The sequence below is a fragment of the Drosophila busckii genome, unplaced genomic scaffold (assembly GCF_011750605.1).
Source record: "Drosophila busckii strain San Diego stock center, stock number 13000-0081.31 unplaced genomic scaffold, ASM1175060v1 hic_scaffold_28, whole genome shotgun sequence".
Taxonomy (NCBI): Eukaryota; Metazoa; Arthropoda; class Insecta; order Diptera; family Drosophilidae; genus Drosophila; species Drosophila busckii.
In genome coordinates, this window is record NW_022872738.1 from 1 (window position 1) to 72,089 (window position 72,089).

Sequence of the window (72,089 nt, forward strand, 5' to 3'; positions counted from 1 at the left end):
AGAAAAATATATAAACTATATGCTTACCTTATGGTAAACTTATCGTAAAACTCAGTGCTTTGTCCTGTGGTTTCCACGTCCACATAGAAACGCATGAGAGCGCTAACCAGTGCATTTTGAGCTAGCTCATGGTTCCACATCTTGAAAAGTAATAAACAAAATAATTATTTTGAGATTTCAGCACGTTAACTAGTTAACTTACAGCCGTATTAATCGAATTGGCGGGTTTAAGTGAAAAGACAAACATGACCTCCACCAGCTTGGCAGTTACATAGGGATTCTTAATGAGATGCGAGGCGCAGACGCAAGTCAGCAGCCAGGTTATAATCGAATGATCTATATGCTGATGAATGTCCGTGGCATGTTGCATGGCAAACAATATAAACTCGGCTATGTCATCGATATACCACTCGGGCAGTGCAGAAAATGCATCAGTCGGCTTTAGCTGCTGTATAGGCAGCTTTGAGATAAAAGGACCCTCAATGCTGCGTCCCTCAAATTGATAGAGCATATACTCGCAGACGGAAGAATAGAAGCGTGTGCAATTCTCCAGCAGGAAAGGACACAGCAGCGTTAATTCGCTGCAAGTTTTCGAACTAAAAATAAACGAAGAAAACATTTTGATTTGCAATAAATTATTATACTTTAGTTTTCATACCGATTCAGCTTGCGCAGCTGCTTTTCCCAGCGCTCTTTGAACTGATTGTTGCGATGAGCATAGCGTGAGTTAACCCAATGCGGCTTGGTGCGATCCAGCTCATCAATCAGCTTCTGCAGCTCCTTAATAGCGCGCACCTTTTGACGATAGCGTTGTATAGCCGGCAAATAGCCCAGATGATGTGCTTGCAGTGTTAGAAACCAGCAATGCGTTTGAAAATTCAAATTCGGTATGTCTACAGTTTGCGAATGTTCACGTGCCAAAAAGCTCTTGTATTCCTCCTCGCTGAAAACGTATCTTCGTATCCTGCTCTATGTTTATGTAGCAGTTCTTATAGTAATGATAGTGGGGCTCAACGCGATCGAGTTTGATTTTAACCGAGAGCATTTGCAATACGCTCATTAGATTAATAACAAATCCATCGCGAGCGAGCAGCTTCTCATCGCTGGCGAACTGCACGCGTCGATCATTGTGGCGCAAGATGTGTGAAACGTACTCCAAAGTCGGCACACGACTGCTGCTGTTAAGGCAAAGTGAATGGAAAACGCGATACATGTTGCCGCGCATGGTCATGAGATCCTGAAAACAGATAGAAGTTAGTACATGGCAAGTAAGAGGCGTACAGATTAAGAGATTAAGCTACACACCCAGCGCAGCCTGTTGATGGCTCTATGATCCAGCTTGTTCTTGGTTGTGTATTCGGCAAACTTGACATTCTCCTCGGCAAACAGCGAGACGGATAGAAAGGGCCCCAAAAAGCTGCACTTGACTATTTCACGTCCTGGTATTTTAGTGCAGATGGGCGGTATAAAGTTGGCCTGACGTCCCACCAGATCCGCAATTGGACGCACATTCTCCACCTTGACCTCCACCAGTTTATAGAGCCAATCGACTTGCTGCATGTTTATCTTGGAGCTGCATATATTGCGTTGCATGCCGCTAAACAATCCACGCAACAGCTGGCCAAAGATGGTATCGAAGACCACGCGCTCTTTGTACGTGTTACCGATCAGCCAATGCAGAAATGCCTCCGGCACGCGCTCCATGTACATTAGCTCGAGTAACGTAGACTGATCCAGCTGATAGTTGAGATTCGGCTGTAGCTGATCCGTGAGCACCAGCACTACGATGCGCATGATGCTCTTCAGGGCTATCGTTACGATGCGCGACTGCGCCGCTTTCTGCGACTCATTGAAGCAACGCAGCAGATACAACATGGCGTTGTGCTTCGAGGTGGTAACAATGCTGAGCATTGAGGGGACGACACAGGGCGCACAAGCATCGCTGGGCGTTACTTCAGTTTGACTGGGCGTGGCACTGGCACGCTGCTGCTCCTCCTCGGTGGCGCTGCTGGAGGCCACTGCATTGGCAAGTATTTCCTGCACCTCAGTGTCATCGCTTTTGATCTTTTTGGCCGAGGAGAATTCCTTATCATCAGCAGCACTAATGGGCGCTGTTGCAGTTGTAGTCGTGGCTGCATCGCCTGACAGCTTGCAGCTGCTCTCTTCCACCTCATCGTTGAAGTACTTGAACACTATCTCCAGCAGCACATTGCTAGCTATGGATTCAAAATCAAAGCGCATGTCTGGATACTGCTCTAGTAGACTGGCTGTCTGCGCGCATATAATTGAGCCGGAGCCAAATTCATTCCAGGTGGCATCCAGCAGGCGTGACAGTATTTGCTCTTGCTGCTCCTCTACGTTTTTTAATGTGGGGGGTTCCGCGGGCGGCACGAGCGGAGCTGTTGCTGCTGCTGGGGGCAGCATATCTTTGGCAGGCTGACGATTGGGCGCTTCTGGTTCAGGTGCAGGTGTCATTTCCACATCCTGCACAGGTGTCGGTGTCATGGATTTCATTTCCACATCCATGTCGGGCTTGTTGTTGCCCAGCTCCGACCACACAATGCCCATCTTGTCGACCAAAGAGCTGGGCTCCATGGAGCTGGAGCTTGTAGGCGCCTCCCGCAGCAGACGCGATTCATTTTTCTGACTGCGTGGCGTAAGTTCCTGAACAGGCATCGTGGCGGCCGCTACTGCTGGTGCTGCATTAAGTACATTGCTTCTGGCAGCCAAGGTGCGAAGGCGACGTGCGCGCATCTAAGGAACACAAGTGGGTTAACATGATACGTACGCTTTATATAATAGTTACTTACCTCCTCCGCGGTTAGCTCTAGCGCTACATATTCTGTTGTCGGTTGCTCTGCTGGTTGCTCCAGGGTCACGCCGCTTTCATTACTTGTCGGCTGCTGCTGCTGCTGCTGCTCATCATCATCCATACGCTTTTGTGGCGGTTCCTCTTCCGGCATGTCGCTCACACACTCTCTTGCTCTCTTGCTCAGCACAATATTTGTTTGTTGCGTAGTTTATCTGCAGCAACGGGTTAACGAACCAAACAATGCAAACGTTCAAAAAAGAAAAGAGGGCATAAAAAGCGGACCGCGTTAGTGTTAAAAATTGAGAGAGCACGACTGCCACGCGCATATTGTTGTACAAAAAAATAAATAATAAAGCCATAAGCAAAAGTCCAGCCAGCGGTCAACGTCAAGTTCACAACAAGACAATGCTTCAATGCATCATCAATGCGCAGTGCGAATTTTAGTCCCATGTCTGTGCTGAAGATTAACTACGCACTTGGTCGCATTGACTTTGACCTACGGCAAAGCCAAGTCAACCCAAGACAATTGACAACCCAGCAGCTATTTATAGTGCAACCAGCAAGGCACAATATATATATTTATCAAAGCGTATTGGCAATGGCGGGGGGTTGATGGCAAAGTGCAGTTAACGATAACACGCACATACATACACACAAGAATTGCACACATATAAACCAAAAATTGTTGTTTAATAATAACAAACAAATATTCAATGTTGCCCTTATACGTTTTAGCACTTGGTTGTTTTCAATTTCTATTTTATACGCAGTCTGGCACCATAAATAAATCGCACCAAAAAATTATGCTCTGGCTTTGATTACTTGACACTTTCACCTGCTGCGGTTAGTTTCTTAAATAATTTGCAATATTGCGCACAAGGTTGGACTATTGCATATTTCTTTTATTCGTTATTGAAATCATTGATATTGTTTACCGTACTTGTATTTTTTTAGTGATCGCAAATGTTGACCTCGCATACAAAACACGCACAAAAATTTCTCTTTTGTTCTCACAAACTCCAGTTTGGCAGCGCAAAATGCAATTTTATGAGACGTTTGCGGTGCTATGAATTATTTGTATGACTATTGAGAGTTGTGTCTCAATATTGCACACGTCCGCTTCTCACGTAGTTATTCGTAATTTCAACTATTAATTTTAATAGAATGTGTCGGTTAATTTAACTAGAATTAATTAAATATTGAGCTCGTCGGCCAGTGTCATCCATTATGCTTGCGAGTATGACTCGCACAAAATGTAGCCGCATACCCGTGACTTATCACAAGTATTGAAAATATATTATGTCCAATTTTTAAAATTGTAAACCTTATTTTTTTTTTAATAGAAATTTTCGTTATTACAATTGTTTTAGATATAGTATATTTAAAATTAGTATAACGAAGCAATTCGATAGTTCAAATAAATCATTTGACCCTTTTGTTCAACAAAAGAAAATCATTTACTTAATTTTACAAAAATGTTACAATTAAAGGCAGAACCTAATACAAGATCTATAAGCTATAAATAATAAACCCTACTAGAAATCTGTGTATCGTTGACGCGTAGCCTGACGTATAGCAACATGTTGCATCTGTTAGGAATTATATAAAGATGAATTTACATATATATTGAAATGTCCCATAAAATTTACTCACTAAACGCTGCTGACGCCATTCGCGGTTCTTTTCGTAGGCTCTTAGCAATGTAGGGCATGTACGGCGTATAAATTCTTCGGACTCCCAGAACAGACCACCCTGATTTTCGTAGCGTAGCAGATATTCCACCTGTCAATGTTCATAGTAAGCAACTGCTATTATTATAATGCCGCTGAGTTTACTCACCCTGCCCGCCCTTATTTCCTTGCCCAAGATACTCTCAATGCCATTCTCTGGCTTGCATTTTATATAGTAATCATGGTCGATATCGTTAAAATATGGCGCGTCGCCATTCGGTTCATCATGCATTTCTTCAGCATGGTGAACTTCCTGGAGTGCCTCGCCATTTGTTGCGGACTTGCGCCTTGCAAACGTCAGTGGATGTTGTCTTAAGTAATCGTCTGCTTCAGCCATTGTTCTGGCCATGCTAAACTCCTCTTCTTTCTCGTCGTCCTCGTCCTCCTCTTCATTGTCGACATCCAGGTCCATACCATCACAGCTTTGGTTATCAGAGTCGCCATCGCTGGCCTGTGCAGACCTGCGCTTCTTTTTTACCCGATTGCCGCCATCATTGGCCTTTACATCTGGATGAAAGCTTACTTTTTTGGACCGCTGGTCACATTCATCTGCATCTACATCTGTCGATGTGGATGTTAGCGTATCCGATGTGCTGCAATCAGTACTACTGCTATGATCGGGTGTACCCGGTGTATTAATTGTACTGGACGTAGCTGCTGTGGCGTCGGTTTCCGACTCAGCAAGCGTTGTCTCTCTGAGGTTTTGAGAAATGAGTGTAACTGTTGTGTCGAACGCAGTGTTCGATGCTGTGTTCATATTGCCATCGCCAGTCGTGCCCGTTGCACCTTCTTCCGTATTGGACACCGTCTCGCACGAATCAGTCGTTGGTTCACCTGGTGGCGACTCGCCAAGCGCAGCAGAATCTGAATCCCTGCTGCAAGTATCCCTCTCCGTAGCGCATTCTGATGATGTGCTGCTGGTCTCCTCCATTACGCACTTGCGTTGCATGGATTTGTCCAGAGAGTCGCTACCACCAGAATCATCGTTGGACTTCGTATCCATGTGTGAAAACAAAAGCGTCTAAAGAAATTTTTACTGCAAACAAATCAGTGTTGGGTCGTTCGCGAACGAACCAACAAAATTTACTAATTCACTAAAGTGAACGAATTGAATCGTTCCTCTTTTATCGTTCTTTTTTGTTGACTTCTGTTGCTCTAAATTTTTTTATTCAGCAGCTAACGTTACTGATGTATGATATAGATATATTTATAAGCTGTGCTTCAATATAAACAAAAATTAAATAATTTTTAGCAAAAAACTAGCCACACGGTTCACATATATGTATGTAAACAAACCAACTTTATTCAGCTGAACTTTATTATGCTCATTTATGAACAAGCTCACAGAACTAAGACTGCCAACCTGTTTGAAAAAGAGCGCGTAATTTTAAAAAGATAAAGCAACACAAATAATTTATTTACACTATAGATTTTATTCGGTACTATTACAAAGTAATTCTTTTGGTGCCATCAACCTATTTTCCTTCTAAGCTAAGCCTAACAGTTCGCCCAGCGAGGTCCTCCACAGCAGCCTTTGTATGGTGGACAGCAAGGGGAACAACTGGTGCGGCAACAGATACCGCTGGCACATCCTGTCCAGTGATTGAAACAAAAGTGTTGTGCACTGAATACCGGCGGGCATGCCACAGAAACCACCTGGATTGCAGCACATATTGCTAGCTTACGGAAAGAGGAATTGAGCGACCAAAAGAGATGAAGTTGTCGAGTGATGTAAATTTGCTTCCGCTTTGTGCTTTGAGTGTGATACTTGCGCTGAACTCTTGTCAAGACTAGTTTAAATGATAAATAAATTAAACAACTTAAGTTGACAGAGCTACAGAGACTTATAAATAACTGTAAGCAGCAGCAAATTTGTTGTTGTTTACACTACAAAGACAAAAGACGGAATGAGGTTTTACAAAATGAAAAATGAGCAGCTTTTATATTTGATGAAATTCAACTCGTGGGTAGCTTCGATCTATATTTTTCTTTCTATGAGATTTTCAATAAGCAATCTCATTGTTCTTAGAGCGATGGTTCAATAATTTGACAAGCTTCAATTGTAAATGCAACTTGTGTAGTTTTATTTGTTTTTTTTTTATTATTAACAATTGTTGTTTTTTGTACATTTTTCACTGTTTAAATTTGTATCGTAAATATGTGTGTCTTGTGTCTGTGTGTGTGTGTGTGTGCGTAGTAAACAAAACTAAGTTATTTACACTAAAGTATTTTAATAATTAAATGTGTTGCATTGTTAAAGACTATTTAAATATATAGATAAAGATATATATGCATATCAAAGGCGGTTGCGTTTATATATATTCAAGTAAGTTGCTGTAAACATTTTAGTATGTGTTTATTTTCATTAATTTTACTCTTTGTATTTGTTTAAACTATTTAAATATGGCCCCGCTATTCCACATGTGTTCTTTTTTTTTTGTTTAATTTTAAATATATATTTATATATATATTTTGCTTTGCATTTGCTTAGAGTTTATGATAACGCTTACACTGTGCTACAAAACAATGAATTTTATTGTAAGAAAACAAAAAGAGAAAAAAATAAAAATAAAACCATGTTCATATTTTCATTAAGTTTAGATTTAACTACAAATTAAGAACTAAATTAAAGATTAAACATAATTGTTGTAACGGTGCGTTTGCTAGCATTATATAAAATAAAGATTGCAAATATTGCAAATTATTATACAATAGTAAATTGTTGGTTGTTTGATTTCTTAAATATTTGATTCGAACGCCAATCAACTGCTTATTATAATAATATAATTATATAGTATGTATATAGTACCATATTCATTGCATGATATATGCGTTTAGTTTACGTTTTTTTGTTTGTTGTTGTTTTGTTTTTCATTTATAATTAGCAATAATCACAGTTACTATTCAAAAACAAATTAAATTTTGAATTTTACGGTTGTATTTCTTTGAAACGCTTTTGAATATCAGTTTTTTGTTTTTCATTTTTGCAGTTAGAGTTTTGATTTTGCAGCGCAAATTAAAATTAAATATAAAACTTAAACTTAAAGTGCAGGAACATGTTCCAGCTGTGTGTGTGTGTTGTGTGTGTGCAAGTGTTAGTAACAACTAAATAATAGAAACGTGACTTAAAACAATAACTAATGCACAATAACTAAAGACCCCAAGTTATAATAAAAGCAACAACAAAACAAAACAATATCAAAGTAAAATAAGAATGTGCGCTTTTCAAATATAAAATAAAAAACTATATAAATAGGGCGTGGTCTACGCCTACTTTCTGGCTAATATCTTGCCCGTTTTGGCATTGACCAGTATCATTTTGTCTGACTCCTCCATGGGCGTGGCGCTGCCACGCAAACTGCGACGCCGCAAGCGATCGCTAATGTTTTCGCTACGCAGCAGCTGCTCCTGCTGCTCCTTTAGATCATCGTTTTTATACAGAATAATCTTGTTGCTGCTGCTGCTGCTGCTATCAGCGGCTTTCTTGCAGGACTCGCTGGCTAGCTGCGTGGCCTGCACATTGGCATTGATGGCATTGTCTTGGTTGTTGTTGTGCTCAGGCTGCTGTGGCTGCTGCTGCGCTGCTGCTGCTGCAGGCTGCTCCATGCTGATCTCAAGCTTATCGTAGCGCGTAAAGAACTCCACTGACTTGAGCTTCTCGCTGGCATTGAAGTGCACAGCTGTGTGCTGCTCCAGCTCCAGCTCATCGGGTGTGCAATAATCGCAGTGTGCGCATTGCTGCGCAGTCGCGGCTGGCGGCTGCTGCGCTGCATGCTTCAGCGCATGCGCAGCAAGCTCTGCATGCGCCATTGTTTCAAATGGGCAGTGCAGGCAGCGCTGCGGCGCTGGCGTTGACTGCGGCATATCTGTGGAGGAAGCAGCATCGCTGCTGCTGCCATCGGCAGCCAAATCGCTGGTGGCAACCGACGCGCTAGTCGAGGGCGTGCTGCTGCTTTGACGCTCCTCATCTTCTTCGGCCTCTTGCGCTTTGGTGGGCGTGGCAGCGCGCACTACGGCACCGCCACCACCCCCACCACCCGACTCTAGCTGCTTCTTGAGCAGCGAATTTTGACTAACATAGTTGGCCTGCTCCAGCTGCGACTGACGCAGCAGCTGCGCGCCCAGCTCATTGTCCACCAGCCAAATGGTTTCGGCGCCTGCAAGCTGCAGCAGCTTGGGCGCCGGATAAGCTGCATCCTCCTTGCAGTTGCGATACAGCTGCTGGCATTTCTCCTGGTAGTGCGACATGTGCACTGCGCGATGCAGCTGCAGCAGCGTTTCGGCAGCAGCGCGATACTCGCAGTAGCTGCAGATGAAGTCAAGCTCCGCCGCCGTCGGCTCATGCGCAGCCAGATGCGCCTCCAGCTCCCCACGAGCGCTGCGCTCATCGTTGTGCTTTTGCGCAAAGCGCGCTGGGCAGCGCGGACAGTAGCTGATTAGCTTGTATTGATATTCGGGCGGCAGCTGCAGCTCATCGAGCTGCTCCAAGTCGATAGCAGGCAGCGCTGTTTGCGCTTGCTTCGCTGCTGCCAGCTGCAGCGCAACGCTAAAGTCCAAGCTGGACTGCTGCTGCTGCTGCTGTTGCTGCTGCTGCTGCTGATGTGCGCTGCGCAAATGCGAGCTTAGGTGCTGCTTCTTGGCGCAGACAAAGCTGCAATGTGGACACTCGTACTGCGTTGGCTTATGCAGTGAGACGTGATAATTCATTTGCGATTTACTTTCCGATATATAAGGACACACAGGACACTTTTGCTGCTTGCTTTTCGTATTGCTGCTGCTACTGCTGTGCTCAGCTTGGCTGGCGGCGGCGGCGGCGCTGCTGCTTTGTGTTGCCGGCAGTCGCGTAATTTCAATTTGATCGTTTTGCTGCAGCTGCAGCAGCTCCTCAGCGCTGCCGCTGGCCACAGCGTTGGCGGCTTTGTATGCCACAGCCCAATAAGCTGCTGCTGCTTGCAGATCCTGCGGCGTATTGGCTGCATTAATCAAAGGCGAATGCAGCAGCTGCTCCAGCTGTTTGCTTCTAAGCAAAGCAGCGCTGCTTGCACTACTAATATTATTATTATTATTATGTTTCTTATAGTTGTTGTTGTTGTTGCTGTTGTTGATATGCGCTTGGGTTTCGTTGCTGGCGCCTGCGCCCAATGGACGATAGATGGCGCTGCTGTTGCTGTTGTTGTTGCTGCTGCTGTTGCCACGCTCAAGGGTCTCGATCCGTATATCCCCGGAATGCTTTAAGCGACAGTGCCGCTATAATTTAAAAGAAATAACAATAATTAGCTTTGCATTTTAGTTTATTATGCTTATATGTATGGGTGTGTTGTGTGCCTGTGTGTTTGCATGTGTTTATGTGTATGTGTGTTTAATGTTTCACCAATCGAAATACCCGCACCATTAATGCATTTAAATTAAATATAACCCTCGATTTGTAGGCAAGAGGGGGTTTATATGAATAAATAGAGCGAGAGAAACAGAGGGGGGAGAGTTGTTTGTGGCTTATGGTTTTAATGTACAGTTAGCTTGATTTACACATATATATTTAATAAATGATGGCAATTAATTCATTGAAAGCGCAAGCAATAAATATTTAATTAAATGCTACTAACACCAATAATAAAATGAGCGCATGCTTATTAAACAATTAAATAATTATAAGTAAAAATAAATACAGTAAGGACTCGTTACTATAAAAAATTTAAAGCAAATAAATCGGGCAACTATTGCGTAATAATAATTATATATTGATTTTTAAAATTAAATAAAATTCATAAAATATGTTCATCAATGGAATTTTTCATTTTGTAAGAAATATTTTATTTATATAAAAATTAAGAACTTTCATTGCAAACTATTTTTATATATTTTGCCAATAAATAAATTAAATTAAATTGTAAAATAAATTGCTTTTGAATTAATTAATTTGTGCAAATAAATGCAAATTATATAAATGATAAAAAATTGCAAAATTGATTTGAGTTAATTTTCAATTATTTTCTAAAATAACTTTTGAGTATTTACTGCAGTTTTATATGTTTATATGAATTTTTAAAACTAAACCGACACCACAACATGCAACAATAATATCCAAAATCCAAAAAAACATTTGCAAATTTGCATTTAAATATTTACCAGCGATTTATATTTAGGGACTACAGAGACAAGAAAAGATGAAGAATAAGACTGAGAACTGAGATGAGAAAACATTAGGGGGGGGGAAAAAACTGTTGGCCAAAAGCTGGACAAGCTCCCTGCCCCCTCTTGCCAGACGACGCTGCAACGAATTCGAGCACTGGCGCTAAAGTTGAGAATTTCTTATAATTTGGAAATTGGCGCTTTGGGTTTTCGTATTTCATTTTTTCTTTTGATTTTTGGGAGAGAGAGTCAGGGACAAAAACACAGAGAGCACTTTAAAGAGTAAATGGGTGGAGTGGCAAATACCTGAATCACATGCTTCCAATTGGACACCTGATGGCAGTGGCCACAACGATAGGGCGACGGATCGCGTCGATCTTGGTCGTTGATGGTCGTTAAGAGAGATGGACTACCTGGACTATGGTAACGTTGGCTGGCGGCGGCGACGCGACGGACGCCAGCGTTTGTCGCGGCGTTGGCGGCGACGAGTGCGGCGAACTGGCGGATGAGCATGACGCCGACGCCGACGCTGACGACGACGACGACACAAGTTGGAGTTTGAGGTGGAGATTGAGGTGGAGTTTGAGCCTGGCGTGGATTTGTTATTAGTATGCTGGGCATGGGTTAGAACCGTTGCCGTATAGAAACCATCACCAGCTGTTGATGAGTTATGTGAATCGTGATTGTGACTGTGACTGTGATTGTTACTGTGATTGTGATTGTGACTGTGACTGTTACCCAGAGCATGAACCAAGGACTTAGCACCAGTTGGAAAAGTAGAAATAGGAGTAGGAGTGGTAGTTACTGGCAGAGGTGAGTTGGATGTAACGTTCGAGTTGGTGGTGGTGGTGGTGGTTGAGTTGGTGTGGTGCTGGTTTGATCCCGCATCCGTTTTGGCCATAACCACAATCATTTTAGCCGAACTGTTGTTGTTAGTGCCACCACCCAGTTGCTGTGGCCTAGTGCGCGGTGATGTCAGCAGCTCCTGCAGCGATCTAACGCTGCTGCCGGAGCTGGAGCTTGTGCTCTGCTGCTGATTGCTGTTGTTGTTGTTGTTGTTGTTGGTGATTGTGGGCGACGTCAGACTGTCGGCACTTGCCTCGTTTTGACTCGCTTTCTGCTCACCGTGCTCTAAAATGGAGGCGGCGTTTACTTTCGTTGGACACTTCACTTGCACCGCTCCACCGCCCGCCAGAGCCAGCGCCAGTCCGCTCAGCGCGCTCGCATTTGGCGTCGGTGAATGCTGCGCCTCCTGTATCGCCCGCTGCAGCAGTCCCGCCGGTATCATTGGCTGCTGCTGCTGCTGACCCGACGCGTTCGATGTGCCCGCCGCCGTCGCCGCCGCATTGGGCGACGTCTGGGACAGGCACATGGCGGCGAATACTTTGTTCATGTACAGCTGCTGCTGATTGCTGCCCACGGACACCTGCAGCGGCGTCGTGCTGCTGCTGCCCGCAGCTGACTTGGCATAGCTGCTCGCGTCCTGGTAGTGAATCTTCACGTGCGCCAGCACCGCATCGCGATTGTGATGTCTGCGAGCAGAGAAGAAATATTAAATCCACATTTAATTTAGTTAAGCTAAACTATATTTGGTTAATTATTTGGCAGCAAAGCTAAGCAACAAAATTAGAAATATTTTTTTATAAATTGTATTAACAACTCAATGACTAATAATTATTTTTATATAATAATTCAATTATTCAATGGCAAAGATAAGCAACAAAATTTAAAATATATTTTTTACTAAATTCTATTAACAACTCAATGCCTTGTAATTACTTAATATATTTTACACTTTATTCTATACTCAGTGCTTAATGTATTTGCAAATTTACTTTCTTTTTGTTAGTTTATTGTTGTTTAAATATTTTTTACAATTAATTAAATTAATAACTACAAATTTCTTTATTATTTACTTTCATTTTGCTAGTTTATTGTTGCTTAAATATTTTTTACAATTAATTAAATTAGTAACTTCAAATTTCTACATTTTGTAGCTTGAATTTGTTATTTAAAAATTTGCATAAAACTCAAAAAGCGTTTAACAAATATTTTGTTTTCTATGTTCTAAATTTTAATTAATTAATTGAGTACAGTTTAATCGTTAATTAATATAACAAAATATTTGTTAAAGCTTATTGAGTATTGCATTAAATTAATTTATTTAAATTTATATATTCAAAATTTTTATGAATTAATTGAATTTGTTAGTTTGCTTTGCTTTAACTAAACTTTAGTTCTATTGGTTTATTTGCTTAGCCCATAAAATTTGATAATTTTATTTCGACTCTTAACTCACCTGAAATTGCATTTGCGGCATCTGTAGAATGTCTTCTTCTCGCTGCCCTCCTGCTGGACCTCGGTGATGAGATCATCGCTGGGCTTGCTGTTGGGCAGGAGCGCGCTGCGCTTCACTGGCGAGATGGTCACCGATGGCGTAATCATCGTCGAGTGATGCTGCTCCTGCTGTTGATGCTGCTCGAGCTGCTGATGCTGCTGATGCTGCTGCTTGGCCATGGCGGCGTTCATCATCGTCGCCAGCAGTGGCAGACGTATCAGATTATCCGCCAGCTGCGCATCGTCGAGCGTGTTGAGCTTGGTGGGCGACACCGGCTCGAGTGTGATGTCATGTCCGGTGACCTTGTGGTAGTCCTTGAGGAAGGCCAGCGAGGCCACCTGATTGGGCGTCATTTCGCCGGACTTCATTAGCTTGGGGTCGCCATCCTCCTCGGTGACCTTCATCAGGGTTATGTACTTATTGTACTTGGTGTAGTTGCGTCTGCCCGTCTCGTCGTTCATCAGCACCTTGGCGGTCTTGTGCGAGGGATCGCGGATGGTCTTCAAGCGTATGTGCTTGGTGATGTCCCAGCGCCAGTTGGAGCGGTAGCTGCAGAGCGAGCACTCGAACGGCTTCTTGTTCAGGTGGCCCACGATGTGCACATGGAAGCGGGAGGCGGTCGAGGCCCAGAAGCTGCAGTGGGGACACTTGTAGACCTTCTTCAGGGACGAGTTGGCGGCCTCCTCCTCGGGCGTCATCTTTTTGGTTACCTGCAGTGCATGAGAGAGTCAAATTTCATTTTGACGCATTTGTCGTGCGTTAAACAAAAAACGAAAGTGCAAAGGGTTGTTGCTCTCCTTTTAGCAGGCAGTGTGTAAGCGGAGCACATGCAAATTAACTCAAGCAGCAATAAATAAATTAACTAATGCTCTCAATAATTTAGTTCAATAATTTGATTTCATTTTGTGATCTAATATTTTTTCATTAAATATTAAAAATATATTTTTGTCTAATAAATTATTTGTTTCATTTAAATTTATTTAAATATTTATATTAGCGAATAATTAACTTTTTCTTTACTTATAAAATTTGTTATTGATTAAATTGTTTTGAAGTTTTATATATTTTTTTTATTGAATTGTATTTTTAATGCTGAGTTTATCATTATATATTTATATATTAATAGGATTTATTGTATATATTTTTTATTGCAATTCTTATCTATTTTATATTATTTATATATTGATAGAATTTTTTTTATATATTTTATTTAGCAAGTTAATTAATTCGCTTATATTTTATATGTGTTTATTTATTTAAGCATTTAAATTAACGAATAATTTACTTTTGTTATTGATTTAATTGTTTTGATCATTGAAGTTTTATAAATTTTTAATGCGAATTTATTATCTATTTTATGTATTTATAGGATTTTGGATATATATATTCTTTTTAGCAATTTAATTTATTCGACTTAAATGTTACGATCATTGAAACTTTTATATTTTATTTAGCAAGTTAATTAAGTCGCTCACTATATATTTTAAATGTTTATTTTTTTATAACTACTATTGATTTTATATTTTTGTTTTCATTAAATAATTTTTACTATCAGAATGAGTAGCTTGGAATTTATTTATATATATATATTTATTTTTATTTATAATATATATTTTTTAATGAATTCATTTTATTTTTTGAGCATTAGTTGAACTAATAATTGAAATAAATTGTGCAGACTTTGGTGTGGGCCAACTAAAAATACAAAACTCAACAACCCTAAGGCTTGGCTTAGTCTTTAAGTAGTGGGGGGTGGGTGGGGGATGCTTGGATGACTTACCTCGCCATAGCCCGGAGCAGTCTCCACGCCATAGTAGCTGTTCTCCTCATTGCTGGCGGCCTGGCTGCTGGGGGATTTGCTCAGCAGGCTGAGCTTGTCCTGCTGCTGGACGACGGCGGCGGCAATCTCCTTGGTGGACTTGTTCCAGATGCAGACGCGTTGCTGCTGCAGCGCCGCCTGTTGCTGCAACGCCTGCAGATCGTTGCGCCGCTCGCCGGACTCGCCCGAGTTGGAGTCGTACATTTCGTTGGCGCAGCGAATCGCTTCGGCGCATTGGCGCAGATGATGCAGCAGATCGGTGGAGGACTTGCAGCGATGTCTGCAGTGCTGGCAGCGTGTGGAGCCGGTGACACTCAAATTGAGCGCCGAGTGCGACTGATGATCATCGTCGTCCTCGTCGATCTCCAAGCGATCATCGGCGTCGTCCTCATGCAGCGTCGCATCATCCTCATCCGCCGCCACTGCCGACGCCTGGCAGCTCTTGCCGTGTATGATGGACTCCGATAGACACTTGGCCACATGTCCACACTGGCAGACGAGATTGTCGTGCTGCGCTCCCGTCTTCAGCTTGTCGAAGAAGCCGCCGCCCTTCTTGGCCAGCAGACTGCGCGACGAGGCCTGCGAGGTGACCGTCGTGGCGGGCGACAACTGTGGCACATCCGACTTGTCCAGCATCTCGGTGATTTGCTTCTCGTTGAAGAACAGCGATGCGATCTCGGTCAGCGAACTGCGCGAGGCGTTCGTATCCTTCGATAGATTCAGCACGCTGCGGCAAATTCGGAAAATAAATAACATTAATTTAAATTAAAATTTAATTTTGGAATATTATATTTTATACTATATAATTATAAACTTATAAAGTACGCTGCTTTCTTTAAAATTTGTTTCAAACATATTTTTGTTAAAGCAATTATAATTATTATTTAATTATATTTAAATTTATTGCTTTATTTTAATTGTAAATTGCACATTTCAATTCAATTTGATTTGAATTATTTTATAAATTTAAAAGTTGCACATTTCAATTCAAATTCGAATCTCAATTAATTAAATTTTGAATTTGAGTTTAATTTTATAAATTTAAAAGTTGCACATTTCAATTCAAATTCGAATCTCAATTGTGAATTTAATATGAACATTAATTAATATCGAATTTTAATATTGAATTTAAATTATTTTTGTTTTTACTTTTTCTGTAGTTTTATTCCCTAACTAAACTTTTTATTAATGCTGCTATTTTATATAAAATAAATTATTGAATATAATAAAAAAAAATTCTCAAAATTAAAATAAATTAATTATAACTTGCACTGCTTTGTGTTTGGGTTTTTAGCTCTTTTCTAGCTACTTTTGGCTATACTTTTGTCTTGTTCAGCAGTCTTTTAGTTTGATAATTTTTTTTTAATGTTTACAAAATGAAGTTGAGCGCTTGACTTACTCCTTGGGACTCTTGGTAATGGGTATGAGATTGGGCACGGGGCGCTGCGCACGCGGCGTGGTGGTGCCCACGCTGGACGTGTCCGAGGAGCAGCCGCCCTTCTGGGACAGATCGGTGGGCTCCTCATCCTCGTCGTACTTGCTGCGCTTGCCGTAGTGCTCCTCGCCACTCAAAGCGCCGCCATCCTCCAGCTCATCGTCCAGATTATTGTTGTTGAACTGATCCTCGAGCTCGGCAGAGTCGCTGAGGAAATCATCGCAGAGCTCGCTGGCGCCGACTTTGTTCTGGCGCCGTGGCCAAATGGAGCCAGCGTTGCCCACGGGCGGCACGTGATGATTCATTTCATGCACCGTTAGCGATTGCTTGATGTCCGCCGTGAAGTCGCAGGCGGCGCACTTGAAGGCGCCGGAGCCGCCATGATTCTTCATGTGCCTGTCCAGATTCCACTTGTAGGGCGTGCGAAAGTCGCAGGTGACGCACTTGATCATGGGCATCGAATGATACTTGACGTGCTTGCTGAAGCGCGCCTTGATGTGGGTCACATAGCTGCACTTGTCGCAGCGGAAGAACTTGGTCTTGCCATGCTCGGCGAGCTCATGGCTGCGCAGCTGGGTGCGATAGAGTGTGGTGTAGTCGCAGGCGCTGCACTTGAGCAGACGATTCTGCGGCTCCTCGCCGCCGGAGCCACCGGAGTGCAGCGGCGGCGGCGTAGCTGAGCCGCTGGGCGAGGGCGTGGGCGGCTCCGCTGGCGACGATTGACGCTCGTAGCTGTCGCGCGTCTCCAGCTCACGCAGCGTCTGCAGCTGACGCTCGTACAGCTCCAGCTGCTGCTCCTCGCGCTGGCGCTGATTGAAGGCCTCAATGTCACGCTGCAGTTTCTGCTCCTGCAGCTGCAGCTCGCGCTTCACTTGCTCCAGGGTGGGCATGTCCGGCACCTGCACCGCCAGCGCCTGGCCGCCCATGACGCCGACGCTCTCCTCGAGTCGCCGCTTGCGCGCCTCACGGCTCATGCCGCGCTTGCCGCGCGCCTGCCCATGCCCGCTGGGGATGCCGTCGGTGCAGCCATGCACCATCTTCATGTGCCGCACCAGCTTCTGGAAGTGCCGCGAGGCATACAGACAGAGCTTGCACTTGTTGATCACAATCTTCTCGCCGTGCACATCCCGCAGATGCGTCAGATGGTAACGCGGATTCTGCGTAAAGTAGGCGCAGTGGTTGCAGCTGTAATTCCGCTTAATCTTGCACTGCGGCAATCCCTCCTCCTTGGCGTCCAGTGAGTGTTGCTGCTGTTGCTGCTGCTGTTGTTGCTGTTGCACGCTGTTGACAACAGCAGCTGCTGCTGCTACAGCTGCCGCTTGTTGCTGCTGCTGTTGTTGCTGCTGCTGCTGCTGTTGCAGCAACTGTTGCAAGTGATAGCGCTCGAGCTGCTGCTCCAATGCGCTGCCGCCCGTTGCTGCTGCTGCTACTGCTGCTGGCGGCGTTGTAGCAGCTGTTGCTGCTGCAGCTGTGGCGCCTGCATTGTGTCCTTGCTCCATGTACAGTTGGTTGCCGCTAACGACGCTGCGCACGATCAGTGTGTCGCCCGAGCGTTGCACCATCGAGGGCAGGTCCATGCTTAAGGCCTAAGCGGGTCTGTGTTGTCGTCTGTTGATTCAATGCACCTTAGCAAGTGTTTACTGTAAGTAGCAGCAAGTAAAGCAATGAGTAAAGCGTAAAGAGAATTTACTACATCCATTTTATGTGAAAATAAACAGCAACCAAAATTATTTTATATTTATTTAATTAAAATATTTTCTTCAAGACTCAAAGAAATTCAAAGTGTGATATATCCATCAAAATATTTATAAAACACAACTTATTGCTTTTGAAAACTAATTTAATTGTTTCGCAATAATTTGCAATAAATGTAAAATTATTTGCTTGCCAGCTTCAACTTGATCAAGTAGTTAACGCCACTGCTGCTGTCCAATCAATGCAACGAGCTATGCTTAGCCCTTCATTCTCTCTCACTTCGATTGCAGATCGCGTCCGCAGCGCTGCCTTAAGCGCTCAAACGTACGGAGCTATTATTCTACCATGGGCGCGAGCTTCAGCGAGAGAGCGCGTCGCGAGTTCAGTTGACCAATCAAAGGCGCAGGCTGTGCGCCTCTCACGTGATCGTTGAACTGCTTGACTTTTTTGATTGGCTCAGCCGCTCGGCTGTTGATCATTGACTGCCGAATTCTTTTCTTTCGTTGCTGCAAGTTAATTGCAATTGTAAGTTACTAAACAAATGTTTGTCTTAATTTTAAATACTCTTGCACTCAACTTTGAACAAGTTAATTTAATATTATTAATATTAAATATGCTAACAGTCTCTCTTACTTTGCTCTAACATTGCAATTTGCCCACAGCTGTTTATCACTAATAGTTATAACAAATAAGCATGCATTTGACATTTCGCTTATTAAATAATAACAAATTAGATACAACAATGCAGATTATGTTACATTGTTGTTGAGCTTTTTAATTAGTTGTTATTACAACAATGTTTGTTATAAACGTGTAAAGCAAAACTAGAAAAATATATAATAAAGTTTTGAATACGCTATACAAATTTATATATATTTAAAAAAATGACTAATAAAATTAATACTTTTTAAATATAAATGCCTTTAATTTTCATTTCGTTTCAAGCTAAAAGTTAAGCCTTAATAATGTAAATAACTCAAACTCAAAATAGTATAATAATTATTTATTTTACTCAATAAATTTTATATTTCAATTGAATGCAAATGCCTAACATATTTTACAAGTAAATACTATAACTTTTTATTGTTTTGCGTTTCAAGCTGCATTAAATTTATAATTTGTGCTGCTTTCATTTGACGCTTGATATGTTTTAATTATTTAAAGAATGCGTGCGCGCATAAAATCTGCGCCAAGGAATTTTGACGGATGCCATTAAGATTTAAAGCCAGAGGAGTCTTAAATGCAGATTTTTGCGCACAATGCAGACTCATTAAGCAGACAAACAAACGTCCACACTCGTGTGTGTGTGTGTCAGGCTCATAAATATTTCAACGCTTAATGTGGCAGCAGCAGCAGCTAGAACAACCCGCATGATCAGCATAGGGGGGGGTTGGGAGTTGGGGGGCAAAAGGGATATTAAAATGAAATGTTTGTGTCGGTTTTTAATGTCGACAGCGACAACGCGACAAAGTTGAGAGCACAAAAGGCATAAAAGCGGCAACAGCGAGCGACAAGCTTTTGGCCAGGCCAACACTAGCTGGCGGGCAAATAAATTGTAAGCAGAGACAAAGCGTTGGAAGCGAAATCTCTAGGGCGTTTTGCATTGTAGTCGAGGCGCCCCAAATGTGTTCAACAAATCCAATTTTTGGCAGCTAATTGGAGTAACTGCGCCAGCAAACGCTGCTCCATACACAATAAATTATGCCTGGCGGGGCGGTGTGCTGAAGGTCAACGCCTGACCGTTATGCATGAGTGAGCTGTGCGCCAAGTGGACACACACATGTGTGTGTGTGTGTTTGTCCTTTATGCAGCATGCCACAATTATGTTTGAGGCTTAAAGCGCTGCTTAGAAATTTTCAAGCCCAACATGCGTTCCAAACTTAATTCGCTGATTTCTTTATTTCATTTTTATGCTCTTGGGCAATTGCGCAGTCATGCATGCCACTGGGTGTTGGGGGTGGGCGTGTAATTATAATTACTAAACTTTAAACTAATTAGAAAATATTGTTGGCTTCTTTTTATACCAAAAAGTTGCACAGAATTTTTGTTACAAATTTATTTGCACTTTAATTTAGCATTTTTTTCAAACTTATTGATTTAGCAACAATAACAGCGCACGCTTTAATATTAAATTTATATATGTTTAGCTGCACGCAGTTTTCTTGGTAAGATTTTATTTTTGCTTTCAGGTCTTGTTCAGCTTAGTGTCAGCTTAAGCGCACTTTTAACACTGTTAGTGTGATCAGCTAGACAGTAATTTGCACTTGTCACAGTGTGCGTGTGTGTGTTATATCCTTTGGCATTGTTGACATCGCGCTTTAGACTCATTTAAAATATGCTTATTATACGAGAGCGCAAGCGACGGCGTTAACGCTTCCTGTTTATTTGCTTTTGTTGCTGTTTTCTTTGTTTGTTTGCCAGCCTAAGCAAATACTTAACACACACACACACACACACACTCAAGCAATTGCCACATTATTTTTATTTTTTGTTGTTGCTGTTGCTGCTGTCGCATTGTTTTGTTAAAAATTTTTAATGTTTTCACGCGACGCTCAAAAGTATGCTAAGCAAAATGCTAAGACGTTAAGTTTGCAGTCTCAAGCTTTGGCTGCTGCTGTGTTTGTTTACTTGTTGTTGTTGTTGTTGTTGCTGCTACTGCTGCTTTTACGGTTAATTAATCTTGCCGTAAGCTTAGCACGTCGTCCTGCATTTGCTGTTACGCCTCATGTTACGACTTTTACCTTTTTTCTTGCTGCTTAGCCTTTCTTTTCGTCACTCTGTTGACTGTTGCTTGTTAATCATGAGCGCAGCAGGCAAAGAAATTGGGCTAAGCTCGTTTTGCCAGCGCCTTTTGCATTTAATTAAAATGAAAATTCTCATTGATTCGCAGCGCAAATAATTGCAAATGAAATATGCATAAGCATTTGGATTAGCGCCAAACAGACAGACAAATTGCACTTCCTGTCACACACACACACACATACACACGCGTGCCTAGCTGCACTTCCTGTGGCACACAACATGCCCAAAAGCGTTGACTCTTGACCAATAGTAATTTCCAGATTGCGCTTTTAGTGCCGCCGCTACGAAATTAAAACTCTGTAGCTACAAATTAACTGCAATGTGCCACAAAAAGTTGCACGACCCTCAACGCAGTTGCTGCCGCTGCTGTTGTTGCCACTTGTGAAATGTTTATTCATCATCAATTTGTTTGCTGCGCCGACTTAAATGCCAGCCAAACTTTTGCTGCTGGCCCTACCGGCAAATTGCCATTGAAAGTTGCCAACTTGAAATAATTTAAAGTGCATGTTGCATGCCACACAGCAGAGGCAAACAATACGCCAAGCATATAATTCAAAATGCACAACAATTTATTTGCGCTGGGCAATTTGTGTGGAAAAAGTGTGAAACAAATTATTATCAAATATAATTTAATGTTGAGAGCTGTTGCTGTTGTTGTTAAACACACACCGAATATTAACAACAACAGTCGAAATACAAAATCGAAACAGAATATAAAGATTCAGCCCTCCAACAAACAAAATACAAAACAAAAATAACAGACTTATGCTTTTTGTGCTTGTCACATGAAAAAGATTTTAAAAACTAAATTTAGTGAGCAAAACTTTGTCAGGCCAAAAACAATAAACTTTTCGCACCTACCGCCCACTCAACCCCCCCACGCTATCACCAAAAACTTTGCACTTTTGCACAGTCCAGTAATCAAAGTGGGTGGGGCTGGGGGTGGGTGTTGGTAGCTAAAAAAGAAATGCGCATTTCTATTGTTTGCACATAAATCTCAACAAATGTCAAAGTTTATTTCGCATTTTTGAAATTGAATAAAGATTTGTCACGTACTGAGCAGCCCACACACACACACACACACACATAGACACACATATATATGCTGATGAGGCCTGTTTTGTTTAATGCTGGCTGCTAGGCAATGTCTAGGATTTGCTTTTTGGTCATAGACAGCCATAGACTGATGACTTTATTTATTTGCAGTTCGCTTTGCTGTTGTAGCTTTGACTTTGATTTTGGCAGCAACAGCAAGAAATTGAAATTCTTCTATTTTTTTTTGGTGTGAGCGGGCAAACAAATATAACTAAAAGTCTTAGCAGCAGCTGCTGCAGCAAAAACTTTTGACCGGAAGCTGAGCGCTTCCGTTTTGAATGAAACTTTGTGGCAGATTTTTGCAGTTGAAATTAAAAGCAACGCGCACTGGCATAAAAAACTCTCATTAGAATTAGTTGTAAGCTGAGCTGGCAGCGCCATTAACATATGTTAGCATATGCTTGGCCAGGCTTAAAGGCTGCACCTGCTGCGAGCTCCGAGCTGCGAGCTGCGAGCCTTGACTGCTCTATGCCCATGAATAACAATTTTTAGCTCATTCATCTCGCCCAGACATGCGAGTGTTTGTGTTTGTTTGTTGTCGCTGCCATTACTCATACGCCATGTTGGCCACACACACACACACACACTTAATTACCCACACACACAGACATGTATGTTTGGCAGCAGAACTCGTCAGCATATGTTGCATGTTGAACGAGCAGTTAAAAAACGTTTTGGGCTGCCAACTAAATAAGACAACAACAGCAGCAGCAGCAGCAACAGTTACGTTTGCAATTGCATTTGCCACAAGATGCAGCAAAATCTACAACCGCATGCAAATTAACAAGCAGCCAGCAACGCCAGCAGCGCTGCCAGCATTGTCTGCATTCACACACACACACACACACACACACACATTGCTCGCTGACTGTCGCCGCTTTTAACATGCACAAGATTTGATTTCGTATCAAAAAAAGAAAAAATGTACGAAAAACTTTTAATGCGACTCTAGCCTAGCGCTTGCCTGTTCTAGCTGCTGCGCTCTCGCTCTTCACTTCGTTCACACGCACTCACTCGCGCCTTCGCTCTTGCGCTCTCTTTCGCTCACTTTACACTGTACTGTTCTGCTCTGTTTACTTTGTTGCTGCTTTCCGTTAATACAACGCAACGCTTTTGCGGTCCAACAACAACTGAGCAGACAACCGAAGCAAAGAAGTGGCCGCCGTGGTGCTTCATGCTGTTAGTTGTCCTCCTCATTGGTCACAGCAGCAGCGCAGCATTCGCTGCTTGCTTCGTTGCAGAGGACCCAACCGCATGCTGCTACTTAACAGTTTCCCAAATGCGACGCTTAACAGCTGTGCGCTCTTCAGTTGGAAGAGAGCAAGAGCGAGCGCGCGCTGTTGCTGTTAGCCGCCAGCTGTTAGTTGAGCGCTGTTAAATAACTTAGCAGTGTGCGCTGTTAAGTTCAGCGCTGCTGTTAATGCAGTCGATTGAAGAAATTGCTATGCAGTGACATTAAAATATAAAAAAAATATTATTTAAATATATAAAAATATATATAATACGCATAATTTATTACTATTTTTATAGTAATTATTTTGCATTATTTATTAAATCTTTTCAGTTTGTTTGAGTAAAATTATTTTACGCTAAGAATTTGCCGCTCAATTTGAGGTAATGCTGCTAACCTAAGTGGACTGCCAATTGTAAGAGATTTTCGCTCGATAAGCTCTGATTGATAAACAACGCATTTTAATTTGACATTCCTTAGCCATTTACCGCACTTAATTTGGCAAGCCAAGCAGCTATAACAAATCCACTTGATAAATGCTGAGCCCTGAACTGAAGCATGCTCAAGCTGCTGCTGCTGCTCTAGGCTGTGCAGAATAATAATAATAAAAAAATATATATGTGTATATGTGTGTGTGTGTGTATAAGAACCGCAATGCCAATGCCAATGCCAATGGCAGAGGCAGCAAAACGGGACATAAAGTTGCTTGCGTGTGGTGCTGCCTTCAACGCAATCAACACAAATGCTACTTAAAAATTTATTTGCGACACGCACGACAAAGAGAGAGCAAGTGGGAGCGAAAGAGAGAGGGAGAGAGAGCTCAGATACCCGCATACGAGGCAACTGTTGCTCGGGCTGCTGTTCAAACACCCTCCGCTCTGAGAACACATGTAAGCTATTGGACTTCCGTATGTGTGCGTGTGTGTGTGTGAAAGGGTAAGCTGAATGGCCGGTTGAGAAAAATGTTTTGCGGTCATGCATTTTTATACGTTTTTAGGTCTTCGCCAGCACAGAAGCGACAATAGGACATCAGAGCCGGAACCATAAGAGCGTCGACCAGCGCTCACTTGGCCCAGGAAGCTGCTGCCACACACGCAAGCAAACAAACAAACAAACCAACAAGGACATGCTATACACACACATATTGTATGCCACACATACTTGACATTTGCCGACTGTCATCAAAAGGGCCAAGCAGACAACGCCATAGACATGACACTAGACTCTATGATATATTTACTCTGCTATGGCCTTTAATAAATATGAAATTGAAAATGTTGAGTGAGTGAGTGGTGAGTTAGTTAAGCGTTGATAGCTTCGACTTGAGTTGATTTTTGTTATCAATTAGTTTGTGCCGCACACACACACACACACAAGCAAAATCTTTAACAACTTTTTTGCACAAGCCAAAAGTTTTCTAATCAAACACTTGCTCCAAAAACTAGTGGGTAGTGGGGGTGTGTGTGTGTGTGTGTCCAGTGTGCTGGCAAAACTGCACAACTTGTTTGTCCTTGCTGTAGTATAACACAGTTTCAGTCTGCACTCGTTGCCTCTAAATGAAGCCGCTCAATTTGCTCATAGCAAAAGCTGCTGCTGCTGCTGTTGCTGCCTCTGCCCCCTACACATGTTGCACATGCTGCAGCCAAAACACAAACTGCAACAGTAGCTTTGCAATTTGCTGTGTGTGTGTGTGTGTGTGTGTGTGTGGGGACTTCAGTAGCATTTGACAGCACTTGTGCCTTGCCTGCCATGCAGAGCATCCAAACGATTGACGCACGTAATCAAGCTGCACAAATTCTCAATTACAGCAGCAACAGCAGCAGTTGTTGTTGTTGTTGTTGTTGCTACTGTTGCTGCTAATATCGCTCATAACAAGTGACAGCATAAACACAAAAGTTTGACTGACTCGAATTAGCTCAGTGCATTTGATTTTGTTACTTTACTTTAAAATTGTTTGGCTCAGCAATTTGTATTTTAATTTCTACTGATTAAGATGACCAAGAGCTATTAAATAATTTTTGTATTAAATTTTCTACTGATTAAGGCGACTAAGCGCTACTGAATAATAGAATTTCATAAAATTTAAGCTATTTGAACTTTAAATATTTTTGTATATTTTGTGATGATTCATTTATATTGCAAGTTATTTTAATTTTTATATATTGTGTGTTTAAATTTTAATAATAATTATAAATAATTATTGTGCATTTATTATTATTATATACAACTTTAATTTAAATATAATTTTTTGTATGCATTGCTTTAGAAACAATTTTATTTGTATATTTTTATTTTTTAATTTTCCAAATATGTTTTTGTATTTTAAGTGTCATTTTATATGAAATTGATGTGGAATATTTTTAATCAGCGCCGCAAAGCATGCTACAAAAATGGTTGCTACCGCAAAGCTTTTATTTGATTTAATTGCATTGAGTTTGAGTTTGGCAGCCAAAGCAACATAAAGTAAATTAAATAAAATGAAAGAAACCTTCTTAAAAATCCATAAAATCTTGTTGCTTCGATGCTTGCGCACAAATTTGATTAATTTGTAGTATGTGGAGAGGCAACAACTCGGTGGTAATCAGCTCACGAGGCGAGGCGAGGGCACAAGCAACGTTCAAAGTAGCAACCAAAAGCCGCAAAGCTCTGAACGGCACTTCATCAAACGAGAGCATGCCGACAGCTCCTAACACATACACACGTAACTAGGCTACAACTACAACTACAACTATGAGATTGCAGGTGAGTGTGGATTGGGTGTTGGCCTGGCTGGTGTTGGCGTCCTTGTAAACACGTTCACAGTTATAAAAGCATATAAAATTTCCTATTTAACTTCCGGCATGTTTCTATGCATGCAGCAAACTAGAGCGAGACAGCCACCGAGCGAAAGAGAGAGAGAGAGAGAGAGAGAGAGAGAGCGAGCTAGTCAATGCTTGCGCTGTTGACATGGAAAGTCTAAAGAAAACATATCCGTGACAAAGTAAAGTAAAGCAACCTGCAGGTGCAACCAACAATAATAATACTTTTAGTCTTTGATTTTGCTTGCTCGCTCTCGCTCTCTCTCCCTCTTGTGCTCTTTTTCTTTGCCAGCAACTTACTTAACAACTTTGCTTTGCCTTTTGTAAGCACAACGTAAATGAAATAAACCAAAGGACCTAGCACAGAGCTCAGCAGCAGCAGCAGCAAAAAAGAAATTGAATTCAGTTGCAGCATCAGCCCTTAGCAGCAACCGCAACAGTGCCACACACTGCGTATGTGTGTGTGTGTGTGTCTGTGTGACGAGCCACACACCTTGACAGCCACTGGATTTAGCGCTCCCCAGACTTTAGCGTGGCTTTAATATTTAATAAGCTGACATTGGTGACATTGACTGAAGCCAAAGCTTAGCACGTGCAGCACAGAAATTTGCAGCTGACAACATTTGTTGTTGTTGTTGCGTTGAGAAATTTCAACATTTTAAATGCTCGCTCTTTATTTATTCAAATACATTTTGAGTGCGCGCAAATAAGTTAACAGATAAAAAATTCAAAGCATTGCACTCTCATTGCTTGTTGACTGCTCAATTATAAATAAATGTTTAGCAAAATCGAAGCTTTGAATTAACTTAAAAGCTTGCTATGTATATTTTAAAACAAGATTCAAATCACACGTAACCCAAAACTAAAATCAGCTACGAGTTGCACACAAGTTTCTGTTCTAAGATTTTAAAATATTGTTTATGAATTAAATTACTTTGAGAGCTGAGCTCAGATCTCAGGCTAAAGTTTCGAGTTTTTTTTATATTTTATTCAACTAAGTTTAGTTTTCAACTTGGAAATTATTAATTAGAAATTATTAAATTAAACTAACTAACATTTTTGGTTAGAAAACAATTTCTAAAAATTTAAATTTATGTTGAAATATAATTTAAATGCTAATTTAACTTGATTTCAAATGAAAACTATATCAAAAATGATGAAATTATTTATATTAGTAACTTGTAGACAAAACAAACAACTCCAAGCAGCTAAACCAACCACAAACATTGCAATTTATATAGTGCTGGGATGGCAAATACCTTTGGCTAAATTGAAGCATCTCTCTCATCTAAAATGCCATAATATTTTCATCAACATTCCAGCGCCACATAGAGACACGGACACAGTTAACCCAAGCAGCCACCCCACAAGCCTAACACGAAGCTCATCAAAGGCGCAACCCACATGACAAACCAGAGCAGAGAGACCCAAGCAACGCCTTTGCTGTCGCCTTTTGCTTTGAGCACTACGTGACAGTCAAACAGGCTGAGAGAGCAGCGGGAGAGAGAGACAGAGAGAACTGAGAGTGCGACAGGACTCTGACTTTAGTTAAGGCTTTAAAGCTTTTTGCTTGATTTGTCTACAGGTGTTGAAAAAAAAAAAACAAAGCGCCAACGGCTTGCAAATTATTTGCTGCTGTTTGTAATTTATGACGACAATCGACTGTTGGCATCAGCGCACATAAATAACAAAATATCTTGACTTGCAAAATATTTAATAAACAAAACTTGCGCTAATCATTAAATTATGATTAATGTGCCGACAACTTTGGCAGCTCGCCCAAAGACCCCCAAAAACACCAAAAACACCAAAAACGTGCGCCACCAACTGAACGTTTTTTTGGGGGGCCCCCCCCCCCCTCCTTTCCCCCCCCCCGCTTTTTTTGAAAAACGTTAGGGGGTTGGAGTCTGTTCCCGTTTTTGAGGGCCCCCGCCAGCCCCTTTTAGTGAACCCCTGGGGGAGGGCCGGGGGGGGGGGAAGGGGGGGGGGGAGGGGGGCGCCTTTGGTTCGCCCCCCCCCCCGCCGCTCCCCTCTCAAGCGCTCAAGCAACACCTTCCCAACCTTAGCATAGCCTAAATTATGCGTTGGCATGTCTCACAGCCTCAGCCTCAGCAGCTGAAACTCACAAGTGCTCACCAAATGAATCGTGAAACGTCAACACAGCGACAAGTGAGTCGAGTCGAGACGAGTCGAGTATGTTGACAGTTGAGGCATTAGAATACAAATTGTGTGTGAAATGTGCGGCATTTTAAAGTTTATAAATTATTTGCTTAAACTATGAAATGCTTGGCATAGTTTGCCGAGCTCTGAAGCTCTCGAGTTCGATTGGGCAAATGACAAATGTTTGCAGTTGAAAATAAAGCAAAATTATTGCACATAAATCATTTGCATTTGACTATAAATTTATATAAATATTTATTAAGCTTATATAAATTCAAATGAAAGCATTATTATAAATTGAAATATTGAATTATTATGTATGCTTTTAATTATTTTTGTTAGCATATGTGCATATAAAATTTATAAATATTTTTAAGCAGCGTCTTTTGTATTTAAAGAGTTTTATAGGTAAATTTGAAGACATTTAGTATAAGAATTTTATCCATTTTATCAATTTATAAATATTTTTAAGCAACGTTTTTAATATTAAATTAAGTGCAATTTAAAAAAGATTATTTTAAGAATTTATGGTTAAATTTGAAGACAATTAGTTATATGAATTTTATCAATTTGTAAATACTTTTAAGCTACGTTTTTAATATTTAATGAAGTGCAATTTAAAGAAAATTATTTTAGGAATTTATAGTTAAATTTTAAGACAATTAGTATATGAATTTTATCAATTGGTTTTTTATATTTGGTGCTTATATTATTTTATTGTTTTTTTGCATTAAAATTAATGTTTTAACTATAAATATCTCTATGCATTATTTTTAATATAATTTTTGTATTTTTATACGCATTAAATTACTAATTTTTTGTATTCTTAGTAAACAATTTTAAAAAGTGATTGTTCTACTTATATATTTTTTTAATAATTATTATATTAAATTTTTATTAAATATTTAGTATGCAACTTTTGCTTTATTTTGCGCTACAATTTAGAATTTAATTTTGATGTTCTACATTTGTCATGACTAATTTATGCTCTTAAGTAAAGGCAGCTATATAGTATATAGTACTTGCAATGATGTGCACATCGCACTGCGAAATGAGCGCTAAATGCAAAAGAGCGAGACCCAGCGAGAGCGAGAGAGAGACGTATGCACATTATGATTGAGCACGAGAACTTTTGCACTTATTGCTCAAAACAGATGCAAGCTGCGATATGCAAATGTCAACTAACTATAATTTGCACATGTGTGTGTGTGTGTGTGTGCGTTTGACATTGGCTGCAACAGTCCAGAGTTAGCAACAGAGATAGCAAAACAAAAATTGAGGTCACTTAGTCGCATCGCATAGCAAAAGCAAAAGCAGCTAAAAGCGCAGCTAATTGATAATCAAACAGTTGAGCGGCAACTGTTTTGTGGTTTGCAATTTGTAAGGTCAGCCGCACGTTGCGTATGCGCAATGTGCAAATAAGGTAAAGTCTAAAAATTGCGCATACGCAGCGCTTGCCAAACAGACAAGCAAGTTCAAGTGCATTACGTATACGCAATAATTGCATACAATGCAGCAAAAGCAGCGCCCATGCCATGGCTAGATAAACAAGCACATATATATATATAATATATATATAGCTAGCTAGCTATCTATTCATCTATCGGTTGGCTGGCTGGCTGCTGGCCCTGGCAACGTTTAGCAATTGCAATTAGTTCAAGATCAGCCGCAAAAACGTTTCAGTTGGTTTTGCATTGCGTGTGAGCGCTCTTCGCTCTCAGCCTTGCAGCAATTCGAGAGCAACTAAGCGAGAGAGAGACAGAGAGAGAGCGAGAGCAAGAGAGCGGTGGCAGCTTAGTCATAAATTATTCTTACAAGCGGCTGTTTGGCTTATCAAGCAGCCAAGGCCCAAGTAACTTGGCGTCGCTATTGCTTTCTCTTTCGCGCCGCGCCACTATAGTCAACTCTTTTGCACATTGCAACTAAATCAACAAAACTATTTTGCATATGTTGAGCAGTAAGCTATTTTATTTAAATTATGACACTTTTGTCAATATATTGTACAGCTGCTTTATTTGACTTTTATTTTAATTTAGTTGCGCATTGAATTGTTAACATTAAATGCAAATTTTTCGAATTTATGTCGCTCTTAATAAAATTATTTATTGTAATGATGTTGTGAAGTCAAGTGCATAAAGTGGCGCCGCCTGGCGACCATCAGTTGCAGCACACACACACACACACTAACAGTTATTTTAATTTCGTTTTGCGCCCATGCTCTCTTGATTAATAGCCCACCCCCCCCTCACCCCACGCAGCTGTCTGTTGCAGTTCTCTTCGTCTCTTTCGTTGCTTTCAACAAAAAGTGCTATTAATTTTCATAAGTAAATGAAAATTGATGTGCGTGCGCTACGGCGTAATCAAGCGTAAACATACGTACGTGGCCCACTGTATAAATAACCTCCAACTTCAGTTTCAACCTGCGAAGTGCTGCAGCTTCAGCTTCATCTTCAGCTCTTCTGGTTAATTGCTGAAGATGCAAAGTTTGAGACATTGTTGCGCACTTGCGAAAAAACTTCTTCAATTTGTGTGTACTGCACTTTATATTATACACAATATAAAGTGTAAAATATCTGCAGGCTTATGCTTGTTAAAAGTGCAGACACGAGTGTTACTCATGTCTCTAATTAAGAACAATGAAAACATGAGAAAACAAATTTGTATAGCTTAAAAGTAATTGGCAATGCTACGCAGCTGCTTAAGTTAATTAAATGTTATAATGCTCATTTTAATTATTTATAATTTTGTTATGTCCCTTTATATATTACTTTCAATCATAGCTGTTATTATTATTTTTATGTAAATAATTGAAAAAATCCTACAATTATTTTGCATTACATTAAATTTTTAACAAAAATATTTTATTTAAACGATTTGCACAATTTTATATATTAGCGCATAATTTTTAATTAAATAATTGAGTGAAAATGCGTTTAAAATTATAATTTAATTACAATTTCAGCTTTAAAATCAAAGTGTTGCTACAATTATTAATAATTATTTAAGAGCAAATATTAGCGCATAATTTTTAATTAAATATTTGACTACAAATGCTTTAAAAATTCTAATTTAATTAATCAATTTCAGCTTTAAAGTCCAAGTATTGTATCTGCTAATTACACAATTATTAATAATTATTTAACAGCTGTGTTTTTAATTACTCGGCATATTTTAATGTAAATAGAATTTATTTCAATACTAAACCACTAATTGTTGCATTTTCTAAATAACTTTTAATGCACAATTCATAAAGACTTGCATTCTCTTTTCTCTTGCTCGGAGACACAACAAACTGTTGCAGTCTCTCTTCATCCTCCAAACATGCGCCACAGCCAATGTTAAGCAATGTCAATCACAAACATGTGCACGAACTTGACTTTCAATGCAAAAACAAAAACAAAAAAGCGCACACAAGGCGACAGAGACAAGTGACGCCAAAGTCAGCTGCGCAGCTGGCATGAGATCGCAGGCAGCAGCAGCAGCAACCTTGACCTGGTTCTTGAAACTGCAATGGCATCACTTGTGCAGCGAAAGAGATAGCAAACAAGAGAGCGAGAGCGCGCGCGCATAGAGGCTGTAAAACCAGTTTGAGAGCGCAGCAGAAGCAGAGAGCGCAACGATCGCAGCAGCGCTGCTTGCTGCACATGCGCAAATGAAAACGAAACGAAACGAAACGAAAACGAACTGAAATTCGTACTTGGCAACGAAATTGAAATTGAAATTGGTTGCTTTTGGTGAATTGGCAATTAGCGCAGCGGCTTGGGTTGTCATCGTTTATTACGCACACACACACACATTAATATATGCATATATATATATATTTATTATTGATGTCTTAATGTGGCAGCGCTGATGGCCAACTGGACTGACTGTGGTCCGTTGTCCATGTAGCGGCATTGAACGTGGCTTGTTTGGCAAACAAGTAAATGCGCCAAGGGGTGGAGTGGGGGGTGCACGCTGAGCTGACGTCAACGCTGCTGCCGCCGTCGCCGTCGCAGCCGCCTGTAGAAGGTCGAGGTTAATTAAGTTGTCTTTGGCCCGTTGCATTGTCAGCGACCTTCGCTTGTCGTCGGGCCTGCGCCGCTATTAGCAAACTTGACATTTTGGCTTTAACTCTATTGCTCAGTCGATATTGCTATCTCGCTTGCACACTTTCTTGCTGCTCCAGCCTATTTAATGCATTATTAATTGTGTGGCAAGTTAATTGCTTTACAATTTATTAAAATTCAATTACTGCGGCAGCTTCTTGCACTGCGCTCTGCACTTTTAACAAACTTACTCTCGGTCTCTTTCGCACACACTCTTGTTGTCTCACTCTTTAGCGTTTGTTTCGAGCCAATTCCCCAGTTGTCACGTTGAGCTTGCAGCATATTTCGCATTAAATTGTTGCAAGCAACGTGAGTCAGTTTATTGGTTGCTGCTGCTGCTGCTGCTTGCACCGACTGCTGACAACTTTGCAATTTAGCTGTAAATTGGCAGTGAGTGCAGTTGAAAGCGACAGGCGACAAGTTGCTGAAGGTAACGCCAAAGAAAGATACGCCAAATGGCAAAAGTGGCAACAACAGCAACAGCCAAGGCAAAGCAAAGCTATGTCGGCAACTAGGGGTTAACGCTGGAGCAAGGGGAGGGGAGGGGTAGGAGGCTGCAACACAAGGCTAAATACGCATCGCTCTAGATTCGCTCGCTTGGCAAGGATAACACATGGCAACAGTCAATAAATCAAATTGCCATTGGCTTTTGTTTTAGCCAGCAGCGATTTTGAAGGCAACTAAATTAATCAAGGCAAGCACAAATTATTGGCAATACAAAATTAAATGCATAAAATATATATTTAATATATATAATTTAGCATTAAGTTTAAAAATAATTTAAAAATATTTGTCATTTTTAAAATTTGTTACTTAATTTTACTAAATATTAATATGTACAATATAATAAAATAAATAAAATTAAATTAGCACTTGAGGCAAACTCTAACAAACACTAAATTTTATAAAGAAATGTTAAAAAAAATATAAATAATTCAAAAATCGTTTTGCATTGCGTCAAATATTTTTGTATAAAATATTAATGAAATTCCCTTGCGGCATGCCTCAAATTTAATTTTAAAGGCAACGCAATTTCTAAATAAATTAAAAGTGCCTTTGTTACTGCAAAAATCTTTCAGCTGCTTGTTAATTTCTTTTTAATTATTAAGCGCAGATTTAGTTACAAAGAAAATGAAAATGCCTTTGCCTTGTTTTGTGGCTAAATTTTCAATTTCCATTTCTTTTTTAAAGCCAACAAAATATGCCACAAAATGGGCAACAAGTGTAAGAAGCAGCACACAAAGCAGAAGCGCAAAAAAGCAACAAAAGCATTGCGAAGCACCGAAAAAAAAAAATAAATAAAATAAAGTTGGTAGATGAAAAAGAAAAGGAGCTCAGCTGCTACCGTTGCTATTTGCTTAATTAAATGCGCGCCGAGTGGGCGTGGCAGGACGGTCAGATAATGAAGAAGAAGCAGCCAAGGCAAAAGTCGCGGCTTGTATTTGATTACAAGCATTTATAAGCAGGCATAACGAGCGGCAGGCCACAGCAAAAGGATAACACAAGGAGTCAGGCACTTGGCCACAAGCCGCAGAAAATCCGCGCGCATATCTCGCCTCAGTGCGCTTCTCAGTTGTTCACAAGCAAAGAAATCAAGTCATAATAAAAACGCAAAAGTTGCAGCACCACAAAATCTGAGGCAACAACAAAACAGGTAAAATACAAAAGGCAACAACATTTGTTGGCTAAAATCATTTGGGAGCGACAACTAAGCTGTAATTAATGAGCAACTGGCACAATGTTGAGCTCAGGTTGCCATCAAATTAACTTGCACTGCCAAAGGGTCGTCGCATGCGTGTGCGAGCGAGAGGCAGCGAGAGCGAGAGGCAGCGCCCAACTTTGGTCTGGAGTTCAAGCGCAATTAAAGCTTGACAACTTGTATGGATATCCTTGAAATATATTAAATGTTCAGTTAAGATGGATGAGCGCGTAGTTTGAGATTTAAATCAAGTTTATGCAGCAAAATGCAATTTACATTTAAATTCGAGCAACTAAAGCGAGTTAAATTTAAAAGTGTAGAACTACTTTAACTAAATAAATATGCATATAGTTTTAAATAAATTTAAAGAAATCAAACTAATAGAAATTTTATATTTTTTATACATTACTTTAATAAGACTATACTCAACTCATTTAAAAATTAGCAGCAACTGTTGCAGTTAATTCACTAAGCTAATAATAATTTTTAATATAAGCAGCCAACAATTTATTTTTAATTATAATTTTAGGCATTTAAATTTGCAATAAAAACTGTAATTTAATCTTAATATGTTTATATATAATATGCATTAGAAAATTATTAAAAAATTAGTTAGAAATATTTTATTTGACATTTAATAAAATATGCTTTAATTTTATTATTTGATTTAGCGCAAACTAAATTCGTTAAAAATCGCTAGCATAGAAATTAGCATAAACATGTAATTTATATATATATATTTAATCCTTTTTAAATTATTAGAAAATAAATTAGAAAATCGTTTAAAAATTAGTTGCAGCTGTTAGAAAAATTTTATTTGACATTTAATACTAAATACTAAAAGCACTCACATATAAATTGTTTTATTTTTCGATTTAATTCAAATTAAATTTCTTAAAAATTGAAAATCGCCAGCATAGAAATTAGACATGTAATTTATATATATATATTTAATCCTTTTAAAATTATATGAAATGCATTAATAGTTTGGAAAATTGTTAAAAAATTGGTTGCAAAAAAATATTAGAAATATTTTATTTAACATTCAATAAAATATACTTAAGCTCTCACGCATAAATTGTTTTATTATTTGATAAATTCTTTGCAGCTAGCTAAGCTTTTTTTATTTATAAGTTTATTCACATATATTTTGAGCTGGCTGCTGCGCCATATCGATTTATTTATTTATTAATTGTGCACCTTGTTTAGGTTCAACTTGAGAGCTCATCATTTATGCCTCTGTGCTTCGTCTAGGCCCTTCGACTTGGACTGGACTGGCTGCTGCTTTAGCTGCCCGAGTTAATTATTAAGTAGATATACGAATTTATTGCGACTTTTAGCCTGCTGCCGACCACGCCCCTTTGTTGTGCAGCTCTCTGTGTATTTGTGCGCTGAGGTGTAAACGTGCGGATTAAGTGTCTTACTGTCCCACCCACAGCAAAACAAAGCGAGTTGGTATCAATGTTTATCTCTGTTCTAAAAGGGACGACGCTTGAAATTTACGCTTCGTGCACAAAACTTGGCTAATTTTCAGACTCTCCAGGTGGGAGCATTGAAAAATTGATGAGATTTTGTGTGTGCGCTCGAAAGTTTGCGCAACACTTGAAGTTTTTAAAGCCAAACAGAGCAGAGCAGACCAGCCTAACTATAGAAGCTGCGCTTAGTTTTTTTCTCAAATAGAAAACTTGGCCAAGCGCATAAAAAGTGGCATAAGTAGTAGTGAGTTTTTGGATTCATATGCAAGTAAAGCAAACAAGGGACAAAGCAAAAGCACATGAATCTATAACGACTGAGCTAGCCATAAAACAGAGAGAGAGAGAAAGGTAAAGACTGCAGCGCACAAAAGTATGCTATAGCAAAAAAGCAGCTTGCAGGAAATCAAACTTCTGTTTGATTGACTTGGCAGCCGCATAGGACAGCACTTGAGTTTGGATTTCTGTCACTCGTTTTTCTATTTTTTTTTTGCTTTTTCACATAAGCCGATTTGTGTTTGCATTTGCGTTTTTAATTGAATTTCCTGTTGCCTTCGCTTGCTTGATTGTCTAGACTTCAAGTTGCAGGCAATTTCAATAGACACACACACACAAATGAATATCAATGAACTGTCATAAAACAGGCAACACACACACACACACACAGACACATGTGTTTGTGAGCTGCGTGGGCATTGGTGTCAGTGACTGCGGCTGACACGTAGGCAAACATTTAAGCGCCCCCAAACAAACAACAATTGTTCACACTTCCCACACACACACACACACACACACAGATATATATATATCATATATATGCACTTATATAACGTTGTGCGGTCACTGCTGCTGCCATTGACATGTGATTTCAACTAATGACAGTTTAGGGGGCGTGCCGAGTGCTTGCGTCTAACAATAAAATAAACACTCAAGAGCTTAAAATTTAATGAAATTTTCATGTAGGCGACAAGTTTTATAACATAAATTTCAATGCACAACATGTCGTATGCTTAATTTAAGCTTAGGCTGCCTGCCTAGTTAATTCTGTCTATGTGTGCTCATAATTCAGCAGCAGCTTTTAGCTGTCAAAGCAAACACACACACACACACATGCGCAGCTAAAGTTTTCTAAAATTTAATCCCCCCTTTTCAGTTGTTAAACAACTTTCACTCTTCAGCGCTGCTTGTCGCTTATATGTATTTTTGATTAGCTATTTAAGATTTGTCTTGTCTGTCTGCTTAGCATTGTTTTGTCCTTTTTTTTTTAAGAACTGCGACAAAGTTCAAATTGCCTGCGCTCACATTTACTTTTAATGAGTTTTTGTGGCTACACACACACACACACTTGCATATATATGTATATTGTTTTATTTATTGCGTTTTACTTACCGTTTGGCAAAATTGTGTGCTGTTTAGCCTTGAACATGTCAAAGCTGCAAAGAGACAAAAGCAGTGGGAACAAATAAATTAGTTAGTTATTAAATACAGCTATGAGTAAGTGTTTGCATAAGTATATTTATTTATTTATTTATTTAATGTCAACAGTCGACGATAAATGAAAATGCTTACAAAATTATTTAAAGTTAAAAAAGTTTACATAGCAAGCAGCAAACTTGTTTTGGCTTTGTAATAAATCATAGTACAATTTAGCTTAATTTATTTAGTTAAATTAAATTTATTTTTATTAAATTATAACAATTTAAAGCTTTTAAAATTCAAATGAAATACTTTATAAATAATTATATTTAAAATCGTTAAAAAACTTATAAAAGCGCAGTACAAAAATTCAATTGACTTTAATTGAACAATAAGTATACGCAAAGTGCAACAATATAAATCGCTTTCCATATATATTTAGCAATAGCTCAAAGCTTGCTTTGCTTGGTGTTTATTATTTTAAAGACTGTGTGCGCTTTAATTAAAATTAAAGCAGCATTTAAAGGCGATTACAAGTCAATTGACATGCACTTAATGCCCAAATGGCTTTAGAGCTGCATGCAGCGCTGTTTTGTCGCACAGCTTAATGCACACACACACACACATAAACAAACACACACGCGCACACATTGATTGATTGATGGATTGAGCGTTGCAAGTGGCATAAGCACTGATTTACAGCAATTTACATGCGCATACGCCAAACTGAGTTTTGTGCATACTTGTTAGCATACTTTTTGGGGCAGCAGACACAGCCCACAGCCCACAGCGAAAGTTACTTATGCCAAGTCCACACAATAGCAACAGCAATAGCAATAATAATAATAATACTGTTGCCAGCAGCTGCATGCAGCGCTGAGAATTCGACTGCCAACTGGCGTAACTGGCCAACAAGTCAAGGCAACCAAAGCAGCAGCAGCAGCAGCAGCCTCAAGTGCCTTTGTCTATTGTGGCTAACGATAATGGCCTCGGCTCAGACGCTGACTGTTTGGTTGGCTGGCAGACAATTGGCATTGTTGTTAGTTTGCTATTGTTGAAGCAGCATGCACAACTCTGTGGCCTAATTAGCAAACGCGCGCCCCCCCCAACATTTTGGCTGCATTAAGATTAGGCCAGCGCCAGCGACTTGAATTTATGGCAACAAAGCTAATGCCAACCACCTACAAAAGCGCTAACTAAAAATGTAATTTTGGCATTAAACGCGTCGCTTTGCAAACATAAAATTACCTTGATTAGAAACTCAAATGTGTGCGGCGGCTGCCAAAATAAAACGAAACTCGCAGGCTCTGCGCTCTTCGCTCTTCGCTCTTCTCTCGCCTGCCAACATATATCAGGCGACCTAAGCTCGAAACGACTTTGGCCTTAACGCTCATATATCAATGTACACCTGCTGCCAAGGCCCCAAACCTCAGAGCTAGGGCTGGGCTGTGATGCTGTTGCCAGCCCCTTTCCCAGTGCTGCTGCCTGCCAAGCCGTTGTAATAAAAAAAAGCAGAAACCCCAAACACAGGCACATAAACCAACGCGTCAAAGGTGAGCAGCAAAAAAGGAGCTGTAAGTGTAGCCAAAGCACCGTTAGCTGCATGCGCTGCCATCTTGTTTTTATATAAAATGTTATTGCAGCAAATAAAAATATTTATGCAATCGCACAAATACTATAAGCGCATATATATGAAAAAAATTGTAATTAAAAATATTAACAGTGAAATCTGGACAACAATAATAAACAAAAAATATAATAACAATAACAAACGCAAAAATACAAGCGCTGCGTATTTTTAATGCAGTTGTATGCATAGAAAATAAATTTAAGTTAATTATTGAATTGAAAAGCTGTTGACAAAAAATCGTGACTAATAAAAATAAATGTTACAAATGCTTTAGTAGTTTTTATGAACTAAAATGTAGTTAGCTAAGCTGCATTATTAAATGCAATATCTAATTAACTCTTTGAATATAAAAAGTAGATTAGCTAAATTTATTTATCGTTCAAATGATTAAACATTCTTAACTAAGCAACTAACCATTAAAAAGTAAAAGCTTGCTGCTTGCATTTATATAAAATAATTAGCATAAACTAGTTTAATTTATTTAGCGTGAATTTGTACGCCATATGAATATCAATTAAATTTTAATAAATTCGTGCATATTTAAGCTCAATTTATATGCAAATTTAAACAATATATTTATGTAATTTTAATAATAATATTATACAATATATATTTTATTCATTAATAAATAGCGCAACTAATTTTAAGTTGTAAGTAACTAATTTTACGCTTAACTCTTAGACAATTGAGTTCAATTTGAGTTTTAAAATATGCGTAATTATATTTTATGTATAGCTGCATATGCTTGCTGCTTAAAGTGTATTAACAATATAGCTTGGCATAAAAAGAGAGAAAATAAATTGGGAGTAAAAAAAGCTGGCGAAAAAATTCCTACAGGTAAAAGACTAAGCTATGATGTGTGCTTCACCTGCTGGCCCTGTATCAATTATATGCCAGACTACATGTGCGTGCTTGTATGTGTGTGTGTGTGTGTGTGTGTGTGAGCTGCGCGTTTAGTTTTTATGCTTGCCGCATAACGAGCAGTGTGCAAATGAGAAAGAAAGAAAGAAAGAAAACGAATGTGTGAGCAGCTTTTGGGGATCCCAAACGAGGGCAAATTCACGCCAACACCAGACTAATCAACCAAATTGCTGCAGCCTTTTAGGCGCGCAGTTAGCATATGCCAAGCAATCTAACCTTAAGCTGCTGCTGCTGCTTCGTGTACATTTGTTCTTATTTTCGCCATGTATTGGTGGTGACTCTGCTCTGATTGCGGGGCGTGGCAGCTTTGCCAGATGATTGATGAGCCAAAGTTGCCTTTGAGCTGAGCCGTGAGGCTGAACTCAGTAAAGACAACAAACGCTTCGCTTCGATTCCGACTAGCAGCGCATTAGGTGCGCAAAACTTTTCACAGCAAATAGACTGCAAACTCGCCAGAGCACAAACTAAAGCAATAAAAAAAAATGAAAAGCAAATCGCCAAAGCAAAACTATGCTAAAAATACTCGCAAGTCCAAAGGGCAGAAAGCGTAAGACAAACTTTTTGCGTTGTGCAAATTAAAACAACAGCAACAACAACAATTGAGCATGAACTGCAGTTAATGCGCAACATTTTTGAGCTGCCTTTGCCATGCCGGAACAGGTGAAAAAAGTTTCAAGTGCCTTAACAGGCTACACAGAGAGAAAATGAGCTAACGTAGTGAGTAAACTCAATTGCAAATTGTTGCCAATTTAAAAGCTTAAATAAATGTGAAAATTCAAAAATAAATAAGATAAAGCTCTCATTATTAAAAACTTGCAATAATAAAATGAGAAAATTAATTGCAACTAATTATAATTAAAAATATAATTATTTTTATAAAAATTTATGTATTTATATTTAAAAGTAAATTTAGATAAAGCTTATAAAAGTAAATAAGATAAAGCTGTAAAATTAAATGTTTCTAAAATGAGAAATTTAAAAAGATAATTCTTTTTATAAGATTTATGTAAAACAAAAATAAACATTTTCAAAAATATAAAAAAAGCTTAATCAACTTGTAAACAATTAAATAAAAAACTTAATTCTATAAATAATCACATATTTTAATTTTTTTAATTTATGCAAATTTTTTTTGTAGCTAAACAAATATAAGTTGCAATATATAAATATTGATATTTTAAATTATTTAATGTAATACGTTTATTCTACAAAAAAATTATATATATATATTTTAAAAGGAATGTATGTATAACAAAAATAAACATTTATATTTTTGTTATACATAAATTTCTTTTAAAATATATTTTTATTTACATTTTTGTCATATTTTGTTTTAGATAAATCTATAAAATTCTATTAAAATAGAACTTGCTTATTTGTTGTCAAGTTTGCTGCTAACTTTAATATATTTTCGCTCAGTGTAGCCTTAGACGCCTTTCAAGGCATCCAAAGTCAATCAGCTGCTGCTGCTGTTGCATAGCTACACTGAATTTAGCTGGCTATGCTGTCTGTCTGTCCGTCTGTCTGTCTATCTGCTGCCATTTTGTTTTTCTGCTGCTGCTTTTGGGCGGCAGTCAAGTGGACTGCAAGCATCCTTGAGAGCAACAAATAACATGGCAGCCTCTCACAATGAGCAGAGAGCGAGAGTATCACGCATTATAATCAAGCAACACAACTTGAGCAATATATAGTAGAAGCTTTTGCCTTGTCATTAGAAGGGCGTACTCAAAGCATATATGAGCATGTATTACACACACACACACACATACACACAGAAACACTCAACGCAACACTTGTCATCAACAGGCGCCAACAATCATTTTCACACACACATAAACAATAAACAGCTGGCAGCGACTTTGAAACTTTGCTTGCCTTTTTTTTCATTTATTTTATTCTAAATTTTGCGTTTGAGTTTGAAGAGCGTCGTCTGTCACTTTTTCTTTTTGCTGCATAGCAATAAATAAACAGCAAGAGATATACAGCAAGTATTTACTAAAGAAAATGTTAAATAAATATTTACAGCAGGCACAGCTCATAGCTAAAATAAATGCCAAAGTGTTGCGCTTCATGTGGTAGAAGTTTCTTTTTGTTAAGGCAAAGCAATAAATAAATTTAGAAAATTTCTAAGAAAAAAACACAGCAAAGCTGAATTTATAAAGTTTATAAAGAAATATGCAGCTAAGAAAATATTTAGTGCGGCAAATTAGGAATTTATAGCAATCGAAAATAAAAACTAGTTTATTGCACTAAAAATAAATAAATAAATATTTGCAAATATTTTTATTATTGCATATTAGAAATTAATAAATGTAGGGAATGCTTAGAATAAAAAAATATAGCAAATGATATATATTATTAACTTATAAGATTAATTTAAAATAAAATTGTAAATATTATACTCACATTTTTTATGAAAAAATCGAAGCTAAATATAAACATATTCCCATTTATTAGTTTCTCTTAAGCATATTAAATGCTCAAACATAGAGAACTGAAAAAAATTCCAAAGTATATGAGCTGAAAGTAGAAATATATATTAGTAAGTATATTATAAAACTTAATTGAATAAAAATATTAATAATGTTTTGAAATTTTAGTTAGATTTAATAAGTTGTCAATTTAATTTAGCTATTTGCATTGCATTATTAATTGTTTTGATTACATAAAGTGTATGCACAAGTCGTGTATTATTTAATAAGTGGCGTTGTCTTATATTTTTCGTTTGCTTTGGCGCTCATTCATTTGTAACACGTTTCGCTTAAATGTGCCTGGAATTTTGGCACGTATTATGCGCAGCTATCGCTCACACACACACACACATATATGCAACAATCTGTGGCACGCTTTAAGTGCGTGTGTGTGTGTGTTGGCCTAAGCTCAAACTTTACACTTTAGCACCTGCAATGATTTTGATGCGCGAGCGCAAGAGCAAATGAAATTGTTATGTAGCCTGCTTATAGGCGCAATTGAAGCGAGACAATTGCCTGTGGGGCTGAGGCTGAGCACTTGACTTAATTGAATCAATGATTGACATCGCCTGCATGTTTATTTAAAGCGCTTGTCATGGCAGCAAACAATGCTAGAAGTACTTTAAATGTTAGACGCACAAATGTGTTCATCAATTATCAAGCAAAAAGCGTGAGAGAGAGAGAGAGAGAGCGAAACAGCAAAGGCAAGCGGCAATAAATCTAAACAAGGCCTCAAGGGAGTTAGCAAACTGGACTAAGCTCAGTCTACAGTTCTTTGGTTATAAAGATTTATGCGCATGCAGCAAATTTTGTTGCATAAGCGAGGCGTGGCAAGCAGTAGCTAAAAATCTTTAGTAAACTTGTTACAACTTCAAGCTTAACACGCGTCGCTTGAGTAAGCTTGCCACACACACAAACACACACACACACATGCAAGTTGACACATTTGCAACAAATATAAATTTAAGTACAACAAGCTTGGCAACAAAGTTAGCGCAGTGTAAATTTTTCTTGCGCTACTTTGCAAGCAGCAACGTTGCATGAACTTATACGTATGTGTGTGTGTCTCTGTGTGTGTGTGTGTGTGTGGCATAGACAAAAGCAACGTTGTGGGCTGTGGCAAACTCATTGATTGCATAGACTAAAGCAAAGGATGCTGCAAGGATCTGAGCTGAACTGAAAGGCGTTCAGCTGGCAAACATAAGTCGCAGTTCCCGCACTCAAATCAATGCCATTGACAACATGTCACTCCCACTTGCCACCGCCCCACACTCGCTTGCCATCTCTTTCTCTCTTTCACTACATGGCAATTGTATTCATTTGACTTGGCTGCCAATTGTTGCAAGTGGCAATTGTTGTAATGGAAATTCGCAAAGCAGCGCCAGACAAAAGAAAAGCAGTGAGCACAAACTTCAGTTCAATTGCAAATGCTACATTTGAAATCAAATACAATGTAAATATTTAATTTAATATTTTATGCACTTCAAGCGTATAAAAAATGTAACAAAATTCAATTTAAATGCTAAATTTACTAAAATAAATCTTTAATTAAATTAAATTTGTATAGAAGACTTCAAGCTAAGCCTTAAAGAAATTTAATTTAATTTTATGAACTTTTACAATCAAAATTAAGAGATAATTATTCGTTAAGAAATATATTTCAATATTAAATGTAAGTCAAAATTAAATGTCTTGGAATAAATTCTAAAAGATATATAAGCATATAATTGATTTAATAAAATGAAATTTATGTCTAAGTAGCTGAAAAGTAACAAAATTTAATTTAAATGCAACATTTTTTAAAATAAATCTTTAATTAAATTAAATTTATATGGAAAACTTCAAGTTAAGCCTTAAAGAAATTTAATTTAATTTTATGAACTTTTACAATCAAAATTGCGAGTCAATAATTAATCGTTAGGAAATTTATTTCAATATTAAAAGTAAATGTACTTGCAATAAATTTTTAAAGATATATAAGCATATAATTGAGCAACTAAAGCTTTAATAAAATGAAATTTATGTCTAAGTAGCTGAAAAATAACAAAATTCAATTTAAATGTAAAATTTATTAAAATAAATCTTTAATTAAATTAAATTTCTATAGAAAACTTCTAGCTAAACCTTAAAGAAATTTAACTTAATTTAATTCAAAATTAAATGTACTTGAAATAAATTCTAAAAGATACTAGAGCTTTAATAAAATGAAATTTAAGTGTAAGTAGCTGAAAAGTTTATAACAAATATAATTTTGCTTATGCCTATTAGTTGCTTTATTTAAATAAATTGTATTGCAATTGCTTTATAAACTAACTAATTATTTAAACAGTGCAAACTTTTTAAAATATTTTCAAGCAGCCAAAACTATTTAACAACATTTTGATACACAAGCGACTTGCTTTAAATATTTGCTATGTATAAATTAAATAGTCTTTATGTAGTATTTTGTGTTTACTAAATGTAAACACACACACACACACACGCTAGTGACTGTAAACAGAAAGTTCCGAAATAAATAAAAGAAGAAATACATTTTGTGACTAATAGAAAAGAAAACGTGCAGCAACAAATAAAAAAAACAACAACACACACAAAATTGAATAAATAAATGCGAGCAAAGAGTAAAATTCAACAAGAGCTGAGCGCAAACTGCTAATTGCGATTGAGCAAGCGAGATAGCTAGCGAGAGAGAGAGAGCGAGATAGCGCTAGTATATAGTGCAGTTAAACAGGCATTGAAGACGTGACAACTAAATGACGGTCAAACAATTGTTGTTGTTGCTGTAATTGGAACGCAAGTGTGTTGGTGTGTGTAAAGCAAATTGTTCAAGGATTGCAACAACAAACAAACAGCCAGACAACAACAACAACAGCAGCAGCAGCAACTACAAAAACAATTACAACAATAATAAAAGAGTAGAAAAGATAAAAACTACCTTGGCCCAGAATTGAGTCGCATAAACACAAACGCGCCTATAAACATTGCTCGTCAGCACACATGCGAATGTCTCTCTCACTCACTGTATGTGTCTGTATGTGTGTGTGTGTGGGTGTGTCCATTGCTGTGTGTGTGTGTATTGGCAGCAGATATCGAGCGCATTGGGCGCATTGCAATAACAAGCAACAATAAATGTCACAATGTGGTACTGAAGGCTGCGGCTGCGTCGCTGCTAACGTCGACGCCGCTGCCGACGCTGTCAGAGATGCAAAAAGGCATAAAGAAAAATAGCGCCTTCAATGAATCGCTTGTCTTTGTCTGCTGCTGCTTCTTCTTGCTGCTGCTGCTGCCGCTGCCGCTGCTAAGGCGCCGCACAGTGGGGCAGCGCTTAGTGTTAAGTTAATTCAAATTTATGTGCATTTTTTATATGCAATTTATATAAATACATATAAAATGACTAAAAATATGTTTATCTAACTAATATTTTTTTATTTAATTAATTATTTTTTTTATTAAATACACTTAAAAAATGTTGTAGTATATAAAATTATTTGTATTAATTAACATTCTTATTCGGATATTTCATTACTATTTTTATTTAGTATTTATTTTTTACCTATTTAGTATTTAATTTTTATATAAACAACATTTTTCAATTTAATTTGCTTTTTATGTTTTTTTAAATACACCTAAAAAATGTTTCTTTTATTTAACTAACATTTTTCTTTTTCAAATATTTCATTACTGTTTTTATTTAGTATTTATTTTTTCGCCATTTTGTTTGTTTTTATTTAGTACTTATTTTTTATCTAAACAACATTTTTCTTATTACACTTGCACCTAAAAAATGTTTTAGAACAAATACAAATATATAAAATTATTTGTAGTAATTTTTATTTAACTAAAATTTTGCTCTTTAAAATAATTTGTTATTATTTTTATTTATTTGTATTAGTGATTTTAACCCGCATTATTCAACTTCTCTGCTGCATGCGTCACATGGCAAAAATAATTGACTGCAGCAAATCACAAAATTATTTTGCGTTCGCCTCCATAAATATTTCAAATATAATTTTTGCAGCTATTTAGCACGTAGCGTTGCACTGTGCACACCCCCCAACCCTCAAATTCACCCAAGTCAAGCCAACAACGTGCGATTTGAGTGCAGTGGCGGCAAATGAGGCAGGGACAACGAAAAATGCACGCTGGCAAAGACGTGGACGTGACCAAGCGACGATATTAAGTAATATATGTTCAACGGGGCGTATGCGCAATATGGTCAACAGTGTCCATATCTCTAACTATGACAGCACACAAAAGCAAGCGAAAGAGACGTGTTCGATGAGTCAAGCAGCAGCAGCAGCAGCAGCAGCAGCAGCAGCAGGCAGACGAACAACAAAAAGAAACAGCAGAACGACAGAAAGACAGAGAGACAGACAAAGAGACAGTCCAACGCTTATCAGTGCGCCCAAAGTTTGCTCAAGCCGAAGCAACATAGCAAGCGAAGCAAATATGAACATATAACTGTTGCTACTAGCAGAGGCAGAGGCAGCGGCAGCGGCATGAAATTGAAACTGAAACTGAGACTACAACTGCGACTGCGACGGCGACAGCGACAGCGATAAGCAGGTAGCTTTGCTTTTTGGTCTCGGGGCTGCCTCATCGTTCGATGTGCCACACAATTTGGTCGTTGAACACGTTTTTCAATTCCGCAAATTGTGGCAACGCAATGTGGGGGCAATCTGTGTGGCAAGCTGCTGCTGCTGGCTGACTGAGCAAATAAAGTGGAGCAACAGCAAAATGAATACAATTAAAATTATTTATTAGTGCGCTTGCCCATCATCAAGTACATACCGAACCAAAATTGGCCCCAACAAAACAAAAACTTAAAGACGTCAAAAGCAGCATCCAGCAGCAGCAGCCAGCCAGCTACATTTTGGCCATGCCTTTTTGGCCATTTGCCAGCTGCTTCGGCTGCCAACAACAACAACAACAGCAGCCATCACACTGCCACAACCTCGGCCGCGTTGGCTTTGGACTAAAGCTTATTTATGTGCGTTGCCTGCAAAATATGGCAAAGCAGCGAAAAAATTATTCTCTTTGCTTTATTTACTGCAGTCTGCGCGGGCCAAAGCTAATTGGGTGGGTGGGCGTCAGACGCCAATAGAAACATAGCCAAAGGCATAAAATGCAAGCAGCATTATGACAATTGCAAAAATATTTGCATTAGTTACAAAATATGCTAAGAATTCGCGCAGCATTATTTTAACAAAAGGGTCTATAATTAAACAATGCTCTACTTTCTTTTAGGCATGCTTCAAAAATTTATTTTAAATCAAAAAAAAAATAGCATAGAGAAAGCTTTAAGCATTGCAATTAATTTTTTTAATTTCTAATTATTAAGATTTTTAAAAATATTTTTTTATAATGCGCTTTGCAATTTTACTTTTTGTTGCATATTAAGTTAAAATAATAAATTTTATAAGTTATATTGTTAACAGGTTTATACAAAAAAAGTTACATTATTTGCTTATTTATATTTTTTTATTTATTATATTTAAATTTATTTATTTATGCACATAAGCAAAGTTTTGCTTATAAGCTTAGCCGCAGCTCTTTAACTTTTATAAATAAAAAATGCTTTAAATTATATTCAGTTTATTTAAGAATAATTTTAGTTATGCATTAAAAATGCTTTAAATGAATTTAGCAATTTTTAAAAATTTGCATTCATTTGTTTTAATAAAGGCAAAGCTATTGCATATTTATTTTTAATTTTTTTAACCACTAGTTACAATAATAAATATCATAAATATTGCTTTTTATTTTAACAAGGTCACTTAACATGCATATGTAGCATTTGTTTATAATTATTAAGGCATGGGCTGCTTTTTATTTTAAGCTTATCAGAAACTCTTTGACTGCAACTCAACTCAACTCAGCGCAGACTGAAGTCGAGCTAAGCCAAATGCAATGTGATAAAGCAAGTCACTGAACTTAATATATTATATATCAACACACACACACACACACACACACACACGCACACTTGTACGCGCTTATCAGTTAAACATTTGTGGGGCGTCTAAATAATTGCCAAAAATTATTTTATGCGCTAGTTCGTTGCGATAAGCGGGGCGTGAGAAAAGTCTCCCCCTTTGTACTGCATATGTATATATATATATGCTATATACCTGTAGCATCTGTGCCATTTACTTGATAAGCGTGCAATAAACTGTTTTGCAGTCAAACGTGAATAAACTTGGCGCTGCAGACAATTCCATAATTTACTTTGATGTATTGCTCAAAAGATCTCCCAATGTGTCGCTCTCTGCTAATTATAAAGAGATGGGAATACGCTCTTCCGAAATTAATTAAGAAATTGTCACATCAATCAGGCGCCCACTTGGCAAACAGACGTCGACTTTGTTGCTTGCGTTGTTTAAGAATTTTTTTGTTATAAACAAATAAAATGCAGAAAATAGATTTACGATTTGCGCAAATTTATGACAGATGTAAAAATTGTCAGCGCTTTTTATGGCCTCAGAGAGAATTTGCGCGTTGATTGACCAGCTGGCCATATATCCATGTCCCTGACAAAAAGCTGACTGTCAGTCAGCGTTCCACATTGTAATACGCCCCACCCAACCACCACCCCCTCGCTTTGAGTTTAGCGCACCTGTCCGCAATGCAAAAAGTTTAAAACACTTGCCGTTGATAATGAGAAAAGTTCTCTTTATGTTTCGTATTTCTTTATATTCATTTCTTTTTTTTTTAGCACAATTCTTTTCATTATATTTCTGTTTTCTTTGTCTGCTGCAGCTTGAAACAAAAAGACTTGCAACTTGCTGCTGCTGCTGCTGCTGATGTTGATTAACGTTGATCCTTGTGTTCATTTTTTTTGTAATGGAATATGGGCTAAAGCATTTTGTGCTTAGCAGCAATATTTATATTTTACATATGACTGACTTGTGGCTTTCTTTGTTGGCCTAGTCGCCCAGCCAGGTGTGCTTAGGTGTTTGGCTCTGGATTCGAGGAATAGACAATTTGCATTTTACTTCAATTGCATAACTAAAATTCTTTGAATTTCTTTTATGCCAGCAGCAGAGATTTTACATAAAAATGTCAACAAAATTTCTAGTCAACTCCTTTTAATTAAAAATAAATAAAATCAGTTTCAACTTAACTAGTTCAAATTTAATTGCTAAATTCTGTGAATTCTTAGCCAATTTGCAACTAAACTGTTAGCACTTTTTTTTAATGCTGTAGCCATCTTGCTGTTAAAGTCTTTTGTACAGCTTGAGAATTTAATATAAAATATAAGTAAATATTTTATAATTTTGCAGCAAAATTTTATTGAAACTCTTTGACACAAGCACAAATTTCTGCGAAAATAATAATTAATTGATTTGCAATTTACTTTGCCTTTAAGACCATAACCGACTGCATTTATGAATTTCCGCTTAAACCAATCAATGTATAAAATTTCCCTTGCGCTTTAAGAAAAACAACGTTGCGTATACGTGATTATGCATACGCTCTGAACTGAAGCTGTTGCTTGTTTGCTTTAAGGCAAAGAAAATACCAGAAAGCAAATTACAAACCTCTTCAAACTTATTCCCTTTACGCTTTTGTGGCGCATTCGTATCCAAAATAAAGTTTTTGCACTCGATGCTGCAGTTTAATGTCAAACTAATGCAGCAAGCTGTCCAACTTCTATAGAGACACACACACACACACATACATAATATATGATGTGTGATGTGTGTGTTTGTGAAAAAGTTTTGCGCGAAAATTTCAACTCAACACGCAGCCAAAAATAATGTTTGCCTTTCTTGGAGTGCAAAATGCAGTTGCGTTAAATTTTTTAGTACAAACGTATTTAAATTCCAATTTTATGTTGCTTTGCATAAATTCCAAACATTGTAATTTGCATTTCGCACTTCACTTTGACACACAGAAAATTCGCAAACAAAATGCAAATATTACTTTTTGTTGCTTTCAAATTTGTTTGATTTAAGTGCAAATAATTTTGTTTGCTATGCTTTATTTTTAGCGCCGAAACTAGCATAATAAAAAAAACGAAAATTTCTCACTCACATGTGGAAAATGCGGCTGCACACACAATTTTCTTTTAGTTTCCGTTTAGTTGTTGTTGGTGTGTGTGTATTTTGTTTTGGCACTTGCGAGTTTCTTACCCTTTTGCATTTGCCGGCTAGTACTTTATTCTTTTTTTTTTTAGGAATAAACTCAACGCGTGTTCCGTTATAATTTTGGTCTCTGTTTTATTTATAGAGCTGAGAATACTCTGCGGTCAGCGATTTAAAAATAACAGGCAGAGGCAGCAGCAGTAGCAGCTCCGCATGGATTGCACTTTAGTAAATATTTTTGTATTTATTTCAAACTCTCACACACTCCAATAAAAGCTGCGACGAATTTATTTGGGGATCTCTTTGGATCGCGGCACTTTGAATTTTTAATTTATTTTGGAACTTTGCACGCGCTTGCGCTTTTGCTTTAGCTTTTGTAATTTGATTTCATTTATTTTCACACACTGTTGTTTTAGTTTTGAGCTACGCTTGCACTTGGAACAGTTACAGTTACAGTTACAGTTAGAGCAGATGCGTCGTTATCTTGGTTTAGCTTAGCAGCGACGGCTGCGCTTCTTATGTTTTGGTTATTGGACAATTAACCGCTCCGGCGTTCTACTCACTTCGATGAACATCTTGTAACTATTTTCAAAAAGCGCACGAGCGCAACTGCAGAGCGACAACAGCAGCAGCAGCAGCAGCCAACAGCAGCAGAAGCAGCAGCAGCAGACAAACGAAACCGAAACCGAAACAGAAAACAGAGACCGACCACAAGGCACAACAACAACAACAACGACAAAAGCCAACTCAAGAACACAGCAAGCAAAAGCAATACAAACGAGTTGCCGAGAGCAAGAGAGCAAGCGAGCGAGAGAGCGCGCGTTGTGTGTGTGTTTGCGATTACGTGTAAGAGTTAAAGAGCCGCCGCAGCGTCAAAGAGAGCGACGACGTCGCTGCAATGTAAAGTGCTGCTTGTCCACAAGAAAAAACGAAGCGTAGTATCCGCGCACGCTGCGTTATGTTGGCTACTGAAGAACTAAAGCAAGCAGCGGCCAAGCGAATGAAACGAACCGAACGTTAGCCGCCGCAGCAGCAGCCGAAGCTGCACGAGTGCTGTAATACGCTTCGGCTGCGAAGCTTCGGTCAAAGAGCAGTTCACTTTGGACTGACTAACACAACGCTAGCTGCTAAGCTGAAGCGCCGCGTCTAACAGCACAAGCCAAGCCCCAACCACAGTCGCTGGCTTGCTGTTAAAGAGCTCTGTTAACAGCGGCGTCGGCAGCGCTGTTGCTGTCTCAATGCTAATGCTATGTTTGGCTTTAAATGCAGCTTCAGCTAACAATTAACAGCATATAATGCTTAAACAATTAGTTAGGCCAGCATGCAATATTACTAATTTTAATTTATAACCACAAGCGGATTTGCTGACTGTCAAACTTTTGCCTGCAGCTGCTTGAGTTACAATAGCCGCGTTAAACTTAGCAAGAACATGGCTGAAACAATAGCCGCGCAAATTTCTTTCTTCAACTTCGTCTGGGCAACAAAGCAAGCGCAAAATGTTAAGCGCCACCCCCCTAACCACCCACAAAGCTTGCAACTTATGAATTGTTCAGTCGCATAAGAAAAAGTCTCTGCATATTATTCGGGCGTTCAAATTGCAAAATTAAGTTCAACTTGCAATCGCGCGCTCTCTCTCTCTCTTTCTAACTTGCTTGTCCACATTGATTAATGAGCCTTGAACCAACTGCACATAGCTTGGCACTTAGCACGTGCTGCTTTCCAGGTACAAGGACAACGCCTGGGACTGATTGTGAGACTTGACTACAAATGTTATTTATGGGCGCCTCACAGAATGCAATTTGTTGTGGTCAACAAATCGCCACACAAATCGCGACCCAAGCGCAGATCATTAGAGCAGCAGCAGCAGATACACCCTCGAGTCTTGAGTCTCGATTCTCGAGTGTTGATTAGTCACGTCCGAAGAATGCGTTTGCCCAAAAATCAGAAATAAATATAAAATCTGCTGAGGCTGAGGTGAGGTTCTTGCTGCTGCTGCTTCAAAATCAAATGCGCTAAAAGCGACCAAAGGCAGCTTAAACCAAATGGCGTTAATCCATGAATTATTGCCTAAAAGCATGCCAAAGCGCATTAAGTTTTTGACTTTGGCTCATGCTGAAGAAACAGGTAAAAAGACAAGAGCCCAAGCAGCTTCCAGGATAACAACAACCAAGCGCTAGTGTGTCACAAATTTGTCATACGCCCAAAAGAAACGAAGAACTAATGCCCTTGCTAAGCTGTCAGTTCAAACTTAAGAGCTAAGCAGCGTGGAATTTCATAAATATACGTAAATTATTAATTGGCAACATATTTGAAATATAAATTCTAAGCTACAAAAGGTTTGAGCAGTTAAGTTAGCAAACAGGCTGCAGCTCAAAATGATTTCATATAAACAAATATATTGTATTAAATTTAAAAACATATTTTTTTACTTTAGATTCATAATAGGTATTATTTTTAAGCGTAGTAAAGCATTTTTTTATACTTAAAGCCTAATAAAAATTAAATTAATAAATGCATTTAACGTTTATATATTTTTTTCTATTATATTAGTTTAATAATTAATCCTTTTAATAAATAAATAAAATAAATAATCAATTTTTTCAAAGTTAGATTTTTTCTTTTAATTTCGAAATTTTAAAAAATTTATCTATTTTAAATTTGTATCAGAATTGCTTAAATTATATTAATTTAACTTTCAAGAGATTTTTAGAAACGTTTTAAGCTTCAAAATAAGAGCTATTAAAAATCTAACTCAAAAAATATGAAATATTGAAATTAAAAATTATGTAAAATAAAAAAAGAAAAATAAAATAAATTAAAAAAAAAATCATGTAAAATAAATATTTTTTTTAAATATAAATAAAGACATTACAGAAACTTAAAATATGTTTTTAATTAGCAATTTTTAATTACAATGTAAACAATAAAAAATATATTAAAATGAAATATATATTTGAAAACAATTATACTTTACGTATAATAAATAACATTGTAATTAAAAATTTTTAAGCAACTCATTGCTTGAGTGAATTATCTTTGAATTTATTCTATAGCTAAGCATTACTAATTTTTTGTTCTTCTTCAGTTAAGTCATTATCTCTGTTTGGTGGGGACATCATACAGCTCGCGAGAACTCATAATGCCTATTGTTAGTGCAAAAACAACAACAACAACGACGACAATAAAACAAAACAAAAGGCAGCCAGCAACAAGATTAGTAATGTCCATGAAAGTGCCAATGAATAACACGAAACATACATTTGTATATGTATTTGTATTTTAGGGTTGCTAACAACAAAAAAAAAAGGCATTGCGATTTGCAAGTAAAGCGAACAAAAGCTAAAAAATGAAGAGAAATAAAATAAGCCAAAATTTTGACCGCACCCAAGAGCTCAAAAACAAAAAAAAAACAGTGAGAAAAACACAAAGCTAGTCAGATATCTTTAGTATATATATGTGTGTGTGTGTCACGATTTTTTTTATGAGTATTGACATTATAATCAACGCCGTTTTCAATTTCAGCAACAGCAACGAAAAAGTGAAAAAAAGGTGCATTCAAGAAATTTAAAAAGTTCTGTTTACTTTTTTTGTTGCTCACTTTTTTTTAGCAGTCACTTTTCGGGTCGCCTGGCAAAAAGAAAAAAAATATGTAAATTATGGCTGGCAAAAAAAAAAAAATATGAAAAAAATGCTGTCTCGCCCTCGCTCTATGTGTGTGTGTGTGTGAGTTTTGTGGCATGCGTCAGTCACCTGCGGTATTTCATTTTCGTTGATGGTCTCGTTTTTATTGGCTAGCTGCGCCCTTTGTTAGGGCTCCAGTGGCCTCGATGTTTCATTCGATCCATTGCATAGTTTTGAACTTGAGCCCCCACACACACACACACACAGACACAGCTTCTCATACTACCACCCACCAACCCCCTAGAGAGATTTGTGCACGTTAAGTTAAGGCATGCCCCAGTTTGTTACCGTTAGATTAGCATTGCAGCAGCAGCAGCAGCAGCATGTGGCGCACATTTGTGGCCATGGGGGAGTTACCAAGGAGAATTAGCTAGCTGACAGCAAATATTGGACGATTTTCTGTTGGAATGTTTCAGCTACAGCTGAGAATTCGCTAAGTAGCTAACAATTAAATATTCATTTACTCAAGACTTGAGCAAATCTACAAATTTCGAGACTTACGAGTTTTGTAAGTTGACCGCTGAATTTTAAACTTTGTCTTAAATAAGATTCTAAAGTGTGAGCATTAAAAAAAAATTAAGAAATATTTGTATATAAATTGTTGCTAAATTTATCACACAATATTGTGGTTTGGCTTACAGCTTTATGCTTGAAATATATTTATAGTATTTAGTTTGTAGATGGCTTCAACGATTGAGCCTAACTAAAGCAAAGATGCTTACTGCTTACAACTGCATTAAGCTTATGAAGATGTCGCCTTAAAAATAAAAGCATAAAATTCTAAAAATAAATATACGACCGGAATTAGAATAAAACCAAACTGCTAATTTTTTTCAAAACAGATCTTGGCAAGTTTCATTTGGTTTTTAATAAAGCTGTTAAATAATTGTAATCAACGTTATTCAGATTATTTTTATTCCTCATGTATCTGCATTTGGCTAAAATATTATTAAAATTATAGAAAAATATTTGGTATAGATTTCTTATTTGTCATAATTCAATTTTAATTTTGTGTTTAGTTCCTTGTATTTTCTTATTATGTAATTTGTAAGCTTAACTTTAATTTTAAGTGATTATTTCGATTAGCATCATTTAAATTATTTATATTTGCTTGATTACGCTTAAAATTTTTAGAAAAATTATTTGGTATAGCTTTAAGATTATGCAAAGTAATTGAAAGGTTAGCGCATATTATTTTCAATAATTTTTCTTGTGTTGAATTTATTATTTGATAATTTTCCCAATAATTTTAAGTGATATATTCCATCGCTCTTAATTAACATTTGTTTCAATTGCTTAGTGTTTAAAAGTTAAAGCGTTTGACTCTAACGCGATTTCTTGTAAATTAGCTGCTGGCTTTGTGTTTATTTCAGCTCCACTTGCAGCAAATGCGTCACAAATGCTCCAATAACAATATCAGCCTGAGCCGTTGACACCCGACGGCAATCCGAGGAGCTAACGCTAAATAAAACAACAATTCTTTGGTTAAACAATAAAGAACAACAACAACGAGTTGTGTTGTACGTTTTTGGGGTTTTTAGCTGCAGAGTTGAATTTCAGCAGCAGCAGCAGCAGCGGTAAACAAATAGGTAAACGAATTTGAGATAGAAATGCTTGACAGAGATAACAACAAGTGTAAGCTGGTGTCGCTTGCTGACTGCTTTAGTCATATTTAACGCTCAGCTGAGCTCCAGCTGGAGCTGCATGTGCCCCCACTCAGCTGTCCAAGTCCAAGCCCAATGTGTGCATTAAATGTCAATAACCATAACTTAATTCATTTGGATTTGGCCTGCCCAGCCCCCCTTCCAGTTCAGCTCATGTTATCATAGTCTAACTGTTTGCTTTTGGTCGCAAAGGTCAACGCTATGGCCCCCCTGCGCTCCTCGCCTTCATGTGCGTCGCTGTGGACTACAAACTGGACTCGAGCTATCGTCACTTGCCATATTGAAATTGAATAAGCACAGCTCTCTCTCTCTCTATATATATAGACGTTTGGATGTGTAGCGTCTGCTTGCAGTTTGCCTGCATCATAAATCAAATCGTTTTGTCATGCAGCCTGAAATTGATAGACTGAGCTCCATTGATGACTGAAATTAGGCTAATTGCACATTTAAGCGCACTACGATTAGGAAGTCATTAAGGATGTGGTCACTTAGCAATACAGTTGCAAAAATGCTCAAATATTGCCTGGAACATTCGGGCGGAGAGTTTGATTGAGCTGAGCACTTTAAATTGCAAATTCCATTGGACTTGAGTTTAGAAAATTAAAGCAAACAGTAGCTAAATGCAAACAATAAGTTAAGCGCCTTTAAATTACTTAAATTAAAATGTATGTATTTAATGTAACATACAACTCAATTTAATTTAAATTCAAAATAATTTAAAAAAAATATTTAAAAAATAAATAAATAATATAATAGTTTAGATTTTACTAAAAATTCAAAATTAGTAAAATAATTAAAAGCAAGCCATATACAATTTTTAATTAAACTCCACTGAAGAATTATTAAAAATCTTAAATAAAAATTAAATTTCTATTTAGTAAATTGTAAGCAAACATAAAGTAGTTACAAAATATATTAAATAAATACTACAATTTTCTGAAGAAATATTATTTAGTAAATTGTAAGCAAACAAAAAGTAGTTACAAAATATATTCTATAAAAATTAAAACTTTCTGAATAAATATTTAAAGTCTTAAATAAAAATTACATTTCTATTTAGTAAATTTTAAGCAAACAAAGTTAGTTACAAAATATATTAAATAAAAATTAAATTTTACAAATCAATATATAGAAGTTTTTGCAAATTATTCAATAAGAATTTATATTTTTGTATTCACTTTAATCAAAATATAATAGTTAAACTTGATTTCAAATAAAAATATAAATATACAAATATATATACTCGTAAAATATATAAAAAAATAAATTTATTCTGTTGCTGAACTTATAAATTTGATATCTTGTGAATTTTAATTTTTTAAATTTTTTTCGTGTCTATTTTGAGTTTAACATTATTCTTTTATATGTAAACTAGCTGAACTTGTTCTAAATTCGTTACTTCCAAATATTTATCTATGCACACATTCTGAGTTTTAGCCCTTGGCAAGCCAAGTTTAGCTATCAGCGGAACTATCAGCGTATTCCCCATAAGTCCAGTGCCAAATGCAATCGCTGAGAGCGTCACGCACCCCCTTCCGACCACCACTAAGTACCGCCCGCCTATGGCTAACCCAAATACAGTTTCCCATAGCTTGGCTTCGCCTTCAATTTCAAACACGCACCGCCCCTCCCCCCTTTGAGCAACAATTAGTCTGCGCGCATGCGTCGCCGTCGTCATTGTCAACAGTCATTGTGGTTAGAGCCGTTTTCCCATATTCAAAGTATCGGATCGTAGCAGCAGAAAGAGTGAAAAAAAAAGTTAATTAAATTCAATTAAAATGCGTCGCGAGTCTTCGGACAAAATGTTATGCGCGCACTTCAAGGTTAAGTGGCCAAGAAGAAGTTTTTTGTTTATTTTTTTTGTTGTTTAAATCGACTGCCCATTTGTTCCGCAACATTGATGATTTATCTATGCGATAATTCAAGTCACAAGGTGAAGTACGAAACCTTTTTATACGAAATACGTGCCCGCTAACTAGAATTTCAATGCAAGCGGCTAAATATGAAATTAAATTACAGTGACTAGCCGAAAACAGAAGAAAAAAAACACAAACAGTGGGGCATGAAAACCAATGTAATAAAAATTATGTTGCTGCCACAAAATGTCCAGACAGCTGGCGCGCGCTTTCTATTGCCTGCCTGACTGCCCCATGCGGCGTCAGCTGCCATTTAATGAGTGAATGAATGAATGAATGAATGGCCAGGCCAGGCCAAGGCACGTTGCAAGTTCGCAGCGTTTAGCGCTTTTATTTGCGGGTGCCACAGCGCCGCAAAAGTGTTGCCACGTCAGCTTACAACACCCCACCCCACGCCACCCCACTTCTCATTGTGTGTGTGTGTGTTTGTGCCACATGTTGCTGTTGTTATTTCTATTTTTAATGTTGTGCTTTGCTGTGGGCGCACCACACAGTTTGTTTTCTATATTAAAGCGACATATTTAATGCACAAATATTTGTTTAATATTTAATATAATCCTTTCATTGCTAATGGGCTGCCAAAAAGTTAATAAATATGTAAACCAAATGAGGCGTCCATTTAATTTGCGCTTAAATTTAATTCATTTAAGCTGGGCCAAAGATTTTGTTATCTAAATTCATTACAGTTTCGATTTTAAAAAAAATTGTCATTCAAATTAAATCTGCATTAACTAGCATTGTATCCTTTTAATTCATAGTTTAAATAACAAAATCAAACAACAAATTCAACAATTGCTACTAGCCATACTTGAATTGGTATATATTTAACCATATTTATTTGTTCGAAATACAAGCAAAGCAAAATAGATAAATTTGCTGCATTAAATTTTGTATTTTTTTTCTGTGTATCAATTTTATTGTAGAATTTTGGCAAAATTATGCAAAGTTGAATTATTACAATATCAACAAAATTTTAAAATTTTTTAATTCGAATGTAATTTAAACTCAAATGCATTTTACAAGTCTAAAAAGAGATGAAAATTTAAACATTCTAAAAATTAAGCCTGTTAAAAATTGATATATGCAAAAAATTTTATGTAGTGCTTACTACTTAAAATATAAATTTATACAAATAAATATTAATCTTTTTTAAATCTATTATACAAACGACTTTCTTCTTCATTTTAGTTGATTATATTGCACAAAATGTTGTATGATATAAATTAAAATGTTACAGTATTATTAAAGTTGACTAACTAACATTAACTAGCATTAACTTTAACGCATTTGCTTTTGAATGCTGATTGTCTTTAGCTAAGTTAATGCTTTTAATGCTGATTAGCTTACACTATTTTCATTAATCTATAATTTACTATAACTAAAAGCAGAGAATAAAGAGCGAGACTGCAGCCTTCAATTGTGTAAAGTGCCTGAAATTTGATTAGCTGGCCTGACAGGCCAAAGAGCAAACAATCTGCCATTTGATGCTGGCCCAAGATTCACAGACAAGCAAATGTAAATAGCCAAGGATGGGGCCACACTCTGTGCGCTAAGCAAATTGTTTAAAATATTTACATTATCTAGATGCTGCTGCTGCTGCGATAGCTTATCTCTTATCTTTATCTAACTCAAATGGCTTTTGAGTAAAAAGGGCCTGCCATTAATTATCATAAAATTTGATGTCTCTGCTTTGCAGAAATTCCAGCACGAGCTAGCCAAGTGATATTTCCAGCTACTTATCAACAAAAAAGTAAAAAAACAAACTCTTGCGTCTTATTTGAACTATTAATCAGCCAACTTGAACTTTTTTCCATTTGAGCTGCCTAATGTCGCTTGAATTTCGTTTTACGCACTAAAAATGCGGAAAGTTCCTTTACACACACACACACACACACATTCACCGGTATCCGTGCTGGAATCGTTGGCCATTTACAATGGCCAGCCACTTGGCATTTACTGTTATACAACTCTAGTGCCGGCTAGACGCTTACTTAGGTACTTACAGCATCAGCTACACATGTATTTGTGGCCAACTAAATAAATAGTTAGCGTTACGTGTCGGTACACGCAGAGAAATCAACAGATAGTAGCCAGGCAAAAGAATTTTAAGCGCGCTGAATTGAAAGAGCATTGCTTAAAGTGTATAAAAAAATATTATAATAAATTTTGAAACAAAAATGTTAAGCTTAGACATTTAAATTGATGCAACGACAGTGTTAAAATTACTAAAAAAATATTTTAGCATAAGCTTAGATTAATTTTTTTTCAAAAATAATTGTGCAAATTTAAGAATCAGATTTTTAAACAAATATTAGCTGATTTTATATTTTTTTTGTCGATGAGTTTGTTTGCTAAGAATTTCTTTTTATATATTTCGTATAGAATATTGCAATATGTAGTAAATTACATATATACTTATATAAAACTTTATGATACTAGCAATAGTATTTATTATAAAAATGCTGCTTAAGCTTCTAGAACAACAATTATTAGCTAAAAAATATATATGCCAAACATACAAAAATTAATTTTTTTCTACTAATTTTAATTAATGCTTCAAAAAAATAATTTTTAGGCTTTGCAGTTATTTTTTTTATACATTTCGTATTGCAATATGTAGAAAATTATATATATATAAAAAAAATGCTGCTTAAGCATTATTAGCTAAAAAATCTAAATGCAAAACATAAAATAATTAATTTTTATTTATACATTTTATAGTTCTAATATTTTAAATGGAAATTTGACTGTTTTGAAAATTCAGAGTCTTAAGAAATGCAGCAATTTTTTGATACATAGAATAGAATATATAAATGCTATATATAGCAAACTAAAAATGCAGCCTAGAAATTCTAGATTTAATATTTTAAAATATATATAGAAATAAAACAACAAGAGTAAAATGATTGCATTTTAAATTTAGTGGAGCTTTTGCTTAAGACAATATTCGCGCATATAATTGGTTTAAGTGTAGCCAGCAGCTGCAAGGGAAGTGCTTAGCTTACGTGTGTGTATAAATGCACGTGTGTGTGTGTGTGTGCTTGAAAAACAGTGCACATAGAGTACAGTAGTGACTGCTGCTGCTGCTGCTTTTGGCTGAATACTCTTCATGTCGCGCACAATTGCCACTAATTTAACGCCGAGCTGTTATTTTTTTCTTCTCTGCTTCACTTTAGCTTTGCTTGCTTTTCTTTTTCTTAAATCTGCCTCAAAGCTGACACTTTGTGCACACACACACATGAAAACAAACATACGCAATAGCTGTGAAGAGAGCGAGAGAGAGCAAGAGATGGGGAGCATTACTAATCTGTGTCTTTTATAAAGCCAAGTCAAAGTGGGGGTCAGGCCATGACTTCGACTCGTACGCGGCAGTCACTTGGACTTGCGACTTGCCAATGGCAGCTCTAATGAGAGCTTAAGCAGTCTCACTTAAGTGTGTGGACAATCTTTTAGTGTCGTTTCATTTACGACTTATATATAAACATAAGCTCAACAGCAGCAGCGGCAGCAGCAGCAGCGCAGCAGCAGAAGAAGTCAAATGTGGCCTGCTCGAAAAACAAGCAGCAATATTATCAAAACGTTTGCTTAAGAGAACGCAAGAGAGAGAGAGAGCGTAAGAGAGCGCGCGCTTGCTCTCAAATGCTTTTGCTTTTGTTTTTGTTGCATTGCATTGTAAAGATCAAAATCAACTTGGGCCAGGCCGCAGCGATAAGAATCTCAAGTGCAAAGCAGCCAACGAAGCGTTCGACAAAACCAAACAGCAAACACCAATACAACAACAATTACACCAATGTGTGTGTGTGTGTGTATTGGTGTGATCTTTAGCTCGTTTACAGGCCTTCTTTGCTGGCTCAGTAGTTGCTACTCGTATTTGTATTTGAATAAATATTTTTTTCATTGAATTTCGTTGTGGTTGTGGAAATTTTCAACAGTCGCAAAAACAACAATAACAATAACAATAACAATAACAACAAAAGTAATTAAGATGCACGAGGCAAACGGCGGAAGCAAAAACATGGCGTATACACAAAATGTGGGCGGCTTTGGGGCCTAGTCAGGGGTAAAGATGCGCTATTGACTTGACAAGTGTTGAACGAGGAGGGGAGGCTGGCAGCGACTTGGGCTGAGCTGCTGGAAAAGCTGCCGACTGTGTTTGTTTCACATGAACAATTCGTGGCGATAATTTATAGAATAAATGAAATGCACTTCATGGCGACTTAGATGGGCGACCTCCAAGTGAGCCCCCAACCCAAGTCCGTAGCCAAAGCAAGTTGCCGTCGTAATTAATCTATGTGCGGTGCGGTTTTGACGTGCTTTGAATAGTCATAGCCACAATTGCACAACCAAGAGCGAAAGAGAGGTAGAGAGAGAGAGAGAGACAGATAGAGGCTAACAATTATGGACTGTACTCTGTGTGATCATCAACTGATGAACAGACACAGCTTCTTTTGTTTGTATGTGGGACGTCGAAGCAACAAAAAAAAAAGTCCAAACAGAACAATTCTGTGTAGATGATTAGCTTTAGACTGTAGCTACCTTTAACTGCAACTTAATTTATAAGCCAAACAAAGCAAAAAATAAAATGAAATACAAATTATAATAAAAGCAGCAAATGACAGGCCCCACGACAAGTCAAACAAAAGTGTAGACCCAACCAACAATAACTTCTCTCGTGAAACAACTTCAAATGAAATCAAAAGTGCAAATGACAGCGTGCAGGTTTTTTTTTTTTGTTTTCTTTTTTTTTTTTATACTTCCAAAGACAAAATGCGAGTATAACCAGCAGAACGAGCCAAAGACGACGATGGCGCACACCAGACACAACCAGAACCATTCACTATATGCGAAAGCTCAAAATGTAAATCATTTGTGCAAAGGCAAGAAGCAAAAAATAAAAAGATATAACAACAGCAACAAGAAGAACGAGCCATAATCAATTGAAGTGTCTGTCTGTCTGTGCTGCTTCTATATTAAAATACGCTTGCTAAGAATTTTTAAGAGTCCATGCACTAGCTGAAGAGACTCGAGTGATAAATACTCCGGAATGGAATGGGAATTATCAGAATACATGAAGAGTAAATCTTTAGAGTGTCTTTCAAATATTCTTCTGAAAAGGAAGAATATTCTGAATAGATGAATATAATGAATAGAAGAATATTCTGAATAAGAAGAATATAATGAATAGAAGAATATTCTGAATAGAAAAATCTTCTTCTGAAAAGAATACAGCGAAAAATAAATCATATTATTATTTAATTATCTCTTCTCATGTCTTATATGTACTAAAATTAAAATTTATTGTCACTCGTTTATTTTCTTGCACAAGTTTGCTGAAAATCTGCGGACTGAAATAAATGTATTCTTTACATATTTCTTGACATGCCGTCTTAAGTCCGATTTAAGAGAATTCTTATTATAATTCAGGAGACTAACATTTAAAAATGACAAATTTATAGCTTTGACTTCGACGAAATCTAAATTTTTCTAGTTGATTTTGATAATAAATTTTAAGCGATATTAGAATTTTGAGCTTGCAGCGAACCAAGACTGATTTAATAATTCACAACTTAATCATATGCTAAACTAAAGCGGTAGCTTAATTCAATTTTAAATATGAATTTAACTATATTATTTGAATATACAAAGAGTATTGCCAGTTCGTTGTGTAGCAAAATGCGTAACAAACAGCTTGTCATGCTTTATTTTTCGGAGAGATTCTTCGTACGGTCCAAGGGGGGGGCGTAACGCTGGAGGCGTGTTAGGTGTTTGGTTAGTTGCCATTCAACGACGACCACATAAAGTGGAAGACAAGTGGCAGCGTGGACAAGTGTCATAGAAATTACGATTGTGTGTGTGTGCTACATGTGTATTAGTGTCTGTGTGTGTGTGTGTGTTTATTGCACAAGCTGAATTGAAAAAGAATGCAAGAATACCAAAGCAAATCGGCCAAAGCAGAGCAGCGAGAGAAGCAAACGCAAAAAACAGAAAAATACTTGAAGCACGCACTTCAAACGAAGAAGCGAACGCAGAGAGAAGAGAGAGGTGAACAGCTAAAGCTAGAGAATGACAATCTTGTTGTTGTTCTTCTTGTTGTTGTTGTGGATGCCCCTCGGGCCATTGGTGGAGAGACGTCAGGTGCGGAAATGCCATAACTATGAAGCTGATGACGTGCAACGTTCATTTTTGTAGTTTTATTATTTTCAAAGTAGTGCGCCCAAGTAAAATTCGTCTAGTCAGTCTATCAATCCAACAGTCTGTCATGCAGCGCTCCGCTTCAAGTGTTTACCAGCAGCCAAAGAGCTTCAAATTAACAATGCGCCCAACTTGACTCGCAAATAAACAATTTTGCTTATAAGTTTCAATCATAACAATAATAATTATATAGAATTACGCAATTGGGCAATTTTGATCACACACAGCCTACATTAATTTATTAAACGTTGCACTTTATTAATATGATAATTAGTTGTTAATTTATTCAGTTATGCAGCTGCTGGCAATTATAGAAACTACACGTGCTTTATTTTTTTTTAAATTGCAATTGTAAAGCACCCAAGTGAACTTAATTTAGCATAACTATTTTTATTGAAATATACAAAATAAGCTCATGAAAAGGCGCAACTTTTATAATTTCTGCTAAAACTCAAAGCTTCAAGGGCTTTGATAAGAAGCCGCTGGGAATTGTGAACTAGAGTAAATAGCAACAGTTTGAAACGAAATATAAATATATATATTATTTTCGTAGCTGTGAAATTGCAATTAAAATTTAATTTGATATACAATTAAGTTTTATATTTATTAAGCTTTAAGCGATTGAATCTTGATTGAATATAATTTATTAGTTGCTTTTGATTATTATTTTGGTTCATTATGCACAAAAAAATTAATCACTGTTTGATTTTTTATGTGAATATAATACATAAATACGTATCTATTATATAAATAAGATGTAAATATATATAAAAATCTTTGCACTATTTTTAATTAATTAAATCTGAATTGTTCTTTGTTTATTTTTTCATTAGAACATTGTGCAGATTCAAAAATATTTGAAGCTGAGCTTCAAAAAATGAATAAATTAAGCACTGAAATTGAATTTTACAAAATGAATTAACTCAGCATCAAAATAATTTGCTTTGTATGCAATATGAGCTTAATTCAAATAGAATTTCAGCTTATTTATGCAATACTTAATGCATTCTGTTCTAACTAATTAATTATTATTTTAACTAGTTTTGTAAATAATTTACAAAAGCAAAAACTGCAGCCAGTACAACTTGTCAAATAAAAAACAAAGCTGCTATAATAAATGCATTTGGGAGCGTGCCGAGGCTAAGCGAAGACAGTTAATAAGTCAGGGAAGTGTTTGGCTAGTCAGTCTGTCAAGCAATCAGTTAGTCAGTCAGTCAGTCAGTAATTGTTGGCTGTGCATAAAATAAAACTAAAAATCAAAAGTTTGTCAAATGCACTGCCAGCAATTTTTGTATAATTTTAAAATGTTTATGAATTTTAGTTCGTCTATTTTTGCAGTGTATTTATGCGTATTTCTATATGTTTCAAGTGCCCGCTCGTCATAGATAGAGCAGCGTAATGTATCGCTTCGAGCTTCGAATGACGCGTATCATTGGCAATTAAATTAAATATACAAACACACAGAGCAGCAACAAATACAGAAGCGCTCGCGCACTTACAATGTCACACACACACACACACACACACGCACAGTAGTCACTTGTCTATGTATCTTTAAGTGCACACAACTACAATTGTAGCTGTATCTATATCTCAGTTGAGTGTGTTAGTTGGCGAGTGATTTTTCGCCAGTGACATTTTAATTGCTGTTATGTTTTATTGATATTCAAAAACTACAATTGCTAATTGTTTTATTGTTATTGTTTAAAATAAAAATGCTGTTCATTTGCCAAGTGTGAGTGGCAGTTTAATAATCACGCACACACACACACACACACACAATTAGCACGATTATGGTCAGTTTATTAGTTGGCAATCCAATTAGGTTATAATCACGTTTAAACATATTCCAAATGGACTGCGAAATCGTAATATTGTTGATTTATTAGCGATAAATAATATTTGCTGCAAGCAAAGATCACAGACGAGTGTTTAATAAACAATTATATTTAATATTGCTGCTTAAATTGCAATAAATAATTTATAAATTGTATTTCTGCATAGCGTTTGATTAAATTAAATATTATAAATATTTTTCAATGCATTTAATTTAAGATTTAGCTGATTTACCCTTTTTTTACGATTTAATTTAAGCTAATGCACTGATTTAGCTTTTTAATTGGCTTTTAAAGCTAAATAATATTTAAATATAATATACTGTGGCTTGATTGCATTTTTTTTGTTTTAAATATAAATAAATTCTTTAGCGTTACTCAATTGACTTTTCACAATTTATCATCATAAACTTGTCTCAAAAATTAAAATTGATTTTAATTGCTTTAGCATTTGGCTTTAAGCTGCGCGTAAATTTATTAATTATGTGCGTATTAAAAAAGTTTTAGTTGCTTGAAATTGATTTTTGCATTAAAAAATTGTTAATAAAATATTTAAAATAAATAAATCGTACAAATAAGTAGCTGAGCTACAGCTCAAAATTTGCCATTAATTTTTTTTTTGGTATAAAAAATGCTTATAAATTAATTATGTGCCAAAGCTTTGACTGAATCGAGTTTTGGGGCTCAACCTAAGGTAGATTGATAGTTTTTGAATATTGTGTGTGCTATGCTATGTTTGTTATGTAGATGGGTAGCTGATGATGATGATGCATTGAAGCGTGTAGTTGCGCATTGTTCCAATGATTGTTGTTGTTGATTGTGGAGAGCTTCACTTGCCATTAGAAATGCTTGAGCTTGAGCGAGAGCGACAGCGACAGCGACAGAGCTGCTGCTATCGCTGCTAACCGATCTGGTGTTAAATTTAATTTATGGCAATGCTGCATGCTCTACATATTTTGACTAACAGCCAGAGCAGCAGCAATTGTTTGTATGAAGGTGCGCCCCGAACTGAGTTTGGGTCAAACCATAGGCCCAATCGCTAATTGTCATCGACACGGGGCTTTTGTATTTTCTATTTATTTTTGCAGCTGCTGTTCGTTCTGTCAACTGTAGCTGGGCATGGCTTTGAGCTGCTGCTGCTGATCTCCAGTTGATGTGTGCGCTTCGTTTCCATTGCTATCTGTCCAAAATTATCAGCAGCGAGTCGACTGACCTCGCTTTACACTGTTGCTGGCTGGGCTGGCTTCATCTTTTACTTCTTAAGTGCTTTTCATCTTTTGCTGTTGCTGCAGCGCATTTATTCAATTTATTTCTATTGCTGCTGCTGCTGCTGCTGCCGTCGCCGAGTCTTTGGGCTTTGGCCAATTGTCATTGTACTAATTTCATTAAATGATGGCAAAGTCGACCGACCCACCGACCGACCGACGCTTGCGTGCGCTTGTGTAATTGAAGTGCTCATCATAGTAGAGAACAGCAGCAGCAGCAACTCGATGGTAGTCAATGCTTCATTGAATATACGAACAGACATATGTATGTCAATCTATATAACAGTAGCGGATAAAAAAAAATACGCACACTAACGATTTTACAAGCATTACATTTTTACTATGCAATTTTTTACTTCTTATGTATATAAAATAGTTATAAATGAATTTTTATGCATATAAAATAATTATGAATATATAAATAGTATAGAATACTACAAAATTATATGCTGTGTATTAATAACTGTCATTAAAAAATAAAAAAAAAAGATTTATTTTTATAGTTTTTAAAAGATTTTCAAGTTCTGATACTTTTACTTTAGCAGCTTTAGTTTTTTATATAAGAAAATACATTTTTTTGACAACTAGATTTTTATAATGTACAGAATTATATTTTGTGTACTTTTATGTGTGTGATATGACTTGAAAAAATTATAAAATAAAATCTATTTATATAGTTTTTAAAAAAATTCGAAGCTCTATAAACTTTAACTTCAGTAGCTTTACCTTTTTAAATGAGAATATAAGATCGTATGACAACAGAACTATATTTTAAGACTTTTGTATGTGTGCTAATGTATATTTAAAAAAATTAAATAAAAATAAATATAAATCTATTTATATAAAATAAGGTTACTGCTGATAGCTGCTAATATGGTAAAGATATCTGAGTGTTAATTATATTTTGAGCACTTTATAAAGTGTAAAATTAAAAAAATAAAAATCAAATCTACTTATATAGTTTTTATTGCTGATAATGATATCAATATAATTATTTTTAAACGTAGGCAATTTTTAACATTTTTCTAGCTTAACAGTAAAAATATATTTTCTCATCACTTAGACAACTGATATTTCTATAATAAACTTTTAGTGCTGTGCACATTTTTTTGTCAGCTACTGTACATATTTTAGTATATGCGTGCTTGAGTGCCAGGCCACAGTTTTGTCTATTGAGACATTTGACGCCTTCATTGGTCTTATCAGCAGCAGCGTTTGAAATAAAAAAGCAAAAGAAAAGAAAAAAAATAAATATATATTCTTTCAAATTGCCGTTCGCCTGCTGCACGTGTGCTTATTGCTCATACGCCCCATGTGTGTGTGTGTGTTTGTGTGTGTATTGGTGCCCTGAGCCATTCATTTGACTTGCCTTCAGTGCTTAGTGCTCAGTGCTCTGCTCTTATCGTTGGCGAGGGCAACTGGCAAAGCAGCCAAAACGAGGCCGTCGTTAGCGTCGCCGCCAGCGTCGGCGTCATTGCAATTTTCTAATAATTTTTTGCCATTGTATTTGTGTGAGTGTGTGTGTGTGTGCTTGGCACTTGTAATCACCATTAAAAACGCTTCACACAAGCTAAGGCAAGAGTTCACTTGCTGCTTCCTTATGAGCTCTTGCCCCCTTTATGGCAACAGCTTCGAACCCTTACTGCTGCTCCAGCCCTGCACTTTACTTCGCCACTTCATATGTGTATGTTAAATCTGACCCAATTTGCTTGTAAACAAAAAAAAGAAAAAGAATTAACTGCGTGCGTTTAAAATGAATTCGCATAATTAGATGCGGCGGCAGCCCAAGCTATGAAAAGCTTATGGAAAAGTTGCATTAAATGCATTAATTGCCTGGCGCTCTTTGCTCGTTTTTTTAAGCGCTGGCAGAGATTACAGCAGCAGCAAACTGTTGTCAACAAAAAGTTTTGCGAGCAAGGTCAGCATGGAAATTGTTTCTACTTAAATTGCAAGCGGTAATTTAAAATGCGCAACGTTTTAAGTTGAAATAAATCGGTTGAGGTATTTTCTTTACTTTTTCTCGGTCAAAATATCTCAATCTCAAATTGACCATGGGCTATGACTACAACTTTTTGTGAACAAAATCGATGTTCCCTAATGTAGACAGAGCCAAATATTGCAAAGATTGGAAATCCAAAATGCAATCAGGTCTGTTTAGTTATTATTAGTTTTAATATGCTGAGGTTAGCTTAGCTTCATTTTTGCCAAGTGTAGCTCGAGACTGTCAATCGATAAAACTTAAGAGCAAAATAATCTCGATAACACTTGAACTGTTTGCTTTAAGTCAAAGCTTGTGCAGTAAAGTTTAAAATTTATAAACCATATTTCATGCTTTGAGTTACGTTTTTCTTACCTTTCCAGCTACTTATCGATAAACTTTAAATCAAACCTGAGGCGATGACTTGCTCGCTTTTAAGTTTGCGCTACAGAAAAAAAATTAATAATTTATATTCACTTATATAAATACAAAACTGTCTACATTGTCATGACTTTTTCATAAATTTTTAACGTTCCCCACTTGATTATCGCTGTTGACCTTTAACCTGCCTGCCCTGCTGGCTAAGTTGTCAATCCCACAGGGCCAATTGTTAAACAATTCACTTAAGCCAACTGCAGAGCAGTCGAAATATATAAATAGAAAACCACAAATCTCATATAAAAGAAATTAAAAGCGCACAGTCCAGTCCAAGGGAGAGGCAAGGGAATTGGGCATTGCCTTTCCATATAAAATGTCTCAATTTTGTGCTCGACCAGGCACCAAAGCCAGCGTCAAATAATAAACACATAAAAGTAAATAAAAAATACTAATAAAAAACAACATGAGGGACAAAAAATTGGTCATAGCAAATAAAAAAAAAACAACGAAGGAATTTTTGCGCCAAAAGAGCAATAAAGTCGAAAAGCAGTTTATCAAATTTCCACGCACATACATGAGAGAGGGGTGTGTGGCTGAGGGGGTGGGGGTGTGTGCACAGCATAAACCACAATGTGTGTGAAGTTGGACACAAACACAAAATTTGAGGGCGGGGGATGCTGCGCGTGTAATGAAAAAAGCGTTAAATGTCTTAATTTTTCTCTTCTCAGTGGCAAACTTTTTTTTACGCTCACTGTGTGTGTGTGTGTGTGAAAACGCATGACAGGCAATTTTCACAGGAAAAAAGTTTTTTAAGAACTGCTAACTAGCCCGCAGTCGAGTGAGAGGCGCTGGGGCTTGCTTTGGGCCTAGTGTGGGTCAGTTTTGTGGCCAGGCCAATAAAGCCAAGAGCAATGAGCCGCACAAATGAACAAAGTGCGGCAACTAAGGCAGCAAACTGTGCCAACAACATACAACAACAACAACAGCAACGGAGCAACGCTTTGTGGTCAGCTCTGAACTGAATGCTGCTGACCAATCCGCTACGGTTCAATGATGTTGACATTTTGTGACAGAGCCGTAAAGTATTTGGCACTCGAATTTCTGTGGCCACCATACTAGAGCACACGCACACACACAAACGCACACACACACCCAAGTATGTTTATTTCAGTGATACACACCAAATGCGGAATTTGTGCGATTTGTGAAAAATGCCTGCCCAAAGCTGCTGCGAGGCTCGCTCTTGCTTTTGGAGCATTTTAAGCAGATTTTCAGCTCAGCTGTCTGTCTGTCCGTCTGTCTGTTCCGCCGTGGTCAAGCATTAGATTTCAAATGCCAGCGCATTAAATTGAAAATATTTCAGCTAACTTTAGGTCAAAGCGCCTGCAGCGCAGCTTAATTTAATTATATTTCAAATATTATAGCTGCTTTAAAATAAAATATATTTAAGCTTACTGCGGTATATTTGTTATAGAATAAAAATTTAGCACTTACCCATAAATAAAGTTGAACTAGCGTCGAATTTGCAATTCTGTAAGATAGATAAAAAAAATTTATAATAAATTAAATTTTTTTAAACATTTTATATAGCCAAGTGGAATGATTTTTGTGAACTAAGCTTAAAAATAAATGAATTAAATTGATTAATAAATATTATAACATAAATATGCTCAAAATTATGGACTTAATATAAAAAAAATTATATTGAAATATTCAAAATATTTATATAAATTTTATTTTTAATTACATATTTTTTAAATATTTTAAATAGCCCAGTGGAGAATGTTTGTAAACAAAGCTTAAAAATAAATTTATTAAATTGTTTAATTAATTACAACAAAAATATGTTAAAAATTATTGCCTTAATTAAAAAAAAAATAATTAAATTAAATAGTCTAGTTGCCAATAACTCAATAACTTTCAAACTGTTCTACATTAAATTTCAAGAACTTTTAAAAATGCTTAAAATTATGTTTTTAATATTATAAAAAAAAATTTAAAAATTAAAGCAGCTTAGGCCTACTAATTACAACCTAATAACAAAAAATTATTAATTAGGCGATTAATATTAAATTTGAGCAATTTTAAGTTCTCTTGACAGCTTATCAAGCCAAAAATATTTAACTGACTGCAATGAAAATCATTTGAAAAATGTTTAAATTTATATTTGTTATTAAGCAAAGCGAGAACATCTAACAACTCACTAATCTCAACTAAAACTATAAATCAACTAGCAATAAGTCTAGCAATTTTTATTGTTAAGCGCTAAAACGTTAATGGGCCATGAGTTTTGCCAAAGAAAATGAAAACTTTGTTTCATAAACAAATTTACAACGTTCTTGAGCGCATATTAAAAGTTTAGCTTTTGCGGCCATATAATATAATGAGTTTATTTTAGCTTCGATCGCGTCTGCAAAACTTTTGACTAACTTTCTGTTTTGACTGCGCCCAGTTGTTAACAATTATTTGGGGTTTATGTTATGCCAACAGCTGCAGTTGCAGCACCAGCAGCAGCAGAAGCAGAAGCAGCAGCAGCAGCAGCGTCGAAATACAATAATAAATAAACAGTGAGCCCAGCCAAGCAGCCAGGGCAGGCCACTTGAAATTGGATCGCCGAAAAAGAAAAATAAACAAAAGGCCAAGCGACCGACCGACCAACAACTGAGACTGCGGGCTGCGGGTGTCAACGGGGCGGGGGGCGCTGCTTACAATAAACACGCAGTTTTCACTTTTCTGACACTTGACTTGACTGCCGGGCGCAGAGTCCAGAAGTCAGGCAGCTACCGAACGCAGAGAGACCCAGTCATTCAGTCAGTCAGTCAGTCAATGATGATGTCACAAAATAATAAAATATAAAAAAGTGCACACAGTTAACTTTGTGCTTAAGCTTTTGCCTTTGCCTTTGCCTTGGTGTCTCTGTCTGTGTCTTCGGGCAGCGCAGGCAGCAACAATAACTCATAAATGAAAAGTGAAAATCGTGTAGAAAGTTGCGCAAATTCTTTGGCCCTGAGGCCGGCGCAACAAAAATACAAAAAAAAACTTCAAGATACAGTTAAATATTTGCTCAAGTGTCACGCTTCTTTACATCATCATCATCAGCGGGAGCAGCAGCGGGCGCGGAAGCAGCTTCATCATCATCTACATTTATTATCATTGTGATTATCATTGTCAGCAGCTTATTGCACATCCTGCGTACGTTTTTGAGGACAAGCTTAAAAACTCAAAGCACTGGGTGAAACCGTAAGTACTTTAGTTACTACTGCGATACAGCTACACTGAGAGAAAATATCTAAGTGTGCTGAATTTCACAAGGCAAATAAATAGGCGCTGCCCTTAAAAAATTGTAAGATTT

The 72,089-nt window shown here is 37.2% G+C and overlaps 4 protein-coding genes across 4 annotated transcripts; all 4 read right to left on the reverse strand.

The window, feature by feature from the left end:
• Positions 1-23: 23 nt before the first annotated feature.
• LOC108608303 (ubiquitin conjugation factor E4 B) lies at positions 24-3,972 on the reverse strand. The gene is given in 7 exon segments (XM_033294791.1): positions 24-140; positions 203-596; positions 659-948; positions 950-1,237; positions 1,306-2,754; positions 2,811-3,024; positions 3,753-3,972. Coding segments are annotated over 6 exon segments (2,691 nt in total). The 5' UTR covers positions 2,964-3,024; positions 3,753-3,972.
• Positions 3,973-4,256: 284 nt separating this feature from the next.
• LOC108601893 (serine-aspartate repeat-containing protein C) lies at positions 4,257-5,622 on the reverse strand. Its single transcript, XM_017989872.2, has 3 exons — positions 4,652-5,622; positions 4,466-4,594; positions 4,257-4,401 (listed from the first exon to the last, which is right to left on the reverse strand). The coding sequence occupies exons 1-3, from the start codon at positions 5,543-5,545 to the stop codon at positions 4,348-4,350; spliced, it is 1,077 nt and encodes a 358-aa protein (XP_017845361.1). The 5' UTR covers positions 5,546-5,622; the 3' UTR covers positions 4,257-4,347.
• Positions 5,623-5,952: 330 nt separating this feature from the next.
• Positions 5,953-6,438, reverse strand: LOC108604197 (male-specific sperm protein Mst84Dd). Its single transcript, XM_017993554.2, is given in 2 exon segments — positions 5,953-6,159; positions 6,161-6,438. Coding segments are annotated over 2 exon segments (174 nt in total). The 5' UTR covers positions 6,215-6,438; the 3' UTR covers positions 5,953-6,039.
• Positions 6,439-6,971: 533 nt separating this feature from the next.
• LOC108608213 (CG9932) lies at positions 6,972-49,816 on the reverse strand. Its single transcript, XM_033294793.1, is given in 9 exon segments — positions 6,972-9,789; positions 10,978-11,147; positions 11,150-11,221; positions 11,224-12,203; positions 12,971-13,719; positions 14,790-15,555; positions 16,228-17,903; positions 36,693-36,736; positions 49,779-49,816. Coding segments are annotated over 7 exon segments (6,327 nt in total). The 5' UTR covers positions 17,841-17,903; positions 36,693-36,736; positions 49,779-49,816; the 3' UTR covers positions 6,972-7,812.
• Positions 49,817-72,089: the final 22,273 nt, after the last annotated feature.

What these genes read in the sequence shown, in the direction of transcription:
- LOC108601893 (XM_017989872.2), bottom strand. Translation starts at nt 5,545, where the DNA reads ATGGATACGAAGTCCAACGATGATTCTGGTGGTAGCGACTCTCTGGAC. An exon ending in AGGAAATAAGGGCGGGCAGG is followed by an intron (nt 4,595 to 4,651) that starts GTGAGTAAACTC and finishes GAACATTGACAG; the next exon opens with GTGGAATATCTGCTACGCTA. An exon ending in AATGGCGTCAGCAGCGTTTA is followed by an intron (nt 4,402 to 4,465) that starts GTGAGTAAATTT and finishes AATTCCTAACAG; the next exon opens with ATGCAACATGTTGCTATACG.